This window comes from Coregonus lavaretus, assembly GCF_964263955.1.
Source record: "Coregonus lavaretus genome assembly, chromosome: 7".
In the NCBI taxonomy this organism is placed as follows: domain Eukaryota; kingdom Metazoa; phylum Chordata; class Actinopteri; order Salmoniformes; family Salmonidae; genus Coregonus; species Coregonus lavaretus.
Window position 1 is genome coordinate 13,364,932 of NC_139994.1, and position 70,537 is coordinate 13,435,468.

General features: G+C 42.7%; 1 protein-coding gene across 1 annotated transcript; it reads right to left on the reverse strand.

Annotated features, from left to right (window-relative positions):
• Window positions 1–26,213: 26,213 nt before the first annotated feature.
• On the reverse strand, window positions 26,214–60,590 carry LOC311131892 (zinc finger transcription factor Trps1-like; the record flags this gene model as incomplete). The annotated part of the gene is made up of 3 exons (XM_084165009.1): window positions 26,214–28,804; window positions 40,136–40,258; window positions 60,579–60,590. The coding sequence occupies 3 exons, from the start codon at window positions 60,588–60,590 to the stop codon at window positions 27,563–27,565; spliced, it is 1,377 nt and encodes a 458-aa protein (XP_084021135.1). The 3' UTR covers window positions 26,214–27,562.
• Window positions 60,591–70,537: the final 9,947 nt, after the last annotated feature.

Below are 70,537 nucleotides of genomic sequence, written 5' to 3' on the forward strand. Positions count from 1 at the left end.
TATGTACGTACGGTCACTGTGGGGACGACATCATCGATGCACTTATTGATGAAGCCAGTGACTGATGTGGTGTACTCCTCAATGCTGTCTGAAGAATCCCGGAACATGTTCCAGTCTGTGCTAGCAAAACAGTCCTGTAGCTTAGCATCTGCGTCATCTGACCACTTTTTTATTAGCCGAATCACTGGTGCTTCCTGCTTCAGTTTTTGCTTATAAGCAGGAATCAGGAGGATAGAGTTATGGTCAGATTTGCCAAATGGAGGGCGAGGGAGAGCTTTGTATGCGTCTCTGTGTGTGGAGTAAAGGTGGTCTAGAGTTTTTTCCCCTCTGGTTGCACATTTAACATGCTGGTAGAAATGAGGTAGAACGGATTTAAGTTTCCCTGCATTAAAGTCCCCGGCTACTAGGAGCGCTGCATCTGGATGAGCGTTTTCCTGTTGATTAATGGCCTTGTACAACTCATTCAGTGCAATCTTAATGCCAGCATTGGTTTGTGGTGGTAAATAGACAGCTATGAAAAATATAGATGAAAACTCTCTTGGTAAATAGTGTGGTCTACAGCTTATCATAAGATACTCTACCTCAGGCGAGCAAAACCTCGAGACTTCCTTAGTATTTGATTTTGTGCACCAGCTGTTGTTTACAAATATACAGAGACCGCCACCCCTCGTCTTACCGGAGTCTGCCGTTCTGTCCTGCCGATGTAGCGTATAGCCTGCTAGCTGAATGTTGTCATTGTTGTCGTTCAGCCACGACTCCGTGAAACATAAGATATTACAGTTTTTAATGTCCCGTTGGTAGGATAACCGTAATCTTAAATCGTCCATTTTATTCTCAAAAGCTTGAACGTTGGCTAATAGGATTGATGGGAGAGGCAGTTTACTCGTTCGCCGTCGGATCCTTACAAGGCACCCGGATCTGCGTCCACGATATCTCCGTCTCTTCCTCACGCGAATGACGGGGATCTGGGCCTTGTTGGGTGTCTGTAGAATATCCTTCGCGAACGCCTCGTTGAAGAAAAAGTCTTCGTCCAACGCGAGGTGAGTAATCGCTGTCCTGATATCCAGAAGCTCTCTTTGGTTATAAGAGACGATGGCAGAAACATTATGTACAAAATAAATTACAAATAACGCGGAAAAACACACATAATAGTACAATTGGTTAGAGGGCTGTAAAACGGCAGCCATCTTCTTCCGGCGCCTATAGGGCCTAACTATAGTGAATGGGCGGAGAAGCACAGGGCGAAGATCTATTTCCACTTACATTCCTAAAAATAAATATTGTTCCATGCATTTGCCTCTTTTCATATATAATAAGAGAGGTCTGATTTTCTCCATGTATGCCTACCCCTTACTATAAATAATGTAGAGTCCCTTATACACGGAACAAAAATATAAATGCAACATGTAAAGTGTTGGTCTCATGTTTCATGAGCTGAAATGAAAGATCCCAGAAATGTTCCATACGTACAGGACAAAAAACGTATTTCTCTCAAATGTTGTGCACAAATTTGTTTACATCCCTGATTGTGATAATTTCTCCTTTGGCAAAATAATCCATCCACCTGACAGGTGTGACATATCAAGAGGCTGATTAAACAGTATGATCATTACACAGGTGCAGCTTGTGCTGGGGACAATAAAAGGCCACTCTAAAATGTGCAGTTTTGTCACACAACACAATACCACAAAGAATTGAATGTTAATTTCTCTACCATAAGCCACCTCCAACATCATTTTAGAGAATTTGGCAGTATGTCCAACCGGCCTCACAACCGCAGACCACGTGTATGGCGTCATGTGGGCGAGCGGTTTGCTGAAAATTTGTGGCCCCGTGTAGCTCAGTTGGTAGAGCATGGCGCTTGCGACACCAGGGTTGTGGGTTCGATTCCCACAGGGGGCCAGTATGAAAAATGTATGCACTCTAACTGTAAGTCGCTCTGGATAAGAGCGTCTGCTAAATGACTAAAATGTAAAAAATGTAAAAATGTCTGATGTGAACAGAGTGCCCCATGGTGGAGGTGGGGTTATGGTATGAGTAGGCATGAGCTATGAACACAATTGCAATTTGAATGCACAGCGATACCTTGACAAGATCCTGAGGCCCATTGCTGTGCCATTCATCTGCCGGCATCACCTCATGTTTCAGCATGATAATGCGGCAGGTAGCTTAGTGGGTAAGAGCATTGTGCCAGTAACCGAAAGGTCGCTGGTTCTAATCCCTGAGCCGACTAGGTGAGAAATCTGTCAATGTGCCCTTAAGCAAGGCACTTAACCCTAATTGTTCCTGTAAGTCACTCTGGATAAGAGCGTCTGCTAAATGACTTGTGTCACAAGGATCTGCACACAATTCCTGGAAGATGAAAATGTCCCAGTTCTTCCATGGCCTGCATACTCACCAGATATGACACCCATTGAGCATGTTTAGGATGCTCTGGGTCGACGTGTACGACAGCTTGTTCCAGTTCCCACCAATATCCAGCAACTTCGCACATCCATTGAAGAGGAGTGGGACAACATTCCACAGGCCACAATCAACAGCCTGATCAACTCTATGCGAAGCAGGTGTGTTGCGCTGCATGAGGCAAATGGTGGTCACACCAGATACTGACTGGTTTTCTGACCCACGCCCCTACCTTTAAAAAAAAAAGATATCTGTGACTAACAGATGCATATCTGTATTCCCAGTCATGTGAAATCCATAGATTAGGGCCTAGTGAATGCATTTCAATGTACTGATTTCCTTATAGGAACTGTTTATAATTTTGTTCAGTATATTTCAAAACTCAAGTCTCAAGCTAGGCTATATGATAACACTGGTAATAGGTCAGTTGATGTAGCCTATTAGCGTACTTGCAAGGCACATCGGAGCATAAATTGAAATATCTCGTTTTTTTATTTCACTGGACTGATTGTCATGTCTCAGCGTAGGGATGGAGAGAGTGCGAGTAAAAGTGGAGAAGCGTGTTTCATGATTTCTAAAAGTGCTGAATAAAAGCGGAGTTGTAGTGCTCATCATTGTCTCTGAATGTACTGAAACTGTCTTTAAGGCCCTCGATTAGATCAATGCAATCAGTGATTGGTATAGAGGGGGACTGGAGGCCCTTCATGGCGAAATCACTGATATCAAATAACTTGGCAAATGCTCCAACATCGTCTTCTGTACACAGTCTCTTGAAAAAATTGAACAGTGAGTTTTGTTTGGCCATTTGACTTGTTTTTGCTATCCAAGTTGGCTAGTGAGTCTTCGCTAGTTAGCTAACGGTGAGTAGCCTAGCCTACACAGCGATAGCTACTGTTTACTGCACATGGTATCAGTGCGGAGTGACACGTGCCAGAACCTGCCCATTATTTAGAAATTGATAAGCATTGTATTTTATTTTTTACAAAAAATGTGTATTGCTTTTTTTTTACTGGTAAATAATCAAGCATAATCCAAATTCAATACATAGGCCTAAATCAGGGCTCTCCAACCCTGTTCCTGGAGAGCTACCGTCCTGTAGGTTTTCACTCCAACCCTAATCTAGCAAACCTGATTCTAATAATTAGCTGGTTGATAAGCTGAGGTTAGTTAGTTACAACTGGGGTTGGAGCGAAAACCTACAGGAGCGTAGCTCTCCAGGATCAGGGTTGGAGACCCCTGGCCTAAATTAAATTGATTTTATGTACAGAACTAGATTTAATGTAAGATGTCCTTGAGTATCCTGAAAGGCATCTGTCAAATAAAATGTACTGCTTGCTATGAATTCTATCTGATGGTGTATGCATGTTTAGGCCAGTGCTTGACTTGGACTGAAATACCTGCTACTCATTTTGGGTGCCGATACCATTTATATTTAGATGCAAGAACTATTTAGATGCAATAACTAATTTTCTATAGGAGCTGCAGGAACTCAAGCAGAATAAAATTTGAGGTGCTGGTACTCAGTTCCGGTGAGCTCCTGCCCAAGTTAAGTACTGTGCTTAGGTAAAAAGACAAATAATGTCGCTTTTTGAATACTGACAAGTAAAACAAATTGGATGGGCCTGGCTCCCCAGTGGGTGGGCCTGCGCCCACCCGTGCGTACGCCCCTGGTGTGTGTTTTGTGTGTGAATGCATGTGCTTTTTGTGAATTTTTTCTGACATTGGCGCATGACAAAGTAACTTAAATAAGACACATGAAGGATCAATAACATGGATATACAGCCAGATCCATAATTATTGATAAAGATGAGCAAAAAAGACTGTTTAAAATAAATTATACACATACTGAGCTGTATTGTATGGTCATTTTATTTTATTTTGTGGTCAATAAACAATTCCTTTGTGAATTTTGATGTGTGCTTGGGGTTATTGTCTTGCTGGAAGATCCTCTTGCGGCCAAGTGTCAGCCTCCTGGCAGAGGCAACCAGGTTTTTGGCTAAAATGTCCTGGTACTTGATAGAGTTCATGATGCCGTTGATCTTAACAAGGGCCACAGGACCAATGGAAGCAAAATAGCCCCATAACATCAAAGATGCACCACCATATTGTACAGTAGGTATGAGGTTCTTTTCTGCATATGCTTCCATTTTTCGACGCCAAACTCACCACTGGTGTACATGGCCAAAGATCTCTAAGACCTGCACTGCCTTGAGTTTGATAAACATCATTGGCACTTCGATTGGAACCTGTGCTATGGTCAGATTTTTACATTTACATCATTTAGCAGACGCTCTTATCCAGATTGACTTACTTGTGGAAAGATCAAGCACTCGTTTTAAAGTATGTTTTATCTTTCAAACCATTTATACATAATTTGATTTATTTGGCTGTGTACACATCTTCACTGTTAGGTATGACATGAAAATAGAGCTCTTTGGCTACGCACATCAGTGGTGGGATTAGGTTTGTATTAGTATAAAATAATATAATTTCCCTTTTTATATATATACAGCATAGCTCAGTATTTGAATTATTTATTTTATACAGTCATTTTTTGCTAATCTTTATTAAGGGTGTCAATAAATGTGGATCCCACTGTATATAACACTGATAATAGATTACCCAAGAAAGAGGCGTTAGACTACAGATCGAAGCTGGCCACAGGGTGTATGTATGTGTTCATATTCCGTTGCCTGTTTGGAGTTCTCTCACAGAGCAGAGACGGGGGGAGAACTAGAGGCTGCATGCAAGCCTGATTAACACTTTTCTCTCACACATTCAATATTCAACATACTGTAGCTTCAAGTCCACCAAAAATGAGACTATTTTGAGATCAAGTTGAGGAAATGTAAAAAAACGACTTCAATTTTAGATCTACGGTGTCCATGTTAGGAAAAGTCCTACTGAGATTGAGGTGGTCCTAATATGGACTCAGTACAGATCTGTGATGATGAGGCGTCTTATTGATCAGTGGATTCATAAAGAGGAAGAGGATTAAGATATAGCTCTTTTCAGGCGTTGACATAATCTGTGTTCTGATCACATCAGTGGGTGGATTGATTAGCAAGCACTGTCACACTGCTTTACACAGCCTGTCTCTGAGTTGATACATCAAAACAGTATTCAAGGGCAGCCAACATTGTGTGTGCGTGTGTGTTTTGTTGTGTGTGTGTGTGTGTGTGTGTGTGTGTGTGTGTGTGTGTGTGTGAGAGAATGAGAGAGAGACAGAGTGTGTGTGTTGTGCGTGTAAATGTTCACCACAGTGCATGCACGTCTTTCTGTGTGTGTGTGTGAGAGAGAGAGAGAGAATGAGAGAGAGACAGAGTGTGTGTGTGTGTTGTGTGTGTAAATGTTCACCACAGTGCATGCACGTCTGTCTCTGTGTGTGTGTGTGCGTTTGCCTGTGCATGTGTGCTAAAACACAAGCTCTTCAAAGCGTTGTCCTACAACCACTCGCACTATGCTCTTGCTGTTCATCACTTCCTGTCAATGATCAACACACTCTGCAGGCTCATTATCATACTTTAGCAGACGTTGACCTGAGAGAAGCTGACACTGCATGCTGAGTACCAGAGTAACACACTCTACCTGTCTACCTGCTACCTGCTTCTCACTAACACACACTGGGGATGATGACAGGAAGCAGGAATAAAGGATCCTAAGCAATACTTACCTTATATTAGTCGATAGAGTGAGCATTATTTTAACTTTTAAGATGTTTATATTTAAAAGGTTAAAGAATGTATTATACATGATTTGTAGCTACAGTAAGAGTTGGGGCTTGCCGGCTGTTTTCCAATGCAGACTTGTTCTCAGTCAGTGTCTGGGCCCATCAATCAGAAGTCACCTCCAGTTGGCCTTGCTGCCAGCCGGGAAGAGGATGGATGCTGTGAGTACAGCCTGCCACGGGCTCTCTGCTCCCATCTGCATGTACCACTCTGTCGTCAGTGTTGGCACGGACCTCGCCATGATGCCAGCCTGAGAGAAGAGGCACTTTCCTACCATCCAAATCCCTCTGTCCGTCTTACTCTTTCTCCATCTCTCTCACCCTACATCACTCACTTCATCACCAACGCCACACCAGCCTGAGAGGTGCTCTCTCCATCTCTCTCGCTCTGTCTCTCCCGCCATCATTTCCTTCATCACCCATCCCACGCCAACCTGAGTGACGCTCCCTACCCCTTTCTCCTTCTCTCTCTCCCTCTCTCCTCCATCTCCCCCTCCATCCTTCCCTCCATTTCTCCAGCTGGTGCTTCTGACCTGACTCCCACTCTTCTCCTCTCCTGTACCCATACCCCTGCCAGGCACACTGCTCACCCCTCTAGTGTCAATGACCCATCTTCTGTCTCCTCTCTTCTCTCCTCCCCTCCTCTCTCCTCCTCTCCTCTCCCGCCCCCCCTCCTCTCCACTCTCCCCTCCCCACCCCTCCCCTCCCCTCCCCTCCCCTCCCCTCCCTTCCTCTCTCCTCCCCTCCTCTCCTCTCACCATACTAGACATTGGACCAATCCTGCCAGTCCACTTAACAAACGCAGAGGGACAGCGTTAGGGGTGGACCACGCTGTGTTGATGGAGTGGGTGAGAACAGCAAGCTGGCAATTCGTCTACCCTGTAATGTTTCATAAAACAGGCGCTCCCATCACCATACAACAAGATGGCACAGGACTGTATTGTTAAAAAGGAGGGGTTTTAAACTGTTCTTCCTTGTCTAGTTTTAAAAGGGCTTGACTAATTTAGACGAAGCCTATGAAAAATGTATGTGATCTTTTAATTCAATTTTCCAGTTGGAGAAAATGTCACTCTCACCATGACTTCCTTATTCAAGAAACCAACTTTGTTTCGGAGACTGTCCCATCCGAATTCATATTTCTACCTATAAAACAGACATTTTCCTACCTTTGCGAGCCCAGTTAAAAGCGTATCCTTTCGAGTTTGGAAAAGATAGAGATATACAGTATTTACCACAACAGAACGAAAGGGACATTGATCTATTTGGGTGGATTGTAATTTAGACAAACATGGCTGGTCTCCATATAAAACGTGGGTAGAATAATCAGTGGCTGAACACTTGCTCAGAGGGATTACAATGTATATAATCAATACAAGGTACCTTATTTGACACCCTCTTCAGCAAGGGGACCAGCTCTGTAAATACAATAGGTAATAGGCTACATAGAAAATCATGGAAACTGAATCAGAGAGAATTACTTAATTGAAATCAAAGGGACACATTTGCAATATTCTATCAGTGTGTGCATGTGAGTGTGTGTGCATGCGTGTATTTGTGTGATCTATTCTAAAACCGTATTTTTCTTCTCTCTTCCCCCTCCGACCACTCCTCACCCCCTCTGTCCACCACCCTTTCACCCTACCAGCAGTAGCTACATTAGATACTGAGGCAGGAGGCCTCCTGGTTCGAGGTCAACGTGTTGACATTGATCTCGTCTTCAGACGGGTCCCCAGACATAATCTGTCAAAGCAATTCACATCATAAATGCCATTATGATCTGCAAGCTCTGGAGCAAGGGCTAAGGGAGATGTTGGTTTGGTGTGTGTGTGTGTGTGTGTGTGTACTTGTTTTCCTACCTTATCAAGACCCCAATGTCCTAACAATGCACCTGAATGTCCTGACAAAGTAGGAAGACAATCACTTTTTTGTCAAGTTTAAGGGTTAGGTTCAGGGTTTTGGGGTTAGGGTTAGGGTTAGGTTTAGGGTTAGGGTTTTTGAGGTTAAGGTTAGGGTTAGGGGTAGGTTTAATGTTAGGCGTTAGGGAAAATACGATTTCTTAAAAATGTTGTCTCCCCAAAAAGTCCTGAAATTTCACAAAAATAAAGCGTGTGTGAATGTGCGTTTGTGTGTGTTTGCTTGCTTGCCTGCCTATCTGTGATTGAATGTTACAGATATAGGATCTTCGTTTGAGCAAATTTGCTACAGCAGGAAAATAATCCTGCAGCAACAGGAAATGTTGTGGATAATAATTAATGGACATTTTTGTAGGGGGCATTTTTTATGTTAGGGAAAATCAAGTCTAAAATGTATACGCTTAAATGACAAACTTTAGAAGCATTTTAAAAGTCAAATAATTCTCAGCAACAATAGAGTGATCAAATTATGATACACATCTGTATGCGTCTTTGTGTGTGTGCATGCGTGCATTCTTTCGGAGGGAGAGGACTGCCACATTAATCACACTTATTTATTCATTTATTTCCCCCCTCTGCTGCGGCAGGCAGATTTAATTAATGACTTTACTGAGCTGATCGCCTGATCACAGTCTTGGCCATGCTTGGTCCCATTCCAACTCCCACTGAGTGAGTGAGTAATGTCCCTTACCTTCTGCTGCCATACATGTATATCTGCCTCTCTGGGCTTCTCCTAATGCCCCATGTTGGGGTTACTTCTCCTAATGCCCCATGTTGGGGTTACTTCTCCTACTGCCCCATGTTGGGGTTACTTCTCCTAATGCCCCATGTTGGGGTTACTTCTCCTAATGCCCCATGTTGGGGTTACTTCTCCTAATGCCCCATGTTGGGGTTACTTCTCCTAATGCCCCATGTTGGGGTTACTTCTCCTAATGCCCCATGTTGGGGTTACTTCTCCTAATGCCCCATGTTGGGGTTACTTCTCCTAATGCCCCATGTTGGGGTTACTTCTCCTAATGCCCCATGCTGGGGATATAATAATAATAATATAATATGCCATTTAGCAGACGCTTTTATCCAAAGCGACTTACAGTCATGCGTGCATACATTTTTGTGTATGGGTGGTCCCGGGGATCGAACCCACTACCTTGGCGTTACAAGCGCCGTGCTCTACCAGTTGAGCTACAGAGGACCACCCATACATACTTCTCCTAATGCCCCATGTTGGGGTTACTTCTCCTAATGCCCCATGTTGGGGTTACTTCTCCTAATGCCCCATGTTGGGGTTACTTCTCCTAATGCCCCATGTTGGGGTTACTTCTCCTAATGCCCCATGCTGGGGATACTTCTCCTAATGCCCCATGTTGGGGTTACTTCTCCTAATGCCCCATGCTGGGGATACTTCTCCTAATGCCCCAAGCTGGGGATACTTCTCCTAATGCCCCATGTTGGGGTTACTTCTCCTAATGCCCCATGTTGGGGTTACTTCTCCTAATGCCCCATGCTGGGGTTACTTCTCCTAATGCCCCATGTTGTGGTTACTTCTCCTAATGCCCCGTGCTGGGGTTACTTCTCCTAATGCCCCATGCTGGAGTAACTTCTCACACTTTATACATGCACAATACACTAAGTATAAAAAAAATTAAGGACGCCTGCTCTTTCCATGACATAGACTGACCAGGTAAATCCATGTGTGCCATTCAGAGGGTGAATGGGCAAGACTAAATATTTAAGTGCCTTTGAACAAGGTATGGTAGTAGGTGCCAGGCGCACCGGTTTTTGTCAAGAACTGCAACGCTGCTGGGTTTTTCACGCTCAACAGTTTCATGCGTGTATCAAGAATTGTCCACCACCCAAAGGACATCCAGCCAACTTAACACAACTGTGGGAAGTATTGGAGTCAACATGGGCCAGCATCCCTGTGGAATGCTTTCGACACCTTCTAGAGTCCATGCCCCGATGAATTGAGGCTGTTCTGCAACTCAATATTCCTAATGTTTTGTATACTCAGTGTATGTGTACAGATGTAGGATCTTCATTTGATCACCCTGTTGCAAGAGAACTTTCAAGGGATACATCTGTTACTCAAAAATCTATTAGGGGTGTGTGTGTGTGTGTGTGTGTCTGTTAACCTTTTACTGCCTGGGCTACATCAGGGTCACACAGAGAGTTTCTTGGTAGTCTTAAGCAAATCTACTTTGAAACAAAAGTATACACCTCACACACATAGTTATGGACTTAAAAAAAGAAGACACTTGTACCATGTCAGATATAGAGTTGAAATGTATTACATTTTGAGTTTGCATCCCAATATTACACTTTATATACAGTACAGAAGACTGAAATATAACAAAACCGTTTGACATAGAAACACCAGATTTTCAGCGTTACATTTTTTTTATTAATTATGAAATGATGAAACATATGAATAAGCTACCTACCACCCATGAGGTCAGTAGGGGCTAAGGGCTACCATCCCCTCGCTGTGTAACACACTCGCCCCAGTACATGGGATGCCAGTAGTTTAGCAATATATTTGTTCATCCATAGCATTGCTGCACATAGAACCCTACGGGGCAGATCAACTATCCTGCGCATTAATTTAAGGCAGCACATAGAACCTTACGGGGCACACTAAGGCAGCACACTGTTTAGTTTAAGGCAGCACACTGTTTAATTTAAGGCAGCACACTGTTTAGTTTAAGGCAGCACACTGTTTAGTTTAAGGCAGCACACTGTTTAGTTTAAGGCAGCACACTGTTTTAGTTAGTTACATTAGTTTAAGACTGTTTTAGGACTTCCTTTGCTTGAATTGCATTCTGTGCCCTGGATGATGTTCAACTCACTCTCCTTGGCCGGAGCGTGTGTCTGTGTGTGTGTTTGTGTGTGTGCATGAGTGCTGTGTGTACAATTGGCCTCTAAGATTGCTGCAGTCTTGTTGGTGACCTTTGACCCTCTGTACAGCCTCCCTGCCAGTGAGCTAGGGTATTTCAAGGGCCCTACCTTTCCTTCACCCAGGCTGGTGCAGATGGCTTAAAGAATCTCAATTGAAGTTCCAGTTGCTGTAGTAGACTAAGGAGTATTGTAAAGTGGAACATATGGCACAGGCCTGCATTGAATTGTAGTTTCCATATTCTTTTAAACTTTTGGGCAAATCACACATCGTCTTAAAGTTCTAGGCTATAGGCTGTTACTCAAGTTTAGCATAAGCCCTGTAAAGGTGTAATTTTCTCCCTGTGCATTGCTGAAAGGAGAGTATTTTCTAACAGCCACAAACCATTCCTGGTAATCGACTAATAAAACAGGGACTTCGCAGATCAGTTTGCTTAATTTCCTTCCAGTAAGTAAGCAAACTGTCGTAGTAAGTGTGTGTGTGTGTGTGTGTGTGTGTGTGTGTGTGTGTGTTGTGTGTGTTGTGTGTGTGTGTGTTGTGTGTGTGTGTGTGTGTGTGTGTGTGTGTGTGTGTTGTGTGTGTGTTGTGTGTTTTGTGTGTGTTGTGTTTGTGTGTGTGTGTTGTGTGTGTTTGTGTGTGTGTTGTGTGTGTGTATGTGGTGTGTGAGTGTGCATGTGTGTTTGTGTGCAAGTAAGTAAAGTGTCATAGCAAGTATGGCAGAGACTGACTCAGGAGACATGTATTTCTTATGACTTATGTTATGGTACAGTATTATGGTGCACTGTAACACACTTTCATTAAAAACTCAGTAAAATAGTACATTCTGAATTCATCCGAAAAGCTACTGATTCAAATAATAATTAGGTTAGCTGGAAACTGAGATTCCCTTTTAGCAAGTCTAATTACATATTTTCATCTCCCTCATTTTTATTTGTTGTGAAAATCCAATAATTGTTCCTGCTTGAATTTCATGAGCACAATCTTATAAATATTTAAAATTCACTCAGATATATTCTGAGAATTCTAAAAGATCTCTCTCTCTAAGGGGACAATGAGCAAGCTTGATTTTTTTAAACAAATATCCATACTACCAATAACTTTCAGTGAGAATGATGTAAAAAAGCCAACAAACTAACTTTGAAGTTGTTATTTTTGTCACAAATTCAGCCGAGGCTGCCCCTCCTCCTTGCTCGGGCAGGTTTCGGCGTTCGTCGTCACCGGCTTACTAGCCACTACCGCTCCATTTATCATCACTCCATTTGTCTTGTCTTGTCAATCACACACACCTGGTACTCATTCCCTCATTAGTCTGTGTATAAGTGTTCCCTCTGCCCCCTTGTCCTTTCTGAGTGATTGTTCATTGTGAGAGTGAGTAGCTCGGTTGAGCTACTCTTTCCTTGTATGTAGCCAAGGTGGATTTTTCCCTTGTGCTAGTTTCGTTTTGACGCTTGCTGCGCTTTATTCATGCACACTGAATAAACTCTGGATTTCGGTGTTTTACCTCCTGCGCTTGACTCCGTCATTCACACCTCATCACAATTTTAAGTCTAAGTGCTGGTGCTTCTATATGCAAAACATGTTGCCTGTCTGGGTCATGTTCAGTAGGGCACATTGCAGAAAAACATTTTGCAACAGAAACAAATCTGTGTTCTAATTGAACATGTTCAGCCAGTTGGCATACCTCCCCATTTTAAAACATTTTCTGGACAACAGAAATCTGTGTTCTAACTGGACAGGTTCAAGTATAGGCTACCTCTTTCATTCAAAACATTTAAAAACGTTTTCAGGACAACAAACATGTGTATTCTAATTGGAGAAGTTCAAGTATAGGCTGCCTCCCTGATTCAAAACGTTTTCACCCAGCTGAACACAACCCTGTCCCTGTCACACATAGACATGCTTTTAGTGGTGAGGAGGGGCAGAGTAAATAGGGAGTTGTGTACTTAAGTGTTTAATTATGTTCAGATCCGGTGACACTGTGCATTAGTCAGGCAGCACAGATGCCAGGGAGAGAAATGAGCTGTGGATTTTTTTGACTTTGACCATGATAACCTCTCATTAATTAAAGAACCAATGCTCTGGATTAATGCTGGTACCCTAGTGAAGATCACTCCTTTATTATAATGTGACTATGTATTCAGACTAATGGTGGAAAAACATGTTTGTGTACCACATATCAAAACACATATGAAATTCGTCGCCAGAGGAGAGTAATAGTCTGAGTCCCAAATGACAGCCTATTCTCTATATTGTGCGCTACTTTTGACCAGATCTGGTCCAAAGTAGTGCACTGTATAGGGAATAGGGTGCCATTTGGAATGCAGACAAGATCATTATACAGAGTAGGAAAGTATACAAATATGTTTATTGTTTCATGGTGTGTAGACGTATACGGTATGTGGTGAATGCAGCGTATGGATTATTGAAGAATGCATACAACTAACAAGGCAACAGTAAACATGAATGATGCAGCGCCCCCCCTTGGGCCAATTGAGATATCACGTGTGACAAACAGATTTCAGTGAATTACTATAGCTCCCGCCTTGGGCCAATCAGTGTCATTTTGTAAATGCCGGATCTCTATGGCAAGACGCAATATTCACCCAAGTTTCGTCAAAATCGGCCCAGTGCTGTCTGAGATATATTGCGTGTGACTAATGTACGAACGAACGAATGAACGAACGTATGACTAAATCCACAGTCCCTTCCCTGATTTCATCGTGGACGACAACTAGCATAGTTACCCTTGAATATGTATATATCCTGTGGGGAAACTCAACAAGTAAAACAGTGTGCTTTAGAAAGAGAGCAGGAAGCATATTACTCAAAGGAGGGTACAATTTAGGCAACATTATAATGTCCACTGCTACAGCACAGAAAGCAATGTTATCCAACTGCTGTGACACCAGAGTATTCAACGACAAACACCAAACTGAGTTGTGTTTATAACAGTGTGTGTGTTTTTGGTTTTACTATACCAGAAGTCCTCACAAGGATAGTAAAACAAGAACAATTCGGACATGTGGGGACATTTCGCCATTAGGATAAGGGCTGTTTTAGGTTTAGGAGTTAGGTTTAGGGTTAGGGCTACAATTAGGGTTAGGGTTAGAATTAGGGTTAGGTGTCAGGGTCAGGTTTAAGGGTTTGGGGTTAGGGTTAGGGATGAGTTTAGGGTTAAGGTTAGGGTTAGGTTAAAGGTTTAGGGTTAGGGTTAGGGGTTAGGGAAAATAGGATTTTGAATGGGAATCAATTGTAAAGGATAGTAAAACAATCGTGTGTGTGTGTGTGTGTGTGTGTGTGTGTGTTTGTGTGTCTCTCTCTCTCTCTGTGTGTGTGTGTGTGTGTGTGTGTGTGTGTGTGTGTGTGTGTGTGTGTGTGTGTGTGTGTGTGTGTGTGTGTGTGTGTGTGTGTGGAGTGAGGCTGGTTACTAACAAATAAATAAAATCAGATGAAGATTGACTCTCTGGAAAATCTGGCGCAGAAAAACAATAGCTTGATTGGGCGGCATACAGCCCAAATCTGAAACAATTAATGTGATGACATTTAATACGTATAATTAATGGCCTGAAAGTGTAGTCCTTCTGCAGCAAGGACTTGTTGAAAAATCATTTTGAAGAGACAGATTATAAAACCAAACAAATGAAATGTATCTCGGAATTACCAATAGATTGAGCAGTTGTTTAAAAAGTTGTAGGTGTAAATTCACTCTCTGCTGGCTGTTCATAACTGTCAGGTCTATATAGTGTCATGGTGGTGTGGTGCGCTTTCCCAGTCATCTTTCACCATTTGGTGGCCTCTGGAATCCCAGATAAACAGGTCAACACACACACACACACACACACACATGCACACATATACACACACAAACACACACACATGCCCATGTCACCTCTTCTCAGAGGAGATGGGGAAATCAAGGAGAGGGGGGTAATATTAGTAGAGTTAGTCCCAGTAAACGCACTGATATGATGTCTTGTGACTACCGTCTTAACACCTGAACCAGTATGAGTGCGTATGAGCTCACAATGCGACGTCAGGGGAATCAACAGAAGCGCCCCCTGGCGGAAATGGGGCTACTTAGGCTGCGTTTACACAGGCAGCCCAATTCTGATTTTTTGCTCAATTATTGGCAAAAGAGCTGGTCTGATTGGTCAAATCTGAATATAGAGGCATTCCACTGTAACACTACTGTCATATCATCGTGTTTTATTCAGCACACATTTCTCTTTTATCCAGTGACGTTTTAAAAGATAGAGAGAGGGGGTCTAGCACTGGAGAGCCAGAAGTTCAGTTCTTCTAAAGGGTGTGAGATAAATCATTCATATGGCAGACAAGCTGCTTGACATGCCTGACATCCCCCACCCCCTGTACCACAGACCATAGACATCAGCCAATGGTGACTCAGGACTTTTCGGGGATGATTCTCATCTCTCTCTATAACCCTTTTACTGAGTCACAGGCCGCGTTCCAAATGACACCAGATTCCCTATTTAGTGCACTACTTTTGACTTTTGGGATTTGTAGGGAATAGGGTGTTATTTGGGACTGCAGCCACAGTTTAGTCTAGAGGAGGGAGCAGGTGAGGATATCATCCTGTAGATTATTTACTTCAAGTTTAATTAAAGCCGCAATCTAAGATCTGTCCTTCCAACATTATATAATTGAAAAGTGTCAATCTGGTACATCTTTGCAAAAACCTTTGCATCAAGACACATGAAGCTTATGTGAGGACATTGTATTCAATGGGGGGAAGATTAGGATTAGTCCTTCTGTTTGATGATCACTTCAAGGAAAGGGAGGAATATTATTAGAGTGGTTACAAATGCACTTATACAGTACATTCGGAAAGTATTCAGACCCCTTGACTTTATCCACATTTTGTTACGTTCCAGCCTTATTCTAAAATTGATTAAATAATTTTTTTTCTCTCATCAATCTACACCCAATACCCCATAATGACAAAGCGAAAACTGTTTGTAGAAATTTTGGCAAATTCATTACAAATTAAAAACAGAAATACCTTATTTACATAAGTATTCAGACCCTTTGCTATGAGACTCGAAATTGAGCTCAGGTGCATCCTGTTTCCATTGATCATCCTTGAGATGTTTCTACAACTTGATTGGAGTCCACCTGTGGTAAATTCAATTGATTGGACATGATTTGGAAAGGCACACAACTGTCTATATAAGGTCCCACAGTTGACAGTGCATGTCTGAGAAAAAACCAAGCCATGAGGTCGAAGGAATTCTCTGTAGAGCTCAGAGACAGAATTGTGTCGAGGCACAGATCTGGGGAAGGATACCAAAACATTTCTGCAGCATTGAAGGTCCCCAAGAACACAGTGGCCTTCATCATTCATAAATGGAAAAAGTTTGGAACCACCAAGACTCTTCCTAGAGTTGGCCGTCCGGCCAAACTGAGCAATCAGGGGAGAAGGGCTTTGGTCAGGGAGGTGACCAAGAACCTGATGGTCACTCTGACAGAGCTCCAGAGTTCCTCTGTGGAGATGGGGAAACGTTCCAGAAGGACATCCATCTCTACAGCACTCCACCAATCAGGCCTTTATGGTAGAGTGGCCAGACGGAAGCCACTCCTCAGTAAAAGGCACATGACAGCCTGCTTGGAGTTTGCCAAAAGGCACCTAAAGACTCTCAGACCATGAAAAACAAGATTATCTGGTCTGATGAAACCAAGATTGAATTATTTGGCCTGAATGCCAAGCGTCACGTCTGGAGGAAACCTGGCACCATCCCTACGGTGAAGCATGGTGGTGGCAGTATCATGCTGTGGGTATGTTTTTCAGCGGCAGGGACTGGGAGACTAGCCAGGATTGAGGGGAATATGAACGGAGCAAAGTACAGAGAGATCCTTGATGAAAACCTGCTCCAGAGCACTCAGGACCTCAGACTGGGGCAAAGGTTCACCTTCCAACAGGACAACGACCCTAAGCACACAGCCAAGACAATGCAGGAGTGGCTTCGGGACAAGTCTCTGAATGTCCTTGTGGCCTAGCCAGAGCCCAGACTTGAACCCGGTCTAACATCTCTGGAGAGACCTGAAAATAGCTGTGCAGCGATGCTTCCCATCCAACCTGACTGAGCTTGAGAGGATCTGCCGAGAAGAATGGGAGAAATTCCCCAAATACAGGTGTGCCAAGCTTGTAGCGTCATACCCAAGAAGACTCAAGGCTGTAATCGCTGCCAAAGGCGCTTCAACAAAGTACTGAGTAAAGGGTCTGAATACTTATGTAAATGTGATAAACCTGTTTTTGCTTTGTCATTATGGGGTATTATGTGTAGATTGACAAGGGGAAAAAACAATTAATACATTTTAGAATACGGCTGTAAAATAAAAATGTGGAAAAAGTCTGAATACTTTCCGAATGCACTGTACATTTTTCCAGCCCCTTAGCTTTATATCATCCAAGGGGAGGGGCTGTAGTTGGGCTCAACTCAAATTCAGGATTGTGGCTTTAATAAATGAGATGCAAATGGCCAAGTTGAACATGCAGGAAGAACAAGATGGATTTGGTGGATTAGATCTGTATCAAATATGAAGGAATGAAGTGATGCTATTCTTAGTAGATTGGTGCCATATTTATTTTAACATCCTCTGTACTGTAACCAGTTATTACTGGCTTTTTACTTGACCACATATGAATAGAGAACACCCTTCTTCTGGGAGGTTTTGGATTCAAAACATAGATGATTTTGTATGAATTTGTTTGGATCAGTTAGTAACAGTGATGTGAGGTGAGGTGGCATAACGCTTATCAATGGCTTGGTGACATTCTAAAAAATGGTCTTGTTATTTCCGACAGACAGTATTTGGGGAATGGCAAGGAGAAATGAAGGGCATGGTCAAGATAGAGCTGGCGTCAAAGAGAGGGGCAGACTGGGGACGCCTGTGCTGCCGAGCTGAGGTCAGAGGAGTAACTGTGTGTTTCTATGATAAAGGCCTGTGCTCTAGCTACATAATCAACGCTGTAATGATAAAGTATTTTGTATGAAAACATCCATTGTGTTTCCCTAAATGATCAGGGAGAAGGGAGATAGTATTATGTTGCATTAGCATATTTATGCAACCTACTTTAGGTGGGAGTGAGGATAGGAGAAGGAGGGTTTGAAAGTTGTTCTTCCTTATCATTGAACGGTGGAGAGCGCCCTTGCTGCCTGAACAGGTTTCTCCTTATTCAAAGGTCATGTAACATCTGGCTAACATCTAGTGTAGCAGGCACAGGGAAGGATGACTCCCTGTATAACAACACCAAATCAACCCCTAAACCCTATGCTGATTTTGACAGGTGTAAGCAATATGGCAATAACTCCACCTTGCCCTCTGATAGGCTAGGTCGAAGTTTCACCAATCAAATCATCTCAAATCTCCGCAAGTGCATAGGGTGTAGGGTTTAGGGGTCGATTTGGGATTGGGCCAGGGACAATAACAGGAAGCGATCTTCATGTATAGCATAGTCATCTGAGTGGCTCGTGGCCAATGGAAGTGAGCAATGAACAAGAACCTATTTCATCGAAGTGAAAAGTGGACAAGGACACCTTACAGAAAAACCATGTGAAATTTCATGTGAAAGCATGTGTTTTTTCCATAAGGGTATGGCTGGTTAATATCTTGAAGGCACGGGGAAGGATGATCTTCCTGTACATACCAACAGTTATCTAATAGTACAGTATGTTACCTGAGTAACAGTGAGCCGTGGACAAATTACTAATTAGTGTTGTCAAGGTGTAAACAGCCTATCTCTAGCGTCTCCCAACCAGAATCCAAAATCAGCATAAACTGAACAGTGATATGTGCAGGTTATTATTGCTTGTGCTTTTAATTCATTGCTATATTGGATATGTAGTATGCCTGGCCGTCACTTCTCTTGGCTCCTAAGAACACAGAATACCATAGTGTGTCAGTGCCAAAAGCCGAGTGCATGCATCTCAATCACCTCTCACAGACACATGATGCATTTCAAAATGCTGTGAACAGCATCTTAATAACACTCATATTTACAGTGCCTTCAGAAAGTATTCACACCCCTTGATTTTTTCCACATTTTGTTGTGTTACAGCCTGAATTAAAAATGGATGACATTTAGATTTTGTGTCACTGGCCTACACACAATACCCCATAATCTTTCAAAATTAATTAAAAATGAAAAGCTGAAATGTTTTGAGTCAAAAAGTATTCAACCCTTTTGTTATGGCAAGCCTAAATAAGTGCAGGAGTAAAAATGTGTTAACAAGTCACATAATAAGTTGCATGGACTATGTGTGCAATAATAGTGTTTAACATGATTTTTGAATGACTACCTCATCTCTGTACCCCACACATACAATTATCTGTAAGGTCCCTTAGTCGAGCAGTGAATTTCAAACACAGATTCCACAAACACAAAGATCAGGGAGGTTTTCCAATGCCTCTCAAAGAAGGGTACCTATTGGTAGATGGTTTAAAAAAAAGCAGATACTGAATATCCCTTTGAGCATGGTGAAGTTATTAATTAGACTTTGAATGGTGTATCAATACACGCAGTCACTACAAAGATACAGGCGTCCTTCCAAACTCAGTTTCTGGAGAGGACGGAAACCACTCAGGGATTTCACCATGAGTTCAATGGTGACTTTAAAATAGTTACAGAGTTGAATGGCTGTGATAGGAGAAAACTGAGGATAATCAATAACATTGTAGTTACTCCTCAATACTAGTGAAAAGAAGGAATACAAAGCCTTATGTTTGGGGCAAATCCAACACAACACATCACTGAGTACCACTCTTCATATTTTCAAGCATGGTGGTGGCTGCATCCTGTTCTGGGTATGCTTTTCATCGGCAAGGACTAGGGAGTTTTTGGGGGGATAAAAAGAAACAGAATAGAGCTAAGCACAGGCAAAATCCTATAGGAAAACCTGGTTCAGTTTGCTTTTCAACAGACACTGGGAGACAAATTCACATTTCAGCAGGACAATTACCTAAAACACAAGGCCAAATATTGCTTACCAAGAAGAGTTGCTTACCAAGAAGACTGTGAATATTCCTGAGTGGCCTAGCTAGTTTTGACTTAAATCGGCTTGAAAATCTATGGCAAGACTTGAAAATGGCTGTCTAGCAATGATCAACAACCAACTTGACAGGGCCTAAAGAATTTTAAAAGAATAATGTACAAGTATTGTACAATCCATGTGTGCAAAGTTCCTAGAGACTTACCCAGAAAGACTCACAGCTGTAATCGCTGCCAAAGGTGATTCTAACATACATTGACCCAGGGATGTGAACACTTACGTAAATTTGATATTTCTGTATTTCATTTTCAATGAATTAGCAAAAACGTCTAAAAACATGTTTTCACTTTGTCATTATGGGGTATTGTGTGTAGATGGGTGACATTTTTGAATTCAGGCTGTAACACAACAACATCTGGAATAAGTCAAGTGTTATGAATGCTTTCTGAAGGCACTGTAAATATCTTTAAAAAACATACGCAAACAATAACTCGGACTGCATGCAGACCCTGCAAATAGAATATAGAGCAGGATATTTCATATTTATATTTATATTACTATATTACTTCCTCCTTCCCTACTGGATGACATGACAGCCTATTGTTAAAATGCAAAGCGACCCCTGGGAGCCTTAGAGATCATCGAAGTGTTCATCAAGGGCAAAGGGCTAATGAAAACTACAATAGGAGAAAACTGGTTGGCAGCCTATATTGGCACAATCCCCACAGCTACACCTCCCTCTCATCCTCCCTTCTTCCTCCCTCCTTCCGTCCCTGTCTGCAGAGGGAGGCAACGATGTCGGTGATTCAGAAAGGGATGATGGAGGGGCCTCCCAATCAGCAGCTGGATTCCAGGGCCCAATATGGTAGTGTTTAATCACATGGATGAGTCTAAAATGGTAAACCAAGTGAATGGTTTGTTGATTAATTTGGTTGGCGGCACGCCACGGCACGCTGGGCGAGGATTTGTCGGGCCCTCTGAAATTAGGTTGTTCATTGGAGTGCTAAGTTGTACGATTGGGCTATCATCTGGGAAATTCGCCATAATGGCGGAGTCCAGACAAAGCTGATAAGACTGTAAATCTGAGATGGGGGAGAGAAGGAGCAGGGGGATGGTAAAGGAAATGATCTGAGGAGACCAGAATCTAGAATACATCCGTGTCTGTCAGACTTCTAAGTCATGGAGAGACAGCAGGATTCGTATCTAACATAAATAAGTGAATGATATACCACTGAATGAGTTAATTGCCTGATCCTATTTTGTTGTTTGATCTTTGATTTAACTTTCTACCTATCTGGTAAATTAATGCTAAAAACATAATACACTTTGGGTCATAAATAAGTGATTTTTCATAATTCCTCTTCTCATGTGGAATAGTTTTGACCGTATTGACCTGCAGTGTGGGAGGGTTACAGATGACCGTAACATCATCCTCTCCCAGAGCATAGATCTCTCTTTTATAGTAGATAATAATATATACCATCTAGCAGATGCTCTTATTCAAAGCGACCTACAGTCATGCATGCATACATTCTACGTACATGTGGTCCCAGGAATCAAACCCACTACCCTGGCGTTGCAAGCTCCATGCACTACCTACTGAGCTACAGAGGACCACCACACAGGGATGTTCGGAGATTCAAAGTGCAGACCCTGGAAAGCCTTCACCTAAAAAGAACTAAGTTACCAGACATGTCAGTTTGGCTTCTCTTTCCATTACCAGTGCCAGGGAACTCCAAGAGCCTCTTTTAAAAAGCTTGAGAAGCCTCTGCTGTGTGTTAGTGTGTTTGTGTTAGTGTATCAGTGTCTGTGTGTTAGTGTGTGTTTGTGTTAGTGTATCAGTGTCTGTGTGTTAGTGTGTGTTTGTGTTAGTGTATCAGTGTCTGTGTGTTAGTGTGTGTTTGTGTGTTAGTGTATCAGTGTCTGTGTGTTAGTGTGTGTTAGTGTATCAGTGTCTGTGTGTTAGTGTGTTTGTGTGTTTGTGTATCAGTGTCTGTGTGTTAGTGTGTGTTCGTGTTAGTGTATCAGTGTCTGTGTGTTAGTGTGTGTTAGTGTGTTTGTGTTAGTGTATCAGTGTCTGTGTGTGTTCGTGTTAGTGTATCAGTGTCTGTGTGTGTTTGTGTTAGTGTATCAGTGTCTGTGTGTTAGTGTGTGTTTGTGTTAGTGTATCAGTGTCTGTGTGTTAGTGTGTGTGTTCGTGTGTTTGTGTTAGTGTATCAGTGTCTGTGTGTTCGTGTTAGTGTATCAGTGTCTGTGTGTTAGTGTGTGTTTGTGTTAGTGTATCAGTGTCTGTGTGTTAGTGTGTGTTTGTGTTAGTGCAGGGTTCTTCAATTCCGGTCCTGGAGGGCCGAAACACTTCTGTTTTTTATTTCTACCTGGTAGTTAATTGCACTCACCTGATGTCCCAGGTCTGAATTAGCCCGATTAGAAGGAGAGGATGAAAAACAGAGGTGTTTCGGCCCTCCAGGACCGGAATTGAAGAACCCTGTGTTAGTGTATCAGTGTCTGTGTGTTAGTGTGTGTTTGTGTATCAGTGTCTGTGTGTTAGTGTGTGTTTGTGTATCAGTGTCTGTGTGTTATTCTATCTCAGTAGGTTACAATACCAAATTATACAACTCCTGTGTAGTCTATGACCACCACAACTGCGATACTGTATAGAATAAATGACTCTTTACCAATGTTAACTTCTGTCTGTATCTGTGTTAACCAGGTCTGTGTGTAGATTAGTGTGTGGGGAATACAAGAGTGAAGCTAGTAGAATAAACAGTAAGGGGCTGGTGTCTACCCTGTTGTGTGGTCCCTGGACCCTGAAAGGTGAAGATAATTAACTTTCTTTCCTAGAACACAAGCAAAACACCGCGGTGCCAATCATTAGGGAGGAGTCACACCAGGGCGAGAGAGGAGAGAGAGGTCCAAGGTTTAATTTAGGTTGCGATGCCTCCCAAGTCCGTGCCCCACTTCTCAGCTTGGTTCAATGGTTTTAAAGGTGACATGCAGCTCTTGGCCTTGAGCAAAAACAATTGCTGGAGAGAGTATGGTCCGATAGTCCCACTTCATTTCTGAAAGCCAGGGAAGGACCCTCCTCTGCTTTATTTCAAGATACAGAGAACTAAGGCTGGGATTCAATTCGATCTGCGTTAGATCCAACTTGTAGCGCGATTGACATTTAAAGGTAATTTTCGATTGAGCCAACATAATTTTCAAATAGTCCTCCTGTGAAGTAGGACCTAGCATCAAACACCCACCTTCCTGAATCTCGTCACATATGCAGCATTTCATGTGAATGCAGTCTCCGCGAATGCAGAATCATTGCCTTTAAAAGGTGCAAAACTGAAAAGGGGTAATCTGATTGAATCCCTATGTTTATGCATTACTATATAGCTAGTTACATAAGTAATTACATGTATTTTGTTACATATATATCAAGGTATGGTCAATCACTGAAGAAAAACTAAGAGATTGCAGAACCTGTTTTGTTATTACTTTATTATTTATTTATTATTATTATTATCATCATTATTATTCAAGTTTAGATGTAACAGACATCTTTGCCATCTTTGTTGAATTTTTTGCATGTAAAACCTACAACACAAAAACGTAAAGGTGGTAGCAGAAAAAACTAAATAAAGAAACAAATCATCTAAACCCATCTTCTACGCAATAAAGTGTAAAAACAAGAAACAACATTCTAAAAATTATGGTTAAAACATTTACAAAAACATTTGCCTTTTTTGCCATGTCTGTGTCCACACTGGCTTACTGGCATCTTCTTGGCACAGATACTCCTGTCTGTCCATGGTGTTTCTTCTTCTTGTCCTCCTTATAGGCATGTTCACTCCTGCTAACTATTTTTGCAGTACCTGTGTATAGCATGCTAATAACACATTTAACATTATCCTCTTTCTTCCTTGGCAATAAAACAGAGTGCAAGCATTAACATATTTCAAATTAAAACTTCGCAAATTGAACACAAAAACTAAAATTGTTCCTTATGTTATTCGATATCATATGATAAATGCACCTGTGAATTATATTATTAATATTACAGTTTTTTGTTTCAGAGAGGCGTTTGCAGTAAAGCAGCATTGTAAGGCTATGTTTAGTTCATCGCTACTTCACGCAAATCCTTGCTTGTGAATCCCAGGCAGACTCTCGTTTAGTTCCCCGCTGCTCATGTATAAATAAGTATGTGTATCTAAGGATGGACAGTTTAGATTGAACTCATGCTAGACGCAGCAGCAGCAATGGGTGGACGTACACAGTACGCACACACGAGAGAGAAAGAGAGAGGGCGAGAAAGAGAGCGAGCGAGAGGACAGAGAGAGAAACAGTTTTTTGGGGGAGTGTTTTAGAGGCTAAATATGTCATCTACCAGCAAAATACAAACAAGCTAAATAGAGGGGTAATGTTGCTGTGTGGTAACTGTGTGGAAGTAGTATTTGTTTTGTCGCTCAAATGGTATTAATCCATCTACAGTGCCTTGCAAAAGTATTCATCCCCCTTGGCGTTTTTCCTATTTTGTTGCATTACAACCTGTAATTTAAATGGATTTTTATTTGGATTTCATCTAATGGACATACACAAAATAGTCCAAATTGGTGAAGTGAAATGAAAAAAAAAAATAACGGAAAAGTGGTGCGTGCATATGTATTCACCCCCTTTGCTATGAAGCCCCTAAATAAGATCTGGTGCAACCAATTACCTTCAGAAGTCACATAATTAGTTAAATAGTCCACCTGTGTGCAATCTAAGTGTCACATGATCTGTCACATGATCTCAGTATCTCAGTATATATACACCTGTTCTGAAAGGCCCCAGAGTCTGCAACACCACTAAGCAAGGGGCACCACCAAGCAAGCGGCACCATGAAGACCAAGGAGCTCTCCAAACAGGTCAGGGACAAAGTTGTGGAGAAGTACAGATCAGGGTTGGGTTACAAAAAAATATCAGAAACTTTGAACATCCCACGGAGCACCATTAAATCCATTCCAAAAAAAATGGAAAGAATATGGCACAACAACAAACCTGCCAAGAGGGAGGGCATTAATCAGAGAGGCAACAAAGAAACCAAAGATAACCCTGAAGGAGCTGCAAAGTTCCACAGCGGAGATCGGAGTATCTGTCCATAGGACCACTTTAAGCCGTACACTCCACAGAGCTAAGCTTTAAGGAAGAGTGGCCAGAAAAAAGACATTGCTTAAAGAAAAAAAATTAGCAAACATGCCAAAAGGCATGTGGGGGACTCCCCAAACATATGGAAGAAGGTACTCTGGTCAGATGAGACAAAAATTGAGCTTTTTGGCCATTAAGGAAAACACTATGTCTGGCGCAAACCCAACACCTCTCATCACCCCGAGAACACCATCCCCACAGTGAAGCATGGTGGTGGCAGCATCATGCTGTTGGGATGTTTTTCATCGGCAGGGACTGGGAAACTGGTCAGAATTGAAGGAATGATGGCTGGCGCTAAATGCAAGGAAATTCTTGAGGGAAACCTGTTTCAGTCTTCCAGAGATTTGAGACTGGGACAGAGGCTCACCTTCCAGCAGGACAATGACCCTAAGCATACTGCTAAAGCAACACTTGAGTGGTTTAAGGGGAAACATTTACATGTCTTGGAATGGCCTAGTCAATATCCAGACCTCATTCCAATTGAGAATATGTGGTATGACTTAAAGAATGCTGTACACCAGTGGAACCCATCCAACTTGAAGGAGCTGGAGCAGTTTTGCCTTGAAGAATGGGCAAAAATCCCAGTGGCTAGATGTGCCAAGCTTATAGAGACACACCCCATGAGATTTGCAGCTGTAATTGCTGCAAAAGGTGGCTCTACAAAGTATTGACTTTGGGGGGGGGGGGGGGGGGAATAGTTATGCACGCTCAAGTTTTCTGTTTTTTGTGTGTTATTTCTTGTTTGTTACACAATAAACCCCCCAAAAAATCAATTTTAATTTCAGGTTGTAAGGCAACAAAATAGGAAAAATTCCAAGGGGGGTGAATACTTTCGCAAGTCACTGTACATCCTGTCAATTACTTGGATGAGTTGTTATACTACAGCTCATTTGATGGAAAAAGCATTCAACATTGTTGATATTCAATGACTTATTTCCGTCAAAAGGCACCTGTTTTACCTGTCCATGGAACAAGTAGGAATTCATGCTATGTTCAAATTAAGTCCTTAAAGATAAGACTTAATAAAAACCAAATATTAGAGTATTATATAAATTTCAATTTAATAGAGATACAAAAAATGGGCCTTGTGTACGATATAGTCAGTTTATATACCTGGACAGGAACCCCCATGATGCCCAAAGCTATAATACTCACAGAACATGATTTATGACCAAGCTACATCAACTTCTCTTTAAAACAAAACATACAGGATGGACAAAGTCCAATACAGAGCATTTTGACTATAAAGCATTACAATGTGTATGAGGAGGAACACACAAAGAAAGAAAGACATGGAATGGATAGTGCCTCTCTGTGGCATTCAAACAAACAGAAAAAATACTTTGACTCCATTTCATCTCCCATTCAACCTTCTGACAAAAGGCCTCTGTTTTTTTTTTTTTATGTGATCTATCGTCCTGTCCTCATGAGAGAAAAATACTAAGAATTGCAGGCATTTTGCTTCATTATCTTGTTTGCTACATTTGCAAATGTAAACAGTTTTGCAGAGCCAAGCTCTTGGCCATTTACTCAAATGGAAAGTCAATGTTGCATATCAACATACCAGGTAGAAAATACTTTGTAGAATATATCAGGCACTGATATTATGCATTTCTCATATTAACAACTTAGAAAAAAATATGTATTTTTTTATTTTACTTCCTTCCCAAATGTCTTTAGTGATATAAGGTTTGCATCCTAGCAACTTAAAATGTCTAGAGGAAATTCTGTGATATGTCTCCCCCCCCAAAAAAAAATTACGGTAGCCATAACTAAAATACATTAAAACAAGAGCGGAGACCAATGCGACTGAAACCACTCTGCTGGCTATGTTTCTAAATCAGCCATGTGCGTTCCCTGAGGACGTTTATTTGAGGACAATCCAATCACTAGTCATCACTCTGCCCATCCATCGTGGATGAGATTATGACAGACGACTGACGTTTCCCATTTCCTCACTTTACATATCAATTCACACATCCTCATTCTGTATGGAACATTGAATCAACCAGGTAAGAGAACATTGATGAGTAGCACAACCAACCCACTGAATAATAAACCAATCCCAAAAACATGTAGATGTACCTTGTTGTTTGCTGAACTGCTTTGTCAAATGAACACTTCTGAATATTTATTTTTACAATAGCAAAAAAAAACAAAAAACAAAAAAATAAGCGGCTACTTGTAGTACCATTTTCTTCAAAAGCGTATTCCTTTACAAAAAAAAGAAAAAGGAAATAACAAATCACTTTTTCTGTATTAAGTCCAATATAAATGTTTAGATGATATTAGTTCCCTACACTGGCTGCGGAGGCACAGAAGCTATCATGGCACATTTAGCAAAAAGTCTCATTCAATCATTACAGTACGTTGTTTTTGTCCGTTGAGTTCTTTTTCATACTGCTATGCTTGTGCTAGAATTCCAAGTCTGTGGGTCGCACCAAAATCACACAGAGTCCATTGGAGCATCGGCCTTAGTCTCAGCCTCGTCGGTGGGCCGGTGAAGCCCTCGCTGTATGTGTGTGGTGAAGTCATACTTGTCTGCGCAGGCGTGCAGGCAGATGCTGCACTGGAAGGGCCCTCCGTCGGCGTGGCAGCTCATGTGCAGGGCGTACATCACCTCATCCAGGAAGACGATGCCACAGTGGACGCACTTACTGGTCAGCTCGTCCTGCGTGCTCTGGTCCACCCTCTCTGGCTTAGCTGCAACGGCTGGGGGAGGTGGCTGGGGCCATGGCCCCTCTTCTACTTCCTCCTTCTCCTCTTCTCTCTCCTGCTGCTCTCTCTCCTTCTCTTTCTCCTTCTCTACCGGGATCATGGGCAAGGCCCGTTTGTCGGCGCTGCTAATCCTCTCCTTGGCAGCGGCAGTGGAGCCATTGGCGGTGGGGGCCGGTTTGGAATGTTTGATGGCCAGGTCGAGAGGGATGTCACTCTCGGGGCCGGCGGGAGGCGGGGAAGGAAAGTGTGAGGGCAGGCTGAAGGTGGGGTAAGGCACAAAGCTTTGGCAAGGGTTGGGCAGACCAGGCATGTGGCCTAGGTAGTGTGGGTTGCCCGGCACAGACATCTTATACTTAGTCCAGAAGCGCAGCCAGTCGGCCTCGCTCTGCAGGTCATTGTGGATAAAGGGCAGGCTGAAGAACGGGTACTGGTACTTCTCGATGGGGCTGCCTGGCGGCGAGTAGCTAGCCTGTTTGGAAGGACGCATGTACTTCTCGATGGGGCTACCCCTCTCGGAGGCCGAGCCGCCTTTCCCCTCCGAGCCCATGTGATGGACCCCGGCTGAGACCACCCCGTTCCCCTCCACCCCTCCCTCCGCAGGGTTCTTGTTATGTATGTGCAAAGGAGGCATACGCTTGTGGATCTCTAGGGTCTGGCTGACCAGGAAGGCATGGGTGGAGCGGGGGCTGGGGTGGCCCTTGGCCCCAGAGGAGCCGTAGGCCTCGTACTTGCCCAGGGCGTTCGGGGGCTCCACTCCACGAGGGACGGGCCCTCCGTCTGAGCCTGGCCCATCCTCTCCTGGCCGACGCTCCAGGGGACTGCCATTAAGGCGCTCCTCGCTGTTGACCCGCTGCTGCTTGGAGCCCACGGGTTCGGAGGGCAGAGGGTCGGGGTTGAGGCGCTTCCGCGTGCGCCGGCGGATGATCTGCTCGCCGTTGTTCTGCTTGATGATGTTCAGCGGCCGTGGAGTCTGGTGAGAGACAGATATACATTTGATTTATTTATGTAGCGAGCCATTCATAAAAAATGTTGCTAAAGATCCCTAAATAAGAAAAGCAATCACCTAAGCAATTTGATAATGGAGCATAGAGTAATTACACAACATCTTACAACACTAAAAGAATGACTGCAATATAAAAAGCATGGGGACTCGGCGAGTCAGGCTCTAGTCAGTGTAGCTTAATCCTGATAGTGACAGCTTCTGTTTCCTCCACTGCTCCCCCTCTAACCCCCATCCCCCCCACCCCTCCGTAACCCCCCTGCACCCTCTGCTCCCTAGCCGTCACCCAGTCACAGCTGGGCAGACAGGAGACACGAGCGTCTGGCCTCCATCTAGCGCTGGCACACAGACAGGCCTTGCCCCAGGGCAGCTCACATTGCTTATTAGAGCCCTACAAGGGGATACGACCTACTGTAAATACTGCAGGAGTGTTGGTGTACTGCAGATGGCACGCAACCGTTTAAATGGGAACACATTTACTGCAAGATCCACAAAATAATGGATGTAGCCTACAGTATTCTCTCATTAACTGGCCAATTCATTTTTGTAGCCACCAGGCAAATACAGTAATCATTAAATTCAGTGATTACAATCGCAATATATTTTTTGAGTGTCAAGCTTAAGGTCATCATTTATTCATATTCTATATTTGTGTGTGATATGACATGCCTCAAGCATTGACTTGAAAATACAGAAATATCCAATATAATCCGGGAAATCGAAGCAAGAATTCTGTCAGTCTACCTTTAGGATACGTTTGAAACGGAGGAGAGAAATGAACGTTCTTGTCCTCATTTATCACCCAGGCCTTTCATTCCTTTCCTGTTCCTTTCTTTTTTCCTCGCCTTCAAGTCATTCTGCCACAGGTAGAGTCTGGCATTCACAGCCAACTCCTGTCCGGTGACACTTAACACGGCAATGCCGACGGACACATTTTTATACAAAAGTTTCCCCCGCTTTCCATGGAAATTTCCCAGAAATCAATGGGAGCCCAAACAAATAGGTGCACGGAGAGCGATAGAGAAAAAAAGTCTAACGGATGTGTGGCCATTTTTATTCCATCGATTTGCTCTCTAAACATACTGTATATGGCCAGAGAAGAAATGTCCAGAAGAGAATGTGAATAAAAGGGATCAGATTGGCCCTAGTGCAGACTTACTTATAGGTGTGAAAAGTCCCTGAGGAATCAATTCCACACCGTACCGCTGCCTACCCCCTTATCTTAGTGATGGAGAATCCGTTGACATGTTCCCGGGGAAAGGAAACCAATCAAAAAAAAAGAAGGGGGAAGCATGAAAAAAGAGGAAAGAAAGGTTTGATGGCACAGGTCGATAGGAAGAAGGGAAATGATCATTTTTTCCTTTAAGGCTAGTACACTCTTAGAAAAAAGGTGCTATCTAGAACCTAAAATGGTTATTCGGCTGTCCCCATAGGAGAACCCTTTGAAGAACCCTTTTTGGTTCAAGGTAGAACCCTTTTGGGTTCCATGAAGAATCCTTTCCACAGAAGGCTCTACATGGAAACCATAAGGGTTCTACCAGGAACCAAAAAGGGTTCTCCAACCCTTTTGGAACCCTTTTCTCTAACAGTGTACTGATGTAGGATCTTAATTTGATCACTCTTTTGTTGCTGAGAACAGCAGGAAATGCACAGCAGGAAATGCAAAGTTGTAGTTTATTCTATGTTTAAAAAGGCTTCTAAAGTTTGTAATTTCCACTTTAAAATGTCAGACTTGATTTGCACTAACGAAAAATGTATCAACCCCTACAACAAAAGTCATGAATTATAATCCACATAATAATCCACATTCCCTGTTGCTGCAGGATTAATTTCCTGCTGTAGCAAACTGGCCCAAATTAAGATCCTACATTTTCCCCTCCTTCCCCCTCAACTACAGTATGGTTATTTATTCAGAAACATAGAGGCCCTACACCAGTGGTCACCAACCGGTTCTACATTTCTGTAGAAAAGCCAACGATACCTACCTACAGCGTCATTGTGTTTAGGTACACCAGATGGAACGCTGCATTTGCCTTGCAGCATTGCGTTGCAGAAGCAGTCCCAGTGGGTTCTGTGTGGTGCATATGTTGGACAAATCGAACGTATGCATCAAATTGTTTGCGTAGGCGGCTTGACAGAAATGGTAGCAGAAGGTGAATGTTTAACTTCTGTTGCACACATATCCAGATCATGCTGCGTACCATTTTGCACAATTACGCTGTAGGTATGATCAAAAGGCAGTTTTTTTTGCACTGTTGGCGGTAGGTGCACTTGATTCAGAAGCCCTGCGTACCGGGTAGGCAAAGTGTTCCCATTTTGAACCATTTCATTTGTCTGAAAATACAAACTTATCCGGCGGACCGGTAGATCTGTGGCTAAATCTAGTGCCTACTGCGCTGGCCAATCGGGTAGGTCAAATCACTGTGCCTACAGCTTCCATGACCCCGGAAGTTTGATACTAGCCTACGTGAGATTTCATAACTTTTAAAACCATGACCAGAGAGAGACTGTCAAAGAATACAGCAAAAAGCTGCTGTTTTTATGAGTGAGTTCATATCTAAGTTTTTATTCAGCACTGTCAACACTGTTTTTATTTAACACTATTACAAAACATCAAACGCACTTCTCCCTACTTCCAATCGCGGACCCTCTGCTGCGCTCTCTCTCCCTATACTGAGACTAATGTTGTGTTCAAGGCAACTGGGAAATCAGGAAAAAAACAAGATCCGACTGGGAAAAATCATTTTGAACGATCATCCAACTCGGAATTCCAAGTCGGAAACTCAGGCATCTTTCTAGAGCTCCGGCTTTCCAACCTGAAGATCACTGACGTCATGATTTGACCTTGTTTTTATTCCAAGTTCCCAGTTGTCTTGAAAGCACCATGACCATCAGATGCAGGTACCATCAGTCCAGTAAAATAAAAAAATATTTGCAAATTATTTAAATGTATGCTCAGCTGTGCCTCGCCAGTGCTACACAAACTGATCAAAGCTTGAGGTTTGAAATATGGAACAGTTGTATCAGTCATACACATCTTCCATTGCTCTATTACAACACTTAATTCCCTACGGTAAATGAAAGCTGTGGAAGTTTTCCCCCTCCTCCCTCGGTCTCTCTCTCAGCCAGATGTCAAGGCTGTCTATCTCGAGCAGCAGGAGAGAAGCAGAGGATGATTCAGACCAGAAGAAAGAGTGCCCTCTACTGACTGGAACATTCTGAAACCTCTCTCTCTCTCTCTCTCTCTCTCTCTCTCTCTCTCTCTCTCTCTCTCTCTCTCTCTCTCTCTCTCTCTCTCTCTCTCTCTCTCTCTCTCTCTCTCTCTCTCTCTCTCTCTCTCTCTCTCTCTCTCTCTCTCTCTCTCTCTCTCTCTCTCTCTCTCTCTCTCTCTCTCTCTCTCTCAAAAAGTTACAGACACACAAATATCATATCCCTAAGACATGCTAAGCTCTCACCATTACAATAACATGGGAGGTTAGAATTCTTTGGCCTACTTTAATACACATTTAAGTGAATTTGTCCCAATAGTTTTGGTCCCCTAAAATGGTGCTGTAATTTTTTAACGGTTCACCCGATATGATTGAAAATACCCTCAAATTAAAGCTGACAGTCATAGTCATCGTATCATGTCAAATCCAAAGTGCTGGAGTACAGAGTCAAATCAACAAAAAATTTGTCACTGTCCCAATACTTTTGGAGCTGACTGTATTTGCTAATGGCATTTTTCTGCAGACAGATCCAAGCCTAACAAAAGGTAGGGCCATGTTTAGTCAACAGTATAGACAACAGATTAACAGTACAAGGTCACAGACACACACAGAAAGGTCATCTTCATTCTACCACCATCTTTATCTTTTATGTTTCTTTCTGCAATAGTTACCCATAATCACCTCGCTTACAGGATGTGCTGTTTCCATCCATCTAAGCAACTGTTCAACTCCAATACCTATTTCAATAGTGTTGCTGTGTCTGTCTAGACCGTCAGTCGTCTCCTGTTGTTGTATGTCACCAGAACAAATGTGTCATTCATTAGAAACAAGAACACTTTCATCTCACACTGTGCTCATCTACTACACACAAAGGCCTACACAATACAAAAGCCTTGGCATTTCCAGACAGTACTGTACAAATGGATAAGCTTCAATAAGCTATGCTACCTTTCTCTATGCTGCCTCGCTCTTCAACAAGCTAGTGCTTTCATCACAGGTTGTGTCCCAAATGGCACACTATTTCCTATATAGTGCACAACTTTTGACCAGGGCTTTGGTCAAAATAAGTACACTATGTAGGGAATCGGGTGCCATTTGGTCCGTCACCTCTCTCTGTCACCAGCAGCAGAACTTTTCAAAACGTCTCAGGAGACGGTTTCGAGTATGGCAGTATTGTTTTCTGTCAGTGTGACCAACGCTGGAGTGCACTTTGGCAACTGTAAAGAGGCACAGACTCTTCAGACAGAACAAAGTAACGTTGCCACTTCGATTAGTTTTTACACCCCAGTATTGACGCACACACACACAGGGCATATGCTCCCCGCCGCCCGTCAAGTCCTATTATTAGAAGATAAAATCGGAGAGACATTTATTGTTGCAATGTGCTATGGCATGAGGAGTCCAGAACTCCATTACAGGCCCACTACAGCACCGGTTTATGAGGTGCTATTATGGAATTATTTCTGTATAGCGTATAAAACTTTTATTCAAATGTATAAAAATACTACTGCCATTGGCCGGGGCCGATGAACACGCCTGCAGATTAAAACGTCTTCATCCCTGATTAATTGCAGCCACCCAAGGACCTCCTAAAAGACAAGCGATGGTGATGTTCTGTTAAACGAGGCCCTCGCTACACTGCTGCAATATCCAGGTGGTTTCCGGTGAGGACAGAACGAACAAGTGCACATGTGGCTATCATGACTCAGTCCCCACTGGGAGGATGGGAGGAACGCTCGCCAAGAACAAACAAACAATCTCACGAAAACAGACAATCCAGACTCTGAGTGTTGAGCAAACGGATTTGGAACCCGGCAGACTTGGAATCCCCTTCTCTCCATGTCATTTATTAGCAGCTAGTGGAGCGTGAAGAGTTATGCATACAACCCAACCTGATGGTCCACTGAAGTCTACCTCCTCACTAACAACTAGCAAGGAGCAGTAACAACTAACACATAAACAAGCCCAAACAACAGGCCAGTTCCAGCATGCAGGTCCAGAGGCGCACAGAGACGAGAGTAACAGATTATGAGTATCACGGAAGTTGTGTCCCCAATGGCCCCCATTCCCTATATAGTGCACTACTACCCATAGGCTCTGGTCAAAAATAGTGCACTATGTAGGGAATAGGGTGCCATTGGTGATATAATGGAGTCAACCACAGTAATTTTCAACATGTCTAAAGGTGGATCACCATAACACCAACTTAACAGTGCATCATAAGAGAAAAAGAGAATGAAGATACAAACTTCCACTGGTGCACAAACATAATTGTACGTATTGCTATATAATAATAACTACTATCTGACATTTTTTCTATCTATGCTTTAAGTTTAAGCATGCACTACAATATAAATGATATACAGTGGGGGGAAAAAGTATTTAGTCAGCCACCAATTGTGCAAGTTCTCCCACTTAAAAAGATGAGAGAGGCCTGTAATTTTCATCATAGGTACACGTCAGCTATGACAGACAAAATGAGGAAAAAAAATCCAGAAAATCACATTGTAGGATTTTTAATGAATTTATTTGCAAATTATGGTGGAAAATAAGTATTTGGTCAATGACAAAAGTTTCTCAATACTTTGTTATATACCCTTTCTTGGCAATGACACAGGTCAAACGTTTTCTGTAAGTCTTCACAAGGTTTTCACACACTGTTGCTGGTATTTTGGCCCATTCCTCCATGCAGATCTCCTCTAGAGCAGTGATGTTTTGGGGCTGTCGCTGGGCAACACGGACTTTCAACTCCCTCCAAAGATTTTCTATGGGGTTGAGATCTGGAGACTGGCTAGGCCACTCCAGGACCTTGAAATGCTTCTTACGAAGCCACTCCTTCGTTGCCCGGGCGGTGTGTTTGGGATCATTGTCATGCTGAAAGACCCAGCGACGTTTCATCTTCAATGCCCTTGCTGATGGAAGGAGGTTTTCACTCAAAATCTCATGATACATGGCCCCATTCATTCTTTCCTTTACACGGATCAGTCGTCCTGGTCCCTTTGCAGAAAAACAGCCCCAAAGCATGATGTTTCCACCCCCATGCTTCACAGTAGGTATGGTGTTCTTTGGATGCAACTCAGCATTATTTGTCCTCCAAACACGACGAGTTGAGTTTTTACCAAAAAGTTATATTTTGGTTTCATCTGACCATATGACATTCTCCCAATCCTCTTCTGGATCATCCAAATGCACTCTAGCAAACTTCAGACGGGCCTGGACATGTACTGGCTTAAGCAGGGGGACACGTCTGGCACTGCATGATTTGAGTCCCTGGCGGCATAGTGTGTTACTGATGGTAGGCTTTGTTACTTTGGTCCCAGCTCTCTGCAGGTCATTCACTAGGTCCCCCCGTGTGATTCTGGGATTTTTGCTCATCGTTCTTGTGATCATTTTGACCCCACGGGGTGAGATCTTGCGTGGAGCCCCAGATCGAGGGAGATTATCAGTGGTCTTGTATGTCTTCCATTTCCTAATAATTGCTCCCACAGTTGATTTCTTCAAACCAAGCTGCTTACCTATTGCAGATTCAGTCTTCCCAGCCTGGTGCAGGTCTACAATTTTGTTTCTGGTGTCCTTTGAAGCTCTTTGGTCTTGGCCATAGTGGAGTTTGGAGTGTGACTGTTTGAGGTTGTGGACAGGTGTCTTTTATACTGATAACAAGTTCAAACAGGTGCCATTAATACAGGTAATGAGTGGAGGACAGAGGAGCCTCTTAAAGAAGAAGTTACAGGTCTGTGAGAGCCAGAAATCTTGCTTGTTTGTAGGTGACCAAATACTTATTTTCCACCATAATTTGCAAATAAATTCATTAAAAATCCTACAATGTGATTTTCTGGATTTTTTCTCTCTCAATTTGTCTGTCATAGTTGACGTGTACCTATGATGAAAATTACAGGCCTCTCTCATCTTTTTAAGTGGGAGAACTTGCACAATTGGTGGCTGACTAAATACTTTTTTTCCCCACTGTATGATACACAAAGACAGACTGTCTTTCATAACACAAAACCCCAGCTGGGTCAAGCTACCTACAGGGAGTCAAACAGTTCAAGTTTCAGTTTCAAGTTTTATTAGTCGTATGTACGGGAATGAAATACTTACTTGCAGGTTCCTTCTCGACAATGCAACAACAATAAGAAATAATAAAAGATAAGAATACCAACATAAAATTAATGGCTCAGTAGAATAGAACAAACATTTTAGTAGAATATAATAAAAATGTTAGTTAGGTTCTATCTAACTTAAGAGTCTGGAGAGTGTGTGATCTTAGGAAAAGCTCACTCTCTCTCTCTTTCCCTCTCTCTCTTTCCCTCACCTCTCTCCCTCTCTCTCTGTCTCTCTCTGTCTCTCTCTGTCTCTCTCTCTCACTCTGTCTCTCTCTCTTTCCTTCTCTCTCTTTCCCTCACCTCTCTCTCTGTCTCTGTCTCTCTCTCTCTCTCTCTCTCTCTCTCTCTCTCTGTCTCTCTCTCTCTCTCTCTCTCTCTCTGTCTCTCTCTCTGTCTCTCTCTCTTTCTCTCGGTCTCTCTCTCTGTCTCTCTCTTTCTCTGACTGTAGTAGGCCTGGTCAGCTGGACTGGAGCTGGTTTAGACCACCAGATGGCCTGGCCAGTGAAAGGGCCTCTTGTAGCAGGGCTCTCTGGAGCCTGGCTCTGTCTCTCTCCCTCTCTGGCCGAGTCGACCACACCGACTCAGGGAGCCTCCTGTGTAGATCCCCCCACCACCCAGGCAGCCGGTTCAGTCGCCTTCAGGCATGCAACACGGCCTAGAATACACTGGACTGGCGGACTCTGTGGACTCTTACCCAGTCGTAACCGAATTACCGAGATTAAACATAAAAATGTTAACGTTGAGTGACGTGCAGAGACAAAGGCCTCCTTGTTTCCGAGGGGTAATTCCTCACATGATGTCACATTTGCCTACCCATATGTTTTCCCAGACACTATTTCATTTCAAAGAGCATTGAGAAGTACGTCTTGGAAGGTTCCAGCCCAAGCCGTGGTGGTTTACTCGCCAGAGAGAAAAAATATATACAGTTTGTGTATTCAAAACCAACATTTAATTCTGAAAGAGGTATAGGGCCTGTGAACTAAATCCAGTTGTAAAATCCTCAATGATTGAGAACATTGACCTATTTCAGGATAACATGTCGAAGTCTGTTACACAATGGCAATCTCCCCATATCTACAGCATTATAATGATAACATTCCCATTCGGGAACTGCATCTTTCCCTTTCAAGACGATTTGATACATATCTAGAGACATGGGCTCCGATACGATACAGGAACGATACTTTTAGTTTGATATGATTCGGTGCGATTCGGTATGATTAGAGAACGAATCGATGCGATTTGGTTCGATGCGATTCAATGCACTAACATTTGTTGCTTAAACATTCATTTTCCATTCTAAATTAAAAATCTGATGCTGATGGAGCTCATGAGCCATGTGTGTGTTTGTGTGTTTGTGAATGATGTACGTCTATGGTGTATATCAGGGATCATCAACTAGATTCTGCTGCGGGACGATTTTTTTGTGAGCGGATGGTCAGGGGGCCGGAACATAATTACAAATAATTTGTAGACTGCAAATTGACCGCAAGAAGCCCAAACAGATATAACATTTGACTAAAACATAATCATTTAAAGCCTTGTTTACATTTGTATACGATCACATATATCTCTCTATTATGCGAGGGAATACTTTGAAACGGATTTCCAAAATGTTAATCACTTGAAGCTGATTTTCTGGTGTGTTTAGTCTTTTATATCCAACAATTAAAACATGATGATAATAATAATAATTGGGGGGCCAAATAAAATCAAAGTTGGGAACCCTGGTGCATGTACTGTGTGTGTGTGTAAATGATGTATGTCTATGGTGTAGATACTATGCACCTGATCAGAGCCATAAGGGAGACTAGGCATCTACTATCCCACCACTATTGGATACGGAAGAGCAATGTAGCCTGTGTTTTCTGTCCCCCCATTTTGGTTCTGAAATCACCGTCACCCACTAACCATTTTTTGCAAATTAAGCTTTTACTGCAGTGGGCTAAATTAGCGTCACACAGAGTGTTTCTTGGTAGTCTTAAACAAATCTACTTTGAATCAAAAGTATACACCTTCACACACATGGTTATGGGCTTAAAAAAATAAGACACCTGTACCATGTCAGATATACACTGAGTGTACAAAACTCTAGGATCACCTTTCTAATTTTGAGTTTCACCCCCCATTTTGCCCTCAGATCAGCCTCAATTCGTTGTGGCATGGACTCTACAAGGTGTCGAAAGCGTTCCACAGGGATGCTGGCCCATGTTGACTCCAATGCTTCCCACAGTTGCGTCAAGTTGGCTGGATGTCCTTTGGGTGGTGGACTATTCTTGATACACATGGGAAACTGTTGAGCGTGAAAAACCTAGCAACATTGCAGTTCTTGACACACTCAAACCAGTGCACCTGACACCTACTACCATACCCCTTTCAAATGCACTTAAATCGTTTGTCTTGCCCTTTCACCCTCTAAATGGCACACATAAACAATCCATGTCTCAAGGATTAAAAATCCTTCTTTAACCTGTCTCCTCCCCTTTATCTACACTGATTGAAGTGGATTTAACAAGTGACATCAATAAGGGATTATAGCTTTCACCTGGATTCACCAGGTCAGTCTATGTCATGGAAAGAGTAGGTGCTCCTAATGTTGAAATGTATACATTTATTTGTTTTTATCCCAATATTACACTTTATATACATCACAGAAGACTGAAATTTAACAAAACCGTTTGACATAGAAACACTGGATTTTTTAATATATATTTTTTATCATGTTTATTCATTATGAAATTATGAAAAATATTAATAACATTCCCCCCATGAGGCCACTAGAGGGCGATTTGGTCATTTGAGCTAGTAATGTATCAATATTTATCGTTTACAAATTAGCTATGACATAGCCAATGAATATATAGCACAACTTTGGATTTTGCCCCATCTCAATATCTAATGGTTTTGACCGTTTGGAAGTTTTTAGTGAGCTTCTTTTCTTTCCTCTCGCTTCGGCCATGCAGTGCGCCTCCCAAAGCTTTTGCTGTCCTCGTTATGAAATTACCAACTTTACCCTGTATATCTAAAAACGACCATATACACTGATTGTTTAAAGCAAAACTACCAAAACTATTGGTGAACTATCAGCATGGGCAAAGTATGAACATAAACAATCGAAATGAAATGCTGAAGGTGCCATGCAGATGTGCAAGATGATACCTCGTGTTCGTCAACGCGCAAAGCTGGGCACAGTGTGCATTTTGACTAGGCTACCGATATTCCCTGGGTTTATTTGGCATGCAAAATGACTTGTAGATCAATGACTGTCAAGACAGTTACAGGCTTAGTTCGACACTGAAGGAGAGGACGCATCAATTGTCTACTTTAAGCAAAACAATTTAGTGAATTGGCGATTTGTAATGTTTGAATCGATTTTTTAACCGACGCATGCTACATTTGGATCGGTTTGGGGTCCGTGGATTGATGCAGTCATATCTTAAACATTTGAGTTGGGGACCATGCATATCGGTGAATCGTTACATCCCTAATTCTCATCATGTTTCTTTCTGCATCTGTGTGACACCACAAAGTGAGGTCACAGCCTTTGACTGAGCGAATGTGTGTGAACGGATATGGAGAGAGGGGGTAGACCTATCATTCATATGTGATGTGTGAGCCTGCATGTGTGTGAGAGGAGCATGTGTGAACTTTAGGGTCAGGTGTTTTGGGATCTGTGGGTAGCTAGGGAATTCTAGGCTGAGGCAGGATTACTCCCAGATCACCATTAGCAGGGCTAGGGGTGAGAGGGCATGGGGGCACCCCTTAACTCCTCCCCCAGGCCCTGAGAGGAGCACCAGTCACCTGGGGAGGAAGTGGGTGGACAGGCTAGAAAGGCTACAGTGTCCTGCTACCATTTACTTAACGGCCATTTTATTTTAGTGGGTGGGCTGGTGTAGCAGGTTGCCCCCTTCTCCCCTCCCCCTGACACACACACAGACACACACACTCCTGTGTTTTTCCAAGCTCCCCCCTCACCCCCCCAGCCTTACTGAGTGGAGCTTCTGATAGAGGCCACACGCGTTGCACACATATCCCCCGTTGGCATTCTTCCTCCACAGCGAGGTCTTGGTGGTCAGACAGTTGGCACAGAATACTCCTGAGCCTCGACGTCTCTGAAAGCCAAATCAAAAGAGAGAGAGAGAGTCAGTCAGTCAGTCAGTGAGAAAATGGGTGCAAAGGAGAGGGTAAATAGATAAAATATCATATCATCATCTGGGTTCATTGTATGAGTGTGGCAGGCAGCCACACACACACACACACACACTGCCCAATCAGAAGGTCAGGTTGGGCAGTGATGAATAGAAGCCAGCGGATTCTCTCACTAATTAACTTTAGACTGATTAATGAGTCCGGTAAGATACCACTGAGTCTGAGACGACACCTGACCACTTCACTAGACAGAGATCAGCCTTAATCGCCTGTACCACTATGACAAGCTGAGGACGAGACCTTTATAGGAGCCTAATTTTCATTCTACAATCTTCGGGTGTGGCACTGATTGTTTAGGAAGCAATTCTGAGCCCATTTTCAGAAATATTCAAATTTAGAAACTGTTTCTAATATTCTCTCTTTACTAGATTTCAAGTATTTTATTTTAATGCCCTCCTTAACCTTATGATTTAAAAAAGCAGAATAAATAATAATGCGCTGACCCATAAGGAAAGTACAGAAAAGCAATAATGTCTAAATTAATCATTGGAGTGCCCAACCTTATCAAGTGCAGAACAACATGTAAACTTAACCAGCGGTCGGTCCTGCCTCGCATGTTATCCGCAGAGTGGCTAGCTGGCTACATTGGCATTATCTAGATTAGGGGGCCTGTAAAAGCCATTCAGCCTTATAGAATCTGTGCCATTTATTTAACTTCAGACATTTTGTGTAGGGAGCCATGTTCTCTTCTCGCCAGAAAAATACAATGCTCCTAATTCTCCTCTGATACATTTAGAATGGAAAGCTTTTCTGCGGACATACTTTTTTGGCTCCAAGTCCAGAGAGCTTTCTTGGCAGAGAAAGGGTACTTGATTCATCGGGTGTTTCACAATGTATCAGTAAAAAGTTCTGGTGAGTAGCCAGTTCCCTATAGGGTAATTTTCCATCCAGATGCAAGCGCTATCAGAGGCCCATCGTCAGCTAAACTAATTATGATCTCGCATTTGCTGATGCCTGCTCACTCTAAAGTTTGACATCAGACATTAATCATAGATACAAGGAAAATGAAAATAAGTGAAAAGGAATGGACGGTACCCCGGCGTGGCCATAAAGAGTCAACATTACAGAAATCATTTAATGAGATGGAGAAATATGTTTTGTGGGCTATCAGCAAGTGCAAAGTTGCTCTGACAACTGCCATTTTCAAGCACGGAACACAATTCGCTCTCTGCACGGCTGCTTGTGCTCCAATCACAGGTCAGGCTGGGTAAAAGAACGCTGTCTCCTGGTAAAACTCAATGTTGTCTCCCTTAAAACCGTCCTTCAAACTGAAACACCAAAATTACATATTATTTCTAGATTCAACATTTCAGAATGCATTATTCTTAAGTGTGAAAATAAAATCAACATTAACAATCAATCAGAATTACAAAATTAAAGTGTAAATCCTTAATCTAACAATTATATCTATCTAACAATTACAAATGATTACTTGTTCAAATTAAATAAGTGTAGGCTCTAGCTAGCAAGCTGGTCACAAGAAAGAGATGTCAATTTTGGACATTTGAAAAGGTCCTGAGAACGTCGATATATGCCTTCGTCAGCGAACTGGGCTCGAACTCACAAGGCTCAGAGCCAAAGCATGCTGCTTCGACCACTGCGCCACGGCAGTTCGTAATTCTCTAGCAAGCAGGGAGAGCACTTGATGATACTTAATGGAAACAACGCATTGTTTTTAATTATTTTTGTTTTAAGCCTTCCCCACACCATAGCCCTAACCTTAACAACTTGGAATTAATACCTAAACTTAACCCTTTGAGTTGTTTCTGTTTTAACCCTGTAACCACATTGAAATAACCCTGTAACCATGCAGAATTAATGGGTAGAAAATCTACGTTCATCCAGTTAAGCCAAATTCCGATCAGGTTGCTAGCTAGACCATGCAAATTTGTGCTACAGAACACCATTACTCTCAAATATGAATGATTATTTTAGTGGTATACTTAAAGAAAACGTAAAAAAAAATACTTACAAATTATAGGCTAATCTATGGTTAGGATCAATTCTTAGGCTACTACCACAGAAGAAACCTGGATGCAGAGGGAAACAACCCCCCCCCCCCTCCCCTCCCGAACATACACATTCCCAATCCCAAATAGTTTTTATGTGGTTGCCACATGGCAGGAATGACAGGTATGATTGATTGATTGATTTATTCTTTCCTATCCTGTTCTAGCGTTACAAGCTAAACACGGTGTCCATCATCATCCTGTGTTTTTTCCCCCCCTCCAGGCTCATGCCCGAACCCTGACTGCCTCGGCCAAATTACTCACACGTGTTTTGCTTAGAGTCACAGACACTTCCAACAGCTGGAAAGTGTAAATGTTTACAGGTTGAGCACAGCTCGAGCTGATAGCAGTCCTATTTGTCTTGCGCAACATGTATCTCCTTCTCCTTGTCTTTAGACAAGTTGGGCTTCGACCAACAAACAACAGTTAAGACTGGCACATGGTTTATGAACTGATACACAAAACGAAGCCGGATTCAAAACTGAAGAGTTTTACACAGAATCATTAGATCATTTGTTTTGGTACTGTCCACATGTAGCTTGTTTTTGGTTGCAGGTTCAGGAATGGCTGAAGAATTGCATCATTTACCTAAAGCTAACTCTGCAAATAGCACTGCTGGGTGATTTGAAAAGTCATAGTCAATCCATCAATAATATCATAATACACTTAGCAAAAATGTTTATCTTTAATTTACAATATGTAGAAACTATGAGAATAGAAAGGTTCAGAATAATTGTGAACCATCACAGCACAGTTGAAAAATATATGGCAAATAGAAATCAAAACTGCATGGTCTTCAGAGATAGATGGGAGGGGTTGAGGGTAGCTGAAGGATGGGACTAAAAACAAACAAAAGATAACTAATGTAAAATATACTGTCCGTAAAATGTATATAATATGTATAAGCTGGAAGTAGAAGCCTAAGTGTTGTTGTCCATTAGTTTACTCCAATTAGGGGAGGGGTGGTAGGGTTAGGGGAAAATAATAAAGGAAAATATATTTACAAAAAATATATATATATGGGAGATTGGAAATTATGCAGACAATTACATTGATGAAAGCCACAAACTATCTGCAATATTAAAGATGATCTACCCCTCAAAAAAACTAAACAAAAAAACAGTTAAGACTTGTCGTGAATTGTCAACCTACTTTGTCCAGGCTGGTAGCTAGGCTACCATATAAAAACATAGCAAAGCCAAATGACAAAAAGTACTACAATACAATGTGTGGTCCGTAAATTGGAAGTCACTCAGAGACATGCTATCAGACAATATGTCTTCCTCTTCCAAGTGAAATATTCTCCCTTTATTCAGTGAGTGGAGCAGCCAGTGGTGGAGCTCGGTCCTAGGTGATCTGATGTGACATTTTACAACAAGTGGCGCGTGGCTCGACCTGCAATGAATAACCTGCAACAGTGGTCTGCTGAACTGTAATCAATAGAGCAGGCGACGAGATCTACTCAGTCAAACAGAGACTCACTTCATACATAAATGATAGCAACAGAAACTACAACAAATGTGTCATCTTATAGACCTCTAACACTACTACATATTGACATAAAACATAAATGCTAATATATCTGAAGAACACTAAACATGCTAACACACACACTCTACATACATGTACGTTGTAATATTGTTATATTGCTGTATTATGGATTTTGTATTGTAGATACACTATACAGTGCATTCGGAAAGTATTCAGACCCCTTGACTTATTCCACATTTTGTTACGTTACAGCCTTATTCTAAAATTGATTAAATCATTTTTTTCCTTCATCAATCTACCCACAATACCCCATAATGACAATGCAAAAACAGTTTTCTGTAAAAACAAACAAACAATTTATTAAATAAAAACACAGTAAAATATCACATTTACGTAAGTATCCAGACCCTTTCCTCAGTACTTTGTTGAAGCCCCTTTGGCAGCGATTACAGCCTTGAGTCTTCTTGGGTAAAATGCTACAAGCTTGGCACATCTGTATTTGGGGAGTTTCTCCCATTCTTCTTTGCAGATCCTCTCAAGCTCTGTCAGGTTGGATGGGGAGCGTCACTGCACAGCCATTTTCAGGTATCTCCAGAGATGTTCGATCGGGTTCAAGTCCGGGCTCTGGCTGTGCCACTCAAGAACATTCAGAGACTTGTCCTGAAGCCACTCCTGCATTGTCTTGGCTGTGTGCTTACGGTCATTTCATGTTGGAAGGTGAACCTTCGCCCCAGTCTGAGGTCCTGAGCACTCTGGAGCAGGTTTTCATCAAGGATCTCTCTTTACTTTGCTCTGGTCATATTTCCCTCGATCCTGACTAGTCTCCCAGTCCCTGCCGCTGAAAAACATACCCACAGCATGATGCTGCCACCACCATGCTTCACCGTAGGGATGGTGCCAGGTTTCCTCCAGACGTGACGCTTGGCATTCAGGCTAAAGAGTTCAATCTTGGTTTCATCCGACCAGAGAATCTTGTTTCTCATGGTCTGAGAGTCCTTTAGGCAAACTCCAAGCGGGCTGTCATGTGCATTTTACTGTGTTCTTGGGGACCTTCAATGCTACAGAAATGTTTTGGTACCCTTCCCCAGATCTGTGCCTCGACACAATCCTGTCTCAGAGCTCTATAGACAATTCCTTCAACCTCATGGCTTGGTTTTTGCTCTGTCATGCACTGTCAACTGTGGGACCTTATATAGACATGTGTGTGGCTTTCCAAATCATGTCCAATCAATTGAATTTACCACAGGTGGACTCCAACCAAGTTGTAGAAACATCTCAAGGATGATCAATGGAAACAGGATGCACCTGAGCTCAATTTCGAGTCTCATAGTAGAGTCTGAATACTTATGTAAATAAGGTATTTCCGTTTTTTATTTTTAATATATTTGCAATAAAAATAAAACTGTTTTCACTTTGTCATTATGGGGTATTGTGTGTAGATTGATGAGGAAATGTTTTATTGAATTCATTTTAGAATAAGGCCCCAACGTAACAAAATTTGGAAAAAGTAAAGGGTCTGAATACTCATCCACATACTTTATTACAAAATTATGTGGATACCCCTTCAAATTACTAGATTCAGCTATTTCAGCCACACCCATTGCTGACTGGTGTAAAACATCGAGCATGCAGCCATGCAATCTGCATAGACAAACATTGTCAGTAGAATGGCGTTACTGAAGAGCTCAGTGACTTTCAACATGGCACCGTCATAGGATGCCACCTTTCCAACAAGTCAGTTCGTCAGCTTTCTGCCCTGCTAGAGCTGCCCCAGTCAACTGTAAGTGCTGTTATTATGAAGTGTAAACGTCTAGGAGCAACATACTTTTGGTCATGTAGTGTATGTCGCGGTAGAGTAGTGTGTAATAATGTGTTGTGTGATGTACTGTTTTATTTTCTATGTAATTGCCTAAATCTTGTTTGGAACCCAGGAAGAGTAGCTGCTGCCTTGGCAGGAACTAATGGGGATCCGTAATAAAATACAAAAATACACCAGGAAAAATATGCATCTGATAGCTAGTGTATGTTGAACAAATACTTGTTCTGCTTAATTTGAGGTTCCAGCTGTCCATACCATGTACCATATGAGCACATGTTCCTAGCAGTTTACTACTGCACTTTCACTAATCAGGCCCAATCAAGACATGTCTGTGTATAGCATGTCATTATTGGTAGTTGTGTTGGTAGGTGGCTGGGACTGGTGGGGATTTTGGGAATGTGTGTGTGTGCACGTGCATGTGCGAGGAAGCGTGTGTGTGTGGTGTGTGTGCGAGGATGCATGTATGTGTGTGCGTGTGTGTGTGTGTGTCCGGGGGGTCTCTCTCCAGTAAGTTCAAGTGTCAATTACACAGGAAAAGCAACAGAAATAGTCCACCCTTGTCAAATGGCTCACAGTCCCAGACTTCCTTTTCAATTATCAGCTAGCTCTGCTCTGCCATCTGTAAAAACGAAGGCATACCTAGCCTTGCCATGTTTCGCATGTTATTCTTTAAAATAAAATACATTAATAAAAAAACAGCAGCAGCCTGGCTGACTAAGGCAGCTCTTAGGACAGAGAGAAGGAATAGGAAAAAGACAGAAAGAGAAAGCTCTGATTGTCTTTGTTTTTCCTTAAGTGCAGAAGGACGATTTTTCTCTCTCCTGCCACAGGCTGTGGGGCGGCTCTGCCCTGCGACGGCGGTGATGTATTGTTTTTTGCCAGGGAGCGAGCTACCACGAAAGTGGTCCTTGTTTCTCCACTGACCTGCCTCAGTTCATCACTGTATCTGGTCCTCACACGGATCCTGCTATCTGGGATCTGTCAGCCGCCCTGCGAGCTACCATGCATTTATACTTCACGCTGTACAGATTCTGCTGCTGCTGCTACTGCTGCTGGTGGTGCTGCTGCTGGTGGTGCTGCTGCTGGTGGTGCTGCTACTGCTGCTGGTGGTGCTGCTGCTAGTGCTTCTGCTACTTCTGCTGGTGGTGCTGCTGCTGGTGGTGCTGCTACTGCTGCTGCTGGTGCTGCTGCTAGTGCTTCTGCTACTTCTGCTGGTGGTGCTGCTGCTGCTGCTGCTACTGCTGCTGCTGGTGCTGCTACTAGTGCTTCTGCTACTGCTGCTGGTGGTGCTGCTGCTGGTGATGCTGCTACTGCTGCTGGTGCTGCTACTGGTGCTTCTGCTACTGCTGTTGGTGGTGCTGCTACTGCTGAATACCTGGATTATCTTAGTTCCAAAGTATGATATTACCTGTACTGCACAGCGAATTGCAAGAAACTAAATAGAAGAACCTAGAGCAATAAGCATGAACGGGCCATGTTATTAGTCCAGAGGCCTGTGATAAATGACTCTGACAGTGTTATGCACTATCGCTAGGTACTGTAGTTGTTGCATGTGAATTCTGTTTGTCTGTGATTGATTATTAATGCCTTCTGTTCAGTCGGCGTGCTTAGAGACGCCTCCCACACTTTCCATCCACCCGGTGAGGCGAATGCTGGATAATTAGACCTGGGACCGTAATTACATGTATATATTTATCGGGCCAGGTGAGGGGAGTAGGCGAGGACTTTCCACCCATTGCCCACCACTTCATCATGAGTTTAAATTGATTTAACCTCTTCAGCCCGAGGTTCCCCATATCCGGGGTACTCCCCCGCAATCTCAAACAATGACGTAGTACGGTTTTTAGACATGTGTGAATACCTAAATGTTATACACTACTGGAACGAGAAGCGTCTCAACTGTGAATCTAGCTAAACTGTTGTTGCCCAAATGAAATAATATTCAGACTCCAAGCAAATATATAAGCATATAGCAAAACCAGTACTGTATTTTGAAACCGTGCATGCCCGTATATTTGTAGACAGATAACTTATTTTTCTCAACCTATTTACACAAACGATACACCATTCGAAAGCTGCTACCTCACAGATTCCAACAGTGATAGCCGTGTTCCTCTATGACCAACACTCACTAAACTATTAATCAAAGAATGTCAATAACAAACTTCAATTTTCTTTTATCACAACAACAAACTGTGTCTTACCTTTGTTGTTTTTGTTACCAAAAGTAGTGTCTGATCGAATAAAACAACTTGAAAAGATACTCTAGTGTCTCTCTCTCATTCTGAGTCGATTTCAATGAGTTTACATCGTTTTACATGGCTAAGAATGTGTTTGAAGATGAAGTCAGTAGTTTGTTTCAATCACAACAGGCACTGTTTTGTTGCCATCTTCTGGATATATAATGCAATCCCAATGGCTTGCAATTGTGCTAATCTAATTCTACTGATCCAGAACTTTCGATAGAGGGGTCACATGTCAAAATCGACCAACCGGTTGTTGAAATATCCATGTGCGCACCTCATTGTATAACATTAGTTGACTTGCTGCATTACGCACGGTTACGCAGAGCGCACAAAAGCATTTGAATTTCAGAGGGAAAACGCAAGGTTTATAAAAATATGGCAGGCTCTAGTAAGAAATATACAGTTACAGAGGCGTTAGCAATTGTAACAGATTAAAGTTGGACTCCATGTATCCCCATTGACTCTGAATCGGACAATGAGGATGAACCAGACCCCAACAACGAGAACAAAGGTTATCGTGTCCAGGGCCCTACTCAAGCATCAGAAGAGTATGTAATCCCATTGTTATTTATTACTTCTAATACTACTATTACTAATTTATTGTATGAGTACAAAACATACATTCTAAAATATCTATTTGAGTAACTGAAGCTCAGCGTAAGTTAGCGCTAGCTTAGCTAACTAGCTAAACTAGTTAGCTAAGCTAGTGTTAACTTACGTTGAGCTTCAGTTACTCAAATAAATATTTTAGAATGTATGTAGCTAGCTAGTCCTGCAAGGATCACAATCGAGTCTGTGTTTATTGTATGATAACACTTTTATTGGCTAAATAGAGGCCCACACGCAAGTTTACTTACAATAGAATGCTATGTGTATTATTTCTTGTCACGGAATGATCACTTTAGTCAACACGTATAGAGGTCTGGGAGAACATTGGAAACAACATCAAAACAGTTGTATTTTGATGAAATGTACACATATAGTGATATGTTAGTGAAATTAAATGACTTTTGCTGTCTGGTACCTGATAAAAGTCAAATGGCACTGATGGTGCCCAAATCTACCCAAATGTCTCCATTTGGTAATCCGCCTAAACATACTTCAACTAAAACCCCTACAACTTTGGTTTACTTTACTTTATTGGCATCAAACTTCAAATAAGTACTCATCAGATATTGGGCTATGGTCCCATAGTGTTTAGGGGCTGCAGCTGCATAAGTCCAATAAAGCATTCCCTATAAAACCTGAAGTTACTTTCAGGCGGAATCAAAACCTCCCAATTTATGCTGTGTTCTAGCTTCATGTACTCTGACACAGTAATACCCACATTAATGATTTCACTTCAAGATACATCTCACATGTGTTACCTTTCTATGTTTATAGCCCTTGTCGTTTTAGAGATATACTCTATTCAATTTGGGCATGCATTTTCGAGGCAGGCACTTTAGCCAGGTGCCTAGTGATGAAGAGGTTAAGAATAAAAAGTTATTTCAGTTATTTAAGCAAACTTACCTAATACTAGCTAGCAATTATACCACTTCATAATAATGTTATATCAAATATACAGTGGGGGAAAAAAGTATTTAGTCAGCCACCAATTGTGCAAGTTCTCCCACTTAAAAATATGAGAGAGGCCTGTAATTTTCATCATAGCTACACATCAACTATGACAGACAAAATGTGGAAAAAAAATCCAGAAAATCACATTGTAGGATTTTTAATGAATTTATTTGCAAATTATGGTGGAAAATAAGTATTTGGTCAATAACAAAAGTTTCTCAATACTTTGTTATATACCCTTTGTTGGCAATGACACAGGTCAAACGTTTTCTGTAAGTCTTCACAAGATTTTCACACACTGTTGCTGGTATTTTGGCCCAATCCTCCATGCAGATCTCCTCTAGAGCAGTGATGTTTTGGGGCTGTCGCTGGGCAACACAGACTTTCAACTCCCTCCAAAGATGTTCTATGGGGTTGAGATCTGGAGACTGGCTAGGCCACTCCAGGACCTTGAAATGCTTCTTACGAAGCCACTCCTTCGTTGCCCGGGCGGTGTGTTTGGGATCATTGTCATGCTGAAAGACCCAGCCATGTTTCATCTTCAATGCCCTTGCTGATGGAAGGAGGTTTTCACTCAAAATCTCACGATACATGGCCCCATTCATTCTTTCCTTTACACAGATCAGTCGTCCTGGTCCCTTTGCAGAAAAACAGCCCCAAAGCATGATGTTTCCACCCCCATGCTTCACAGTAGGTATGGTGTTCTTTGGATGCAACTCAGCATTCTTTGTCCTCCAAACACGACGAGTTGAGTTTTTACCAAAAAGTTCTATTTTGGTTTCATCTGACCATATGACATTCTCCCAATCCTATTCTGGATCATCCAAATGCACTCTAGCAAACTTCAGACGGGCCTGGACATGTACTGGCTTAAGCAGGGGGACACGTCTGGCACTGCAGGATTTGAGTCCCTGGCGGCGTAGTGTGTTACTGATGGTAGGCTTTGTTACTTTGGTCCCAGCTCTCTGCAGGTCATTCACTAGGTCCCCCCGTGTGGTTCTGGGATTTTTGCTCACCGTTCTTGTGATCATTTTGACCCCACGGGGTGAGATCTTTCGTGGAGCCCCAGATCGAGGGAGATTATCAGTGGTCTTGTATGTCTTCCATTTCCTAATAATTGCTCCCACAGTTGATTTCTTCAAACCAAGCTGCTTACCTATTGCAGATTCAGTCTTCCCAGCCTGGTGCAGGTCTACAATTTTGTTTCTGGTGTCCTTTGACAGCTCTTTGATCTTGGCCATAGTGGAGTTTGGAGTGTGACTGTTTGAGGTTGTGGACAGGTGTCTTTTATACTGATAACAAGTTCAAACAGGTGCCATTAATACAGGTAATGAGTGGAGGACAGAGGAGCCTCTTAAAGAAGAAGTTACAGGTCTGTGAGAGCCAGAAATCTTGCTTGTTTGTAGGTGACCAAATACTTATTTTCCACCATAATTTGCAAATAAATTCATAAAAAACCTACAATGTGATTTTCTGGAGAAAAAAAATCTCTATTTGTCTGTCATTGTTGACATGTACCTATGATGAAAATTACAGGCCTCTCTCATCTTTTTAAGTGGGAGAACTTGCACAATTGGTGGCTGACTAAATAAAAAATGTCCCCACTGTAACACTGTCCCTGTGTCAAAATCCATTGCATTCTTATTCTTTTTAGAGTTGAAAACATCAACTAGTAATTTTCCCATAACACTGCTTCTGAAGTCTCAGCCATATCAACTGGGTTATAGTACACATAAATAGCTGAGACTGTGTGCTCATGAGAAGCAGCACAGAGAAACACAGAAGTGATGAGACTGATAGTGATGATACACAAGAGGCTGACATCTTCATTATTATAAAACCATACAGATTCTTGCCATAGTTGCGAGCGGCAAAGAGTGTGAGAGAGAGAGAGAGAGAGAGAGAGAGAGAGAGAGAGAGAGAGAGAGAGAGAGAGCTTGTGGTCTAAATTGACTGCTTATAAACAAAGCCCTTGAAATGAAATTACATTTAATTCACTTAAGTAATCTGCAGGGGCACTTACATTAAATAAACAATTATTTAATCAGCTGCGGGGAAATTAGGTGAACCCCTACTGACAATTTCAATTTCTGAAATCCTGCGTCAACATTTTGGGCATGGGAGCTAGCATCTCGTTGCCTTCAGCGCACATCTGGTTACAATTCCAGACATATCGAACCATCAAGTCCTATCTTGCTAGGAGGTTATCCCTGGTTTACGCAAATCCAGTGTCTCTCGCTAAATTGCTTCCCTAATTGTATAATTCGGTTTGAGTTTAATAAATTAAGTTTAATTTATTCCTGCAAGAGGTATTCCTCGCCAGAATCTAAAAAGAGGATCTTGGGAGGTCACATGAAAAAAAGGAGAACACTGGGAATACACTTTTCCTCAGTGCCCTTCAATTTGCTGCTAACACACTAACATGCGCATGCATGCACGCACACACACACACTAATGCATGAACACATGCACACACAAGGACAAACATGCACACACACAACACAGGCACACACAGACACAGACACACACTCTCACTGCATTGTGGCGAGGTTGAGCTCATACATTATGAGAGTGCAATGGAAGCCAGTGCCAGTCAAAGTGCAGCAAGCTCTCTTTCAAAAAGGTTCTGACACAAAATTACAGGGATAGGAGCGTTAAATCAACCTTAAACACCAAACCAGACATTCACTTTTTCTTTTTCTGCGCTCACTTCTTTTTCTATTTTTTTGCCCTAATGGATATTGGTGATCTCACAACGCGGCCTCTGTTCCCCCTACTTTAATGAGAAATACAGTATGCAGCTTGACAACAGACGTAATAGCTATAAATGTTGAGAGCCAGGCTAACCCACAGAAAGATGCCTGTAGTCCTTCTCTGCTAAATACACCAGAAATATATGGACTCCCCAGCACATATTTGATTAACTAAACTGATCTTAGCTGAGGAAGAATACCCTATGTATTAATGAGAGAGAACCGTTGTCATCGTAAATAAAATGTTTGTCATATGTGCACCCGCTCCCATGCTCCCTATAAATACATGCCAATGTTTTTGAGGCCATCCTAAATCCTTCAGCTTCCTCTGATGAGGCCACATCAAGACATATGAAAGAGCACAGATCAAAGGAGAGTTGAGTATCTGGAGGAGGGACACGAGTCTATCATTAGATCAAAGATCCATATAGTTTAACCCTAGAAGCACACAGAGCCATTTAACATACTGTACATCTACAGTATCATAAATAGCAAATGTTCAGTACAATAGTAGCAGTGTACAATAAGCTCATGTGAACCAGGACCCCGTACCGTAGAGAGAGCATAAGATGAAAGCTGGTTCAACATGAAATAAAGGACGGCTTATGTACACCACTATAATCAATTCCTGAACGGGAACAATGCCCTGTTTTTCCATCTAGCCCTTTAACTAAATGCATTTTCCTTTTCACCCTTTCACTAGTCTCAATGTATTCTCTGTCTCTGTGAGTCTCTGTGTTATCTGTGTCCTGTGATATGAAGGGTCCTTTTGAGAGCCCAGTTCTGAGGAGGGAGGACGTATCCTGGCAGGATGACAGAGGGGGCAGGAAGCTACAGTGTGGTTGGTACAATGGCTCTCACTCCTAACTGTGTCACCTGTCATCTTGTCTCACTGCCATCGCCTGTCACTCCCGTGCTGTGTGTGGCTGTGTGTGACAGTGTGTGGCACTCCAAAGGCGGGGATATGTGGCACAGGCACAATATAATCTCACCTGGAGGACAATGGAAGTCACAAGACAATGGGGCATTCCGTGGAAGGAGGTTGGGAATGCGATGACATCAACACATTCTGAGAGAGCTGTGACCTCGACCCGTGTGACACAAAAGGACCAGTGAGGTCACTGTCAGTCAGTGTGGTAGGATAAAGAGAAGGACAATTAGCACAGTTCCTCCTCATGAATTTACCTGTCTCTTGTTATGTAGGTCTGCTCTCTTAGTATGGGTGGAATGTCTTACAGCCGATTGTGTGTGGGATAGAGGATTGTTCATTGCCTGAGGTGATAAGTATGTTTAGCTGGAGTGGGAAGGACGTTTGGTTCCAAATTGCTGGCCTCATTCAATCGAAAAATCTGCTTTGCAATTTCAATAGAGAATTATTCAGAGACTGTTGTAAATGCCATCATCTGTGTCGTTCTCATCCCAAATAAATCTACAGCAAAAAAAAAAATATTTTCTTTGACCGCCAATTACAATAACTTGTCACAGGGCTTCATCGCAGTACACTAGTGATCTATCAGCCTGTGACGGATTTTGTAATAGTAAAATTGTTATGTAAAGAAATCCCATTCCCCCAAGCTCAACATGTATTTGTCTTTACATACCAATTTTACTATTACAAAATCCTTTTTGATCAATATGATAATTTCTCTGTATATATTTCTTACTTTAATTTACCCCACGGGTACATGTTATATAAACTGAATGTATTAACTGAAATTGATATTGTACCTGTAAACCCCCCAACAAAAAATGTCAAAACAAATAAAAACTTGGTCAAAACATACCATGTCTTATTTTGAGGTATTTTGACAGATGTCACGTTTATGCTAATATGGCAAAACATTTGCTAGCTAGCTAATCAACAACTGTAACGATGTATCTGAGAGAAAAAAGTGCTCATTGTGCAACTTTATGTTTTCAATAAACATTGGAGACTAAAACGTTTACATAACTTTAATTTGTCCTAATGCTTTTATGATTTTTCAATTAGTAGGATTAGGCTTTTGGCTATTTGTTTCACAACTGCAAGGATTTTATTTTTTTTGGGCCTCGCATGCATGCATGACTTCTGTCATATTAATGCTTTGCTCAACTATAAGGTTTGTTCAGATTTCTCATTCAATTTTTCTATCTTACTATTGTTTGTTCAATCTCTCTCATTATTACCATATGCCTACCATATTGGTAGTTTATTAAAAACAACTTTAAACTTTCTGCGATAGCCTTGAACTCCATTAGATAGATTAATTGTTTAATCATGAAATATTGCGGCGGCAGAAATCACCCACTATTGGAGAGTGAGAAAAAACTTTTTATGACCGGACATTTTGCGCTGCTTTGGTGAAACTTAGCCATGTCTACATCGTTCTCTTGCATTCTGTAAATATAACATATTAATTGAAATAAGCTATAGCAAATAGGAATATCGGCAATTTACTCGGAATGTCACCCATGCACTGCCTGACTTCGCTCTTCTCTTTACTGCGCGAGGTCAGCCAAGTTGAAATAGGTTAATTATCATCTGTCACATCACGATGTCGTCACCATCGACGATGGCTGTCAATCATCCTCAATAGACGATAGTATCGTAATATCGCCTAAGATAGAGACACCAAGATAACTGCCCAGAGGTAAACTCTGGCACAATTTGGTTTAATAGTATGTGTGCCGTAAAGCTCTGTGGAAATGAGGACACACAAACCTCAATTCACCTCGCCCTGAAAGGAAACACACACACACACAAACACAGCCCTCACCACTGACCGTTTTTCCCACTCTGTACACTGTACACCATTCACTACCTGCACATGAGCTGATGGGAGCATTTACAGAAGCAGAGAGAGTTCTACCCTTCAGTTTGCAGCTGAGTGCACTGTCCTATTTTTCCAGTGGTTACATAGCCAGAATAATCATAGTCATCGTCCAAAGATAATTCTAGTAGGAAAATAAATACATGTGATCGTGTTAGGGTGAATCTGTCTGGAAACAGAAAGCTCCTTTGTGACCACACAAAAATAAAAAAGGGTAAAGTATTGTGGAGATTCCATCCATACATACTCTTTCACAGCAGAATTTCAGCATATTTATTGTATTTATATTAGAATCTGTCTACCAAGGTCTCTACACATCCTCTCACCCTATTTTACAAAATAACCCATGGAGAGAGAGAGAGAGAGAGGATAAATTGAAGAGCGTCATGTTTACAATAGTCTGGGCACCTGGTAGCTCTGTTCAATTTGTAAAGGTTAAATAATCCCTACAGAGCTCACTGAACCTAAAGTAACACAGTGGATGCAGGAAATCCAATGGACTACATTTATTAGACTACTGGAGAGGCAGTCATGGTTCCATGCAGGCAGTGACACAGTCTAAACTGAAATAAACCACACAGCACCACAGACTCAGAAAAACCTACAGTACTCAGGTACGTTGCACCACATTGTACTTACCACCACATCAATTTACCATACAGACTAGCCTACAGTACACTACAGCACGTCGCACAACATCTTATTCAACAGTGTGTCTTTGCCATAGACACTTATGATGTCTGAGCGGAGTTCCCCAAACCAGCACCCCCGTGGCCTAAATAGTCCCAACACTCAAATCAAAGAACCAGAAAAACATGTTGCATCATCGGATGAGGTGTTACAAGGAAAGGAGGGTCACTTTCTCTACAGTCATGCTAGGCTAGCGCCATGTCTTCAGTAAGCAACACAAATCACATTAACAAGGGGACAGAGCGTCCCCCTCTCTCTCACTGTGACGACAACTCGGCCACAACCGCAAAGCTGAGTCTACTGAAGGGAGAAAACTGAGTTAGCTGCCACCTACGTGTTTAATGAAGGAAAAGTAGCTCGTTTGGGGCAATGTAGTCAATCGTCTAATAGTCATAGAGGAGAGGCTTCCTGACATGATCTACTCAATACGTGTGAAATGCGGGGGTGTAGATGCAGAACCCTGGCCTGAGTCCCAAATGACACCCTATTCCCTATACAGTGCACTACTTTTGACCAGTGCGAATATGCCTCTGGTCAAAAATAGTGTACTACATAGGGATTGGGGTGCCATTTGGGACGTATACCTCTCCTTCACTCTGAGTCTGGAAGTGTTATCCAAGCCTTATCATCTCTGAGAACGAGGTTATTTACTGTTTCCCAAAACCTCAAATGAACCAAAATAAGACTAACTTTAAGAAACAGAGTTGCGTGGGTACCCGGCCAGCATGGCAACGAGACAGAGAAAGTTAGTTGAGCCCTGCTATAGGTCTTAATTGCCTAGTAACCTTGGACAAGTAAGTCCTCCAAATGAGGGGATAAAGAGAGAGAGAGAGGGAGAATTTATTTCCCTCCCAACCGAGGACGGAGGGAAATTTCGTTGTGCTTAATTTGGATGATTAGGGTGTTTTCAGACAGGGGATAATGAATGGCACTTTATTGTATTAGGTCCTCCTCTAAACGACTGGAATAGGAGATCAGGCACTTCGGCCATGAGGCCGACACCTTCATCAGTCTTCTGACTATAAACGCAGCCTAGCCAATTAGAGCCAATAGTGTCCTGGAGGGCTGAAACAGAGCAGAATACCAGAAAAGCCATTCTGACCGGGAGAAGGAGGATTCGGAGGGAGGTGTGCAGGTCACAGAAGAGCAATTCTGTCTGGGAGGAGGAGAATTTGGAGAGAGATGAGCAGGTCGGCAGAGTAGCCATTCAGGCCGGGAGGAGGAGGGTACGGAGGGCGGGGAGCAGGTCGGCAGAAGAGCCATTCTGGCCAGGAGGGAGGCTATCTGAGGTGGACTGGTGAACGGATCCTACATGCTGGCCACCTGGGACCCTGATCTGGAACCCCAGTTCAGCACGACACAGGATGAGATGACAATGGAGTGGGGTAAAAAATGATATATACTGAACAAAAATATAAACGCAACATGCAACAATTTCAAAGATTTTACTGAGTTACAGTTCATAGAGGGAAATCAGTCAAATGAAATAAATAAATTAGGCCCTCATTTATGGATTTCACATGACTGGGCAGGGGAACATATGCCCACCCACCTGGGAGCTACGCCCACCCACTGGGGAGCCAGGCCCAGCCAATCAGAATTAGTTTTTCCCCAGAAAAGGGCTTTATTACAGACAGAAATACTCCTCAGCAACCCTCCTCAGACGATCCCACAGGTGAAGAAGCCGGATGTGGAGGTCCTGGGCTGGCGTGGTTACACGTGGTCTACGATTGTGAGGCCGGTTGGACGTACTGCCAAATTCTAAAAAATTATTATGTATTTTTTTATTAGAGAAATTAACATTACATTCTCTGGCAACAACTCTGGTGGACATTCCTGCAGTCAGTGTGCTAATTGCATCTGTGGCATTGTGTTGTGTGACAAAACTGCACATTTTAGAGTGGCCTTTATTGTCCCCAGCACAAGGTGCACCTGTGTAATGATCATGCTGCTTAATCAGCTTCTTGATATGCCACACCTGTCAGGTGAATGGATTATCTTGGCAGATGAGAAATGTTCACTAAGAGATGTAAACAAATTTATGCACAACATTTGAGAGAAATAAGCTTTTTGTGTACATTTTTACATTTACATTTTAGTCATTTAGCAGACGCTCTTATCCAGAGCGACTTACAGTTAGTGAATACATATTTTTTTATACTGGCCCCCCATGGGAATCAAACCCACAACCCTGGCGTTGCAAACGCCATGCTCTATCAACTGAGCAACATCCCTGCCGGCCATTCCCTCCCCTACCCTGGACGACGCTGGGCCAATTGTGCGCTGCCCCATGAGTCTCCCGGTCGCGGCCGGCTGCGACAGAGCCTGGATTCGAACCAGGATCTAGTGGCACAGTTAGCAATGCGATGCAGTGCCTTAGACCACTGCGCCACTCAGGAGATAAGGAACATTTGGAACATTTCTGGGATTTTTTATTTCAGCTCATGAAACATAGGACCAACACTTTACATGTTGCGTTTATATTTTTGTTCAGTGTATATAGATTAGATAGATAGATTGTAGAACAATAGTGAAGACATCAAAACTATGAAATAACACACATGGAATCATGTAGTAACCAAAAAAGTGTTAAACAAATCAAAATATATTTTTTATTTGAGATTCTTCAAATAGCCACCCTTTGCCTTGATGACAGCTTTGCACACTCTAAAGTCTGTCATGGTATTTTCCTGTGTTCCCTGTTCACCTTGACCCACGTGAACTCCCCAGCACCACTCATTTCCCCCGAACCTCGACCCTTCCTCTCCAGCGCGTTAATGCAGGCGCACAGGTCACAGAGCGCAACATGGGGCCAGAGAAAGAGGAAGGACACCTATTTTAGGATCACACACAGACGCATACACACACACACACTCACACGAAATAAAAGAAATAATTTGTGAATCATCGTTAAAAAATCCACAAGGATATGTCGGTTGAAAACAAAATAGAATCCTTGGTCTATTTTTATATTTTGTATTATTATATTTTTATGTTCTATTGCACATGAGAGACTAAATGAATTGAACACTATGGATACATTTGATCACTGCCGTGTAAGAGAGTAATCTAAATACTCCTCTCACGCATTCACTGAATGTACAGTACATGGTTTCAGAAATTGCGTGTCATGTGTAGCTTAAATGTGGATGGATACTTATCCGGTACATCTTTGATCCCCAGTCAGTCACCCATGTGTGGTTAGCTATCCATGCACATCCATCTCAGAGCACTAGCTAGCCGCAGTGTTGCCGTCCACCCCCTTCCCTTCCTGTCTCTACTCATTCAGATCTGCCCGCATAAACGCTTTAACATGCCCATTTACTACTGGAATGATTCTGTATAGAGTTTAATATCTAAAACCTATCAGGGGCTCTATTGAGAGCTCTCACTCCCCTCGCCTGTTTGCCCATCACTGTGGGTGACGAGAGCGAATGAATATCAGAAAACTGTCTTTCAGAAGATAAAACTTCAGTTCAAAGTAATGGGGCCTGTGCCGGGTGCATGATGAGAATGACAACTATGAATATTGAACATCATTTCGTGGCACGCTACAGACAAAGGACGATGGGGATGGAATTTCTTTGCTGCATTATGGGTAAACAGTAGGGACGGAGGAGATGGGCATATGGGGGGTGGGGGAGGGCGGGGGAGGGCGGGGATTAATCAGTTTAACATGGAGAGTGGAGCTGGTAGTGGGAAGAGGAGAGGAGGAGTAAAGTCACTGGTTCTGGGTGAGCAGTGATTCAATGGACTGGGAGGTGGGGATCCTGTACGCATGTACAGACATACATTCCTCTATATGTTTCATACATTCCTCTATATGTTTCATACGTATGTATGAGGGGAGCCAGACCCAGGGCATTTGAACAGGCCTGCAGCTTGTGTCAAGGGATTGCTACACTTTAATGGGAGCAGAGCAGTGCCCCTATTACCCATTCCATCTGGACCTGGAGGAGTTCTGAGAGAGTGTGTGTGTGTTACGCTGCCTGGGCCCCATTTCTCCTGCCCTCTGGCTAATTGAATGGATAGTCTGTTTCCAATTTTCACTACCTCTAATATCTAAAGACCCCCCCCCCCCACCCTTCTCTCCCCAAACAGTGACTCTTTGTTGACCCCCAGTTAGCGAGCATGCTCACAGACCAAGCTTAATTAGCCCGCCAATCCCTTAAATATGGTAGCACATATCACACACGTACGCACACAAATGCACAGACACGCACACATTTCGTTAACTGGGCTACTGTAAATCTCTGTGGAGGGTGCAGACAGAGGGGAGGGGGGGCCAGACTGACTGGGGGCTGGCGTCTGGTGACATCCAGTCTCCTTTTAATGAGATGGGGCCCCACACCTATTCTAAATAAGTACAATGACTGCGCAGGTGTGTGTGTGTGTGTGTGTGTGTGTACGTGCAAGTGTTTCCTTTGTAGTCCACAGTTGCACCATATTATCCCTCAGTAAATCAAATCTTGCTCCACATCTAAATCTACTTCTATCACAACACTGTTACCCCGGCGACTGTTGTATATCATTACCATGGAATCTGACAGGTGAAACAGCAAGTCCTCTCTACTACCTAGAGACCCATGTTTTTACTGTTTATCTGTAAGGGTTGGTGTGAGGTGTGACCCAGGTGCGGTGCAGGATAGACAGTAGGCAGTAGGCAGAGATGGTGAAACAAGGATCTTTACTGGTGGTCCCGAAGCCAGGATACAAAACAACGGACTTAACACGATAAAAGAAAGGTGGAGCAAATAAGTCTCCAAAAACAGGCTGACAGCCAAAATACGAAATACTAACGGTGACTGAAATAATAAATAAACAGGGAGAACACTTCTCACGTACCTGTCCATACATCCCGCGATCAGAAACTGATTAGTACTGCTAGGCATAGTGAAACTAGCAAAGAAAACTGAGCAAGGGAACACAGGGAAGTGAGGGCATAAATACACAGGTGAACAGGTAGACACAGGTGACACCAATAGGATCGTGATTAGTCCAGACTGTGAGTGAGGAGGTGCCTAAGGTTGTCGGAGGATGACACCTAGTGGGTTGCTCCGGAACTGCGACCCCCTCCTGTAACACTTATCCTTATTGTTGTTGGCCTGATTGAACATATAGAGATAGACAGAGACAACAGGGAACACTCTGTGCTTTAGCACTTCTTTCAACATTGTTCCACACTAATGGGCGCTAAAAAGTCCTTATATTGGTAAAACATAAAATAAACAATAATACAGAAAAACAACAACAACAGAGGCTGCGTCCACTGCGATAATCAAACCCTATTCCCAACTTAATTGCTTAGATGTATTTAAAGGTGAAATACACATAAAACACTCTGCCATTTCCTGGTTGCTAACATTCTAGCTAATAGTTCACCTAATTTCAGTTTAGGTGACAAAACAAGCAAGTATAGTATAGAGAATCATTGTGCCATCTAAACCGCTGTGAAATACACTACCGTTCAAAAGTTTGGGGTCACTTAGACATTTCCTTGCTTTCCATGAAAACATACATGAAATGAGTTTGAATAGGAAATATAGCAAAATGCATAGGAAATGTAGTCATTGACAAGGTTAATAATAATTGCTTCCGTCCAAGAATCCTCCATTTGCAGCAATTACAGCCTTGCAGACCTTTGGCATTCTAGTTGTCAATTTGTTGAGGTAATCTGAAGAGATTTCACCCCATGCTTCCTGAAGCACCTCCCACAAGATGGATTGGCTTGATGGGCACTTCTTACATACCATACGGTCAAGCTGCTCCCACAACAACTCAATAGGGTTGAGATCCGGTGACTGTGCTGGCCACTCCATTATAGACAGAATACCAGCTGACTGCTTCTTCCCTAAATAGTTATTGCATAGTTTGGAGCTGTGCTTTGGGTCATTGTCCTGTTGTAGGAGGAAATTGGCTCCAATCAAGGGTATGGCATGGCGTTGCAAAATGGAGTGATAGCCTTCCTTCTTCAAGATCCCTTTTACCCTGTACAAATCTCCCACTTTACCACCACCAAAGCACCCCCCAGACCATCACATTGCCTCCACCATGCTTGACAGATGGCATCAAGCACTCCTCCAGTATATTTTCATTTGGTCTGCGTCTCACAAATGTTATTCTTTGTGATCCGAAAACCTCAAACTTCGATTAATCTGTCCATAACACTTTTTTCCAATCTTCCTCTGTCCAGTGTCTGTGTTCTTTTGCCCATCTAAATCTTTTCTTTTTATTGGCCAGTCTGAGATATGGCTTTCTCTTTGCAACTCTGCCTAGAAGGTCAGCATCCCTCTTCACTGTTGACGTTGAGACTGGTCTTTTGCGGGTACTATTTAATGAAGCTGCCATTTGAGGACCTGTGAGGCATCTGTTTTTCAAACTAGACACTCTAATGTATTTGTCCTCTTGCTCAGTTGTGCACCGGGGCCTCCCACTCCTCTTTCTATTCTGGTTAGAGCCAGTTTGCGCTGTTATGTGAAGGGAGTAGTACACAGCGTTGTACGAGATCTTCAGTTTCTTGGCAATTTCTCGCATGGAATAGCCTTCATTTCTCAGAACAAGAATAGACTGACGAGTTTCAGAAGAAAGTTATTTGTTTCTGGCCATTTTGAGCCTGTAATCAAACCCACAATTGCTGATGCTCCAGATACTCAACTAGTCTCAAGAAGGCCAGTTTTATTGCTTCTTTAATCAGCACAACAGTTTTCAGCTGTGCTAACATAATTGCAAAAGGGTTTTCTAATGATCAATTAGCCTTTTGAAATGATAAACTTGGATTAGCAAACACAACGTTCCATTGGAACACAGGACTGATGGTTGCTGATAATGGGCCTCTGTAGGCCTATGTAGATATTCCATTAAAAATCAGCCATTTCCAGCTACAATAGCCATATACAACATTAACAACGTCTACACTGTATTTCTGATCAATTTGATGTTATTTTAATGGACCAATTTTTTTTATTTTCTTTAGAAAACAAGGACATTTCTAAGTGACCCCAAACTTTTGAACGGTAGTGTATATTTTCCAATATATAACAAAAAATATTGTATTTTCAGCTGTTTGAAGCTGGTTCACCTAGCAGTGAACTCCCGTAGCTTTACCCTGTGACAATTCCCTACTGTTGGCGCTAAGGCTGAGGCTGGGGCTGGAGGAACATTGATTGCATTGTGGCTCCAGTTGTTTTGTTATTAGTGGTGGTTAGGGAGAAAGCACTGAGAGCAAACACAAACACGTACACAGGAATGCACACATGCACGTACAAACTTAACACAACCACACAAATATACACACACACCGAGAGCAATGTGCCACGGGCAGCTGCTGGCTGACCTTCGACATCAACCCTTCCTGTGACTGACACTAGCAGATCAAACCTGCCATCAACACACACCCAGACAAATTGCACAGGTTTGTGGAGAAAACGAATAGCCGTGTGTGTGTGTGTGTGTGTGTGTGTGTGTGTGTGTGTGTGCAGTGACTCTAAATTGATAAATAAACAACAAAACGTCTACACTTCTAAGTTTCTTTCCAGGGACATAATAAAACAAACGTTATTCTACCCATTAACCCCTCCTACAGAACAATAGGTCAATGTAGCTTCTTGGTTTATACCAAACCCACCTTGGGACTTTTCACATCTATAGCTATGCATTCAAAATGACAGCTGATTAAAATAATCAAAGCTTTATCAGCTGTGTAGTGCTACGGCAAAAAACAAAATGTGCCCCCCTTGGGGTCCCCAGGACTGAGTTTGGGAAACACATCTTGGCTAACCAGAACACCAGAGCCAGCAGACAGGCCGGGGATGCTAACTGCGGGGTGGGGAGCAGGCGTGTTGGGGAAAATCCCCTCGACACCCAGAGGAGAAGAGGACAGAGGTGTGAGCAGAGGAGAGAAGCATCTGAGATCAATACAATACAATGTAACATGAATGACTATTTCTACCTCTCTCACAGTCTCTGGGTCCAGGGGGGACAGATCTGAGCCTTGGTGCTCATCTCATGTCACATACAAGCATGCATGTATGCAGGCACGCACACACACACACACAATTAGATTTAGAGATCTCTCCATAGAGGCCACACAGAGCACCTTCGAAGGCGCTGTGCTAGGGTCACATGATTATGGACTACGTTCCGGACATGTGCCGCCTATCGAGTGGAGCAAATCCCATTCCATCTCTAAAGCTCCTCCTCCCCTGTGTTCTCTATGTGGTGCAATGATCAGAAGGAACACACGCGAGGAGAATCGATGTTCCATGGCGGTTCCATTTGTTTCATACCGTCGCCATCGAGGAGAATCTATTCTACACAGCCTCCTCTCTAGACAGTGCAGTGACTGTGAAAAGAGCTCGGGTCCTGAGGTTAGAGAGAAATAACACAGAGGACATAACAGGGGATATCTGAAATTACAGAGGAGCTTTCTAATAGATTTTTTAACCATGCATGGAAGCTTAGTGCACACCAGTGGAGGCTGCTGAGGGGAGGACGGCTCATAATAGGTTGGCTTATAATAAACCATGTGTTTGATGTACTTGATACCATTCAACCTATTCCACTCCAGCCATTATCACGAGCTGTCCTCCCCAATTAAAGTGCCACCAACCTCCGGTGGTGCACACTATGCACACAGCATAGTGTGCGCCACCGGTTTCCGTTAGGAAAATGTGGCACCGGACATTTGGCAAAATTATTACCGAATTCTGATGTGCACTGAAGATGTTAGAATAACTGTCCACATTAACTTTTCCTCAGCCAACAAAGCGAGTAACAAATAGCAAAATCCCTAGCCTATGTCAATCTACTATTAGAAAAGTTTGCCTATTCTATTGGTCAGCTTGTCAAGAAAGAAACAGCCTATTCCAAACAGACTCTAGGACAGTTGTGGGACAATAGATCCCAAATGTATACAACCAGTAGGCCTAGGCTACATGAAAAAAAAAAATGTTAAAAAGCAACAAAAAAAATGCCTAAAACATTTAATTAAAAAAAAATCTCCGGTTGGCCAATTAGTGTGAAGTAAATCTGGTCAATTCTGTTAGTAACACATCCGCCTCCCTCCCGTGACATCAGGGTCCTTGTGCGACCAGGCTCACCCTTGTAACAAGGGCCTGTCAAAATGTCAAATTCAATCAATAACAGGAACTAAAGGTCAGCTGTGCGTCTCTAAGCACCATTCAATACTTCATTATGGAAGGGGAGTGCAGCATGATAAAGTATGGTGACAAATCAGCCTCGCGAGATGCCGCTGTCGAGCAAGGTGAAACATCATTGAGCAAACACCGAGTCGAGAGCGCAGAGGATGGATACCGCGAGTGCACAGGCAGCGGGGGCACACAAATGAAACTTGAGTTGCAAGTGTGACTTTGAGCGAGCTGAACATCATTGCCACACGCAAAATATTAATTAGAGAGCAGAGATTTTGGGGGGGGTTTGTGCAGAGATACTACATGTCAAGGCTCAGAAGTTACTGCGCTCTCACAAATACAACACATCCCCATATGGATTTCTCCTCTCACACCAAAAAATGTTACTCTGACAACTGCAATCTTTTACTATCATTTCATTACAGGTGAGAATTCTTGCCATTGAACATGTTCGTCATTAGTTAACGCAGCCACAAAGTAATAATAGTTATTAATTTATCTTCTTAAAATCTGATTTGAAACCTAACCCTAATCGCACCCGCTAAACTTCTGCCTACCCTAACCTTAAATTAAGACAAAAAGGGTATTCTGTTATGAAAGCAGGCTATTGATTAGGCAAGCTAGGTTAGCATTAGCTAGCAGCTAGTTAAGAAGAGTTAGCTAGCTGCTAACATTTAACCACATATAAAAGTTACCAGTATCTTTGGTTTTACCAAGAGCATTGTAGCTCGATAACTAGCTAGCTAAGTTAACCAGGGGTTAGTATGGAAGGAGGACTTGGAAGACCAGCATTACTGGGAGGGAGTGGCGGAGGATGGAGAGGCAGGATGAGAACAGACAGGGAAGGCCCTCACTGGGGAAGAGGCCCTTGATTGAGATGGGGTGAGGCCAGCCGAGAGGGAGCCAAGAGAGTTCAAACTCTGAATTAAATAGACAATATTGTTAATCGCTACAGATTTAATTACTTTTACTCTGGCAGTTTTTGTGCAGTAACAATAAAAGAGAATGATCTCTAACCATCTTCTCTCTCTAATCCCCCTCTCCATGCAGGCCCACTTTCACTATGTGGTGGTTGTTCTCTGCTTAGCTGACAGCGACAGGAGATACAGGAGTCCATTCTGTTCCAAGTACCTTGGTTCTCCTCTATGCTCAGCACTCTGGGGACTTCCTGCAGGTAACCTTGACTTCTATCAATCACCCCCGTAACTTAATCATTAGTGGTACTGAGAGTTCCTCTAATACAGCTTTGCCGATGTATGGAGGCATTGTTATTAGGACATTTGTCACGTAGAAAGGATGACATGTTATTGACTTTGACCAACTGCTGTCTATTTGGTTAGAAAGATGGTTCTATACAGAGGATGGTTCTACACTGAATGTGTACAAGTAGGTTAGGTAAGGGATGAAGTGAAAACATATAAGAGGATAGCTCTCCAGGACGAGGGTTGGGCATGAAATGACAGCAGGCTATGCAATACTGAGACATACTGACTGACGAGTGGCGTGTATTGGTACAGCTCAGTTCAGTCCCACATTTTATCACATATTTGGCAAAATTATTTTCCATAGTAGCAGTCTTTAAATGGACTGTTACCTTGAATGCAACACCAAGATGTTAAAACTTTTCAACTGGGTCAGTGTGTGCGTGTGTGTAGAGAGCATACTATATGTTTGACAAGGTGGAGTCATCACTTCATCGCCCTGGACCACTACACCTACGAGGCTGAGGACGCCAAGTTTGGACCTGTGAGTCTCCTTTGACCTTAATGTAACTTGCTTCTAAGACTTTTGGGGTCATGGGTGTTCCCTAACGCAGCACATATGTATCCCTCCACCTTCCTCAGTGGAGTCCTGACCAGGGGTATCAAACTCCAAAGTCTATGTACCTAGTGTATTGGCGTAGTTACCGGACCAGTGGGAGGAGGTGTCGATGACAGTGATGCGTCCCAGTGTGATCTCAACAAACAGCCGCTGTGCCAACAACATGCCTGATGACGACAACCAGATGATATTCCTCCACCCTGGATCACGGTAAACACACACCTAGTCTCTCTCTCTCTCTCTGTATGTTTGTTGCACATGACAGTGAGTAATGGGTCTTTATATGCAAGTGTGTGTGTACTGTCTACTGAGTCTGTATACACCCTGTATTACAGGCCTGTGTTTTGTTAGCACACACTTTTCTTGTGTGTGATTTAGTGCAGTGTTGTGTGACATCCCTCTCTCTCTCTCTCTTTCCTCAGATATGTGGTGCTCCCCAGACCAGTGTTGTGTGACATCCCTCTCTCTCTCTCTCTCTGTCTCTCTCTCTCCTCAGATATGTGGTGTTGAGGCAGGGATGGACTACACTATTCGTCTGAGCTTGCTGCTCTACTCTGTACTCAGTGATGTCCAGTCCCCATATACACTCATCGACTCGGATAGTTCCCACACACACTATTAAACACCTAGACACAATTGAGACTTTTGCGTACATCATGCATTGATGTCACTACAAGGATTTGAAGTTGCTATTCAGCCCTTTGACTCCATACTAAATCTAATTCCATCCTCTATATCTTTCTTTCCTCTCTATAGATTATGCTGATGCCCCACTGCAAGAACCTGGAGATCTTCACTGGTTCTGAGGGAGGTGATGTGGCCACCAACAGTGCCTGGGACATGTTCCAGCGTTACCGCTGTCTAGAGAACAGCCAGAGCGTGGTCAAGACCCCCTCCACAGACATCAGCTGGAACTTCATCTTTAGCATGTCAGCTCTGCTGCACCAGGGAGCTAAAGGTATGGTATCACACACCCAACAGTCATGTATGACTGCTTAAACTAGGGTTGTCACAACACCAGTATCGCAATACTCAGAGGTATCGTGGCAAGGAAACAAAACATGAAGCAGACTACATTTCTTGAGGAAAACAGTCCTAATGTTGGAAACAAGCAGGCTTATATTGTCATCCAGATTCACGTTTGTTTTCCAAGCTATATCACACAATATTTTACATAAAGCAGGTTTTAAAGGACCAAAGAGTTTAGTCTGCTTTGTGTTTTCATTTTTGCCATGGAAAATCAGGTATCGTAGTATCGTGACACTGGTATCGTGACAACCCTAGCTTAAACATCTTTAAACATACTTCTATGCTCATTTATGTGTTTCTTAACTAAAGGTATAAGGAAGGAAGGTTTCTTATGGTGCAATAATACTGACGAATGGCATGGCTTGTACACCTCTGCTCAGTCCCACATAGTGACGTCTGCCATTCCATATTGAGGCAAACACGCAACAGCTCTGTGCCATTTTATTTTTCCTTCCATATTTTTTCAGAGCCTCCTTCTAAAACCTCATCGGAGAGGACCCAAGGTTCCTCCCCAGACCTCCAATGGGTTTTGAGAAGGATTAGTTGAGCTGAGATTAATTGGGACAGAGCTCATGTCATTGTTTTAGGTGGAATCTTATAGACGGTTTGGTTGTTTAGTAACAAAACCGAGGCGTGTGCAACTACGGGGCAAAAAAGACGGGGTTGGCTTAGATTGTTGACAACATGTAAGCTATTTTTCGTCTCCAATGTTTATTGAAAACAAAGACATTTGCATAATGAGCACTTGTTGTCTCTCAAATACATCGTTACTGCTGTTGGTTAGCTAGCTAGCAAATGTTTTGCCATATTAGCATTGACATGAAATCAGTCAAAACATCTCAAAACAAGACATGGTATCAATAACAAGATGAAACAAGCTGAAAAGAGCCACTTACGATTCCCCACATTGCAGTTTTTTGTCATTCTTGCTTACGATTCCCCACATGGCAGTTTCTTGTCATTCTTGCTTACGATTTCCCACATGGCAGTTTCTTGTCATTCTTGCTAGCAATCTGGCCATCCATAATCACAACAACACACTGACTTCATGGAAGCGTGCACATCGTTTTCGTGACGTTGTCAGCTAACCCATCTTATGTTGAATGATACATTTTATCTGTTTGCACATATATCTTGGTTCTACTTGTGCTCTTTCCACAGATGTCTCTGGCTTGCTGATAACATCTGATCTAATGAGATTCCCTATGCGATTTGACTCCTGTATTACTGCCATACTCAATAAAACTTCCAATGTCAAATTGAAATAATTTGACACTGTAATTTGATAGACAATGGTAGTTCCCAATTAGACAATTACTCTAAAACAAATCTGTTTTCCTCAGTTAAATGTTTGGTGATTGCATGCCGTTGCCTTGTCCTCAGTGCTCCTTTGAATGCTGTGTGTACCATGATGACATGTTTAGCTGGTTAATCATGTTAATTTCAGTTTACATTCTATTATTTGGTACTGGTTATGTACTGTTAATGTAGCAGGTTCTCTCCTTCGTGTCTCCATATAATAAAAAATGGGCTTAATAAATACCCTAAATATTGGATCCTGCCATCATCTCAATTCCTGCACTTTCTCTTAACTATCCCACTAGTCCTTCCTTTCTTTCAATGTTATCATCGTTCTGCCATTATTATGTGTGTACCCCCATGTTATTTCCAACAATGGAGTCATTATATTTATCTATATTAAATTATGGCCAGGACCTAGTGCATGATGAATGAACTTATTAGATCACAGCCACATTATGTCCATACTCCATCTATTCTGTGATACATTGGGGTTAATGCCCTCATATCAAGGAAACACATACCAGACACTTTGTGGAAAGGTGAAGAAAACCAATTAGCTAGTTGTGGACTATGGTGTGACTTAGCTAGAGTCGACTGTCTGCTTTTCGTCTTACAGATGAACGTTGCTTTTGACCAGTGTTGTGTGAAACCTGACTGACCTTCTTGATCCAAACCAGTCAGGTTTCAGGACTGGTCATTCAACTGAGACTGCTCTTCTCTGTGTCACGGAGGCTCTCCGCACTGCTAAAGCTAACTCTCTCTCCTCTGCTCTTGTCCTTCTAGACCTGTCTGCTGCCTTTGATACTGTGAACCATCAGATCCTCCTCTCCACCCTCTCCGAGCTGGGCATCTCCGGCGCGGCTCACTCCTGGATCGCGTCCTACCTGACCGGTCGCTCCTACCAAGTGGCGTGGCGAGAAGCTGTCTCCGCACCACGTGCTCTCACCACTGGTGTCCCCCAGGGCTCAGTTCTAGGCCCTCTCCTATTCTCCCTATACACCAAGTCACTTGGCTCTGTCATATCCTCACATGGCCTCTCCTATCATTGCTACGCTGACGATACACAACTAATCTTCTCCTTTCCCCCTTCTGATAACCAGGTGGCGAATCGCATCTCTGCATGTCTGGCAGACATATCAGTATGGATGACGGATCACCACCTCAAGCTGAACCTTGGCAAGACGGAGCTGCTCTTCCTCCCGGGGAAGGACTGCCCGTTCCATGATCTCGCCATCACGGTTGACAACTCCATTGTGTCCTCCTCCCAGAGTGCGAAGAGCCTTGGCGTGACCCTGGACACACCCTGTCGTTCTCCGCTAACATCAAGGCGGTGACCCGATCCTGCAGGTTCATGCTCTACAACATTCGGAGAGTACGACCCTGCCTTACACAGGAAGCGGCACAGGTCCTAATCCAGGCACTTGTCATCTCCCGTCTGGATTACTGCAACTCGCTGTTGGCTGGGCTCCCTGCCTGTGCCATTAAACCCCTACAACTCATCCA